The 57,647-nt window shown below is 54.1% G+C and overlaps 1 protein-coding gene across 1 annotated transcript; it reads left to right on the forward strand.

The window, feature by feature from the left end:
* The first annotated feature begins 2,934 nt into the window (after positions 1-2,934).
* TBC1D2B (TBC1 domain family member 2B) lies at positions 2,935-56,861 on the forward strand. The gene is made up of 13 exons (XM_040968467.1): positions 2,935-3,306; positions 22,177-22,333; positions 27,726-27,894; positions 35,051-35,205; positions 38,529-38,764; positions 39,348-39,731; positions 42,729-42,839; positions 43,741-43,934; positions 45,157-45,651; positions 46,898-47,015; positions 50,848-51,033; positions 52,756-52,877; positions 54,593-56,861. The coding sequence occupies exons 1-13, from the start codon at positions 2,935-2,937 to the stop codon at positions 54,786-54,788; spliced, it is 2,895 nt and encodes a 964-aa protein (XP_040824401.1). The 3' UTR covers positions 54,789-56,861.
* The last annotated feature ends 786 nt before the right edge of the window (positions 56,862-57,647 follow it).

Below are 57,647 nucleotides of genomic sequence, written 5' to 3' on the forward strand. Positions count from 1 at the left end.
ACGCAGGAGGGCCTTGGCTGGGGGGAATCTGACCTGCAAGGAAGGGAAATGGAGGCTAAAGCTATGAAAATTGCACAAACTATCCAAAGATGGGGGCAGGTGCTGAGGAATCAGCTAAAGCCCTCCCTTCCCAGATCCCTGCAGCTCACCATCAGACAGTTGGAGGAGTGGAAAGCCTGGGGAAGGTACTGGGGATGGGATCCACAGGGGAGTGCCCCACCCCAGGGAGTCACCAGGGCTGGTCCCAGTGGGCAGAGACTTGGGAACCCTCCTGCCAAGAGGTTTCTGCTGTCTCTGAGGCCTGCCCACTTTCCACTCTCTCTGGGATCCTGGGCTTGGAACTGAGCAAGCTTCCCTAGCTGGAGCCGGGGGCTAGTGCCTCCCTCACTGACAGGCTGAGAGCTCACGCCAAGCCTACGGAGCATCTGAGGGCCAAGAAAAAGAGGCAGTCGCCATTGATAACAGTGCAATTAAATGCCCGCAAAGTGAAATAGTCCATCAGCTTCCCAGTAAGTCAGAAAAATGCAATGACTTGTGGAACAACCAAGAAGCCTGCATCCCACATTGGAGGGATGCCTGCCTGGGTTCAGGGCTTGGCTCTCCTTCTGATCCAGCTTCCTGCAAATGTGTACCCTGAGAGGCAGCAGGGGAAGGCTATAGAACTTGGGTTCTCCACCCATAGAATAGACCCACACTGAATTCTGGGGGTTCCTGGCTTTGATCTGGCCCAGCTCCAGTTGTTGTGGGCATTTGAGGGCGGGGGTGTGAATCAGCAGATGGAAGATCCCTGCCTCTCAAAGAAAGAAATGTTTTAAATGTCATAAACTGAAAACAATGTGTGGGTTGGGTTTCCCCCTCTTGGCCAGAATTCCCATGTAGACACGAGGATTGCCAAGAAATTGTAAATTCACATGAATAACTCCCAGGCAACATTTTCACATTTATTTTTTTAAATCATTCAGTTTTATTTTTTTTAAAGTTTATTTATTTTTATTGGAAAGGTAAATTTTACAGAGAAGGCCAAATTGGCCGGAGCTGGGCCAATCTAAAGCCAGGAGCTTCTTCCAGGTCTCCCACACGGGTACAGGGTCCCAAGGCCTTGGGTTATCCTCTATTGTTTTCCCAGACCATAAGCAGGGAGCTGGATAGGAAGTGGAGTGGCTAGGACATGAAATAGCACCCATGTGGGATGCTGACATCTGAAGGTGGAGGATTAGCCAATTGAGCCAACATGCCAGACCCTTCCCACCATCGCCTTTAACAGTTTCTTAAACTGTTTCATTTATTTGAAAGGCAGGCACTCAAACACACAAAGAGACAGAGGAGAGAGATTTATCAGCTAGCTCAGTTCTCAAATGCTCACAACAGCCAAGGTTGGGCCAGGCTGAAGCTGGGAGCCAGGTTCTCCTGGGGAGAGGGCCAGGGCCCAGTACATGAGCCATCACCGCTGCCTCCTATAGTACAGATCAGCAGGAAGCAGAGCCGGGACTCCAACATGGATATGGATATAGGCACACCAAGCTGCTGCCCCCCCGCCCTCCTCTGACACAAGCAAAAAAAAAAAAAAAGAGAAAGAGAGAGAGAGATGCACGTTTGCTCTGGGATGGGTGCTTGCTGCGGTGTGAACTGTGGCCTCTGAAAGGAGGTCGGGAGGGGGCTTGGCAGCCTTTGGGTGCGGTCAGCACAGATGCAGGAGACAAACCTCAGCTCCGAGTGGGGCAGGGCAGGGTGGTGGTGGTGGGGTGGTATCAACGGCTCTGGTTCCTAGCCCAGGTGGGCTAAGCCCACATTCTCTGCCCTCTTCCCTCCCCTCTCTCAAGCTGGCCTTCCTCACGCGTACCAGGAACCCCACAGTGCCTGGCTGTTTGCTCTGGGATCCCTGCAGCCTCACCATTCTCCCCGGGGGACTTCCTCTCCTGCACCTGCCCCTTCACCTCTCACCTGCGTCAGTTCCTCCCCTTTCCAGAGCACTAGATCACACTCCTACCTGACAAGCCGGTCACAGCCCCTCATGGGGCCGGTGGTGAGTCCCAAGGGGGCCGCGGTCCCCTGGCCTTCCCTCCCCCTAGGTGGCTGGTCCAGGAGGACAGCAGCAGTGGCCCAAGGAATCAGACAGCTGCACACGAGCACCTGGCCAAGCCTTTTCGCATTAATAGGCCACCGTGGCTACTCCCAGGGAGCAGTGGTGACACAGCTCTGGGGCAGGAGACAGATCCCCGAGTGTGACAAGGGAGCTCTCTGCATTGTGGGTAGACACACAGTGAAGGTGTGGCCACTCTTGCTAGGTGGCAGCTGACACTCGGCCTGCAGGTGGCTGGCTGGTTGGCTGGGTGATGAAAGCTTGTTCTTCCCTACCCCCCTGCCACTCCATGACCCATGCGACTCCGTGTCCAGGTCAGAAAGATGGTTTTTCCTCTGTGAGGATTTTTTTTTTCTGTGTCAACCTAGAAGGGCAAGAAATGGAGCGGATTCGGTCTCTCAGAGATGTAGCATCCAAGTTTCTTTTCCTTCTCTGGCTGAGGCCACGCTTGCCGCCCTTTCTTCTGCCTTTCTTTCACCTCAGCCAAGCCTCACGGTCACTTCTTCAGGCCCACCTGCCCTGGAATGTCCCGGTTCCCCCTCACCTGCCACATCACCTGTCTCCTCCTTCCTCGCCGGACTACAAGGGCACGGTTCAGGTGAGATAACACAGAAAGCACACGGAGTCCCACACTGCGCCCCTACTCACCCCCACCCACCTCAGCCACCCGTGGGCGCCGCAGTTCCCGCCCAGAGCGCCCGGAGGGTGGGCGGGCCTGGGGGGCGGGACTACAAGTTCCAGGAGGCCTTGCGCGCCCGCGGCCGTGCGGAGAGCGGGGCGACGAGAGGGGGCGCAGCGGCGGCGGCGCGCGGGGAGGCGCGGGGGCACAGGCTGTGGGCGCGCGGGGACGGGCGATGCTGGGGCCCGGAGCCGGGGCCCGGGCAGAGGAAGGCGGCGCTGGCGGCAGCGAGGGCGCGGCGTTGGCGGCGGCGGAGCCCGGTGCGGGCGCTGGCGGCGGGCGGGAGCCGGCGCGGCTGTGCGGCTACCTGCAGAAGCTGTCGGGCAAGGGCCCTCTGCGCGGCTACCGCAGCCGCTGGTTCGTGTTCGACGCGCGCCGCTGCTACCTCTACTACTTCAAGAGCCCTCAGGACGCGCTGCCCCTCGGCCACCTGGACATCGCCGACGCCTGCTTCAGCTACCAGGGCCCCGACGAGGCGGCCGAGGCGGGCGCTGAGCCGCCCGCGCACTTCCAGGTGCACAGCGCCGGAGCAGTGACGGTGCTCAAGGTAGGGACGCGCGCTGCAGCCGCCCCACCCTTCCAGCCTGTCTCCCCCCCCCCTTACTTCTTCCCCACACACACTCTGGCTTCCTAGCTCGCGTCCTGACCTCGGCTCTCCAGCCCTCCTGGCCCCGCCACCCATTCCCGTGCGTGACCCGGTGCAAGCCCCCAACCCTCCCCAGGCACCTTTATCTGTAGGCTTGTCCCTGTCCTGGGCGCAGCTGTAGCAGCTGTCTGGGAAGGGTGTCGGGATCGAAGGTGACGCCCTGAGCCGCTTCAGGAGGTTCCTGCACTCAGGGCTAGAAGCTGAGAGAGCTTTTGCAGGTGTCCGTCCCCCCACCCCCAACCCTGGCAGCCCTTGCAGGATACCACCCCCTTCCCCCCACGCCCCCCAGCCAGCAGCACAGCACAGTTTGCTTGCACCTTGGGAACACTTTTGCACATTTGAGGCCCCTAGAATCTTCCTTAACGAAGCACAGGGTGGGTGAAAACTTTGCCGGGGGACGCTCTTCTGGGACCTTGGGAGTCCCCAGGGGGCTGCACTCCTTGTCTCCCAGAAGCTGTCCTGCCTGCTGCACGCTGGCTGCTGGACCCCGGACCCAAGGCGGCTTGTCTCCCTGCCTTACTCCCTGCTGTTCCTGTGTCTCCACCCTCGCTCTTCTCTCTGACTTCTCTTCCTTATTGCAAGCTCTAGGCTGTCTCCAAGCCGGCCAAGTGGAGAGGGGAGCCAGCCAGCACCCTCCCTCCCCTTTGTGTACAGGGGCTGTTCCCAGAGCCAGCAGCAGCTGGAGCGGCTCCCCCAAGTCTGTCTTGGAGCTCTGAGCTCTCAGCTTTTGCCAATGTGTGCCGCAGGGTCTGATTTCCTGTGCTCCTGCGCGCCCCTCATCCTGTCTGGTGGGGTGCAGCTGGCTCCTTGGAGGCAGTTCCCCTAGGGCTGGTGTGTGTGTGTGTAAACAGGGGGCCGACTCTTGGAATGGCGGCTAATGCTGAGGCCTCTCCTTTGCATGTGGGGACCACCCCTGAATCTGATGAATTTCCTGTGGAATTGCTCATTAAGAAAGAAAACAGGGCATCCTGTTTCACATTCTGTCAAGTGACTGTAGAGCTCTCTTACTAAATTTTTGGCCAGAAAAAAAAAAGGGGGGGGGGAGCGGAGATTAAGAGACCCTGAGGCCTAAGGACAAGCAGTTGGCATTAATTTCAGGCAAACCTGAACTTGCATTAGGCGTGTGTGACACATTCCGTAGTCTCTCTGTCCTGAACTCCCTCGTTGGAAGGTCCTGATCCTAAGGTATTGGGTGAGAATGGCTGGCATGTAGTATAGACCCGCATGACAGACAGTAGTCCACGTGGAATCCTTGTGACGTGTCCTGAGTTGCGACATGGCCCTGCAGTGGAATATTGCATGGTAGTGAACGGAAAGGAACCAGAGCTGCTGTTGTCTTTGTGGGTGACTTTCAGACATCAGGCTGAGCAAGAAGTAAGGAGCTGCAGAATGATTCCCTGTGAGTCTGTGTCATGGACAGAGAGCAGTTAAGGTGATGTAAGGCAGCACTAGGGATCCTAAGAGTGCATGCTGTGTGGCCTGGGGGCGGGATCTGCAGGCAGGCCTGGAGCCCTGGATCCATGGGGTACTCACCTGTGATGGAAAGGAAGGGCTGTGAGAGGGTGAGCTGGGTGACCTAGAGCCCATATGGGATCTCAGTGCCTGCAAAATGGGGACTTTAGCCACCAGGCTGTGGCATTGGGCCCTCTGCAGTGTTTTATTCTGTGTGGGTGGTGGATGCCCCAGTGTTTGCTACCTTATTCTACTCATCCTATTGCAGATTCAGATATAATGTTTTCTGAAATATCTAAAGATTTGCTTTATTACAGTTCTTCCATATGGTGGAGGGAGCCCAAGCACTCAGACTATCCTCTGCTGCTTTTCCAGACCATCAGCAAGAAGCTGGGTTGGAAGTGGAGCAGCCGAGACTTGAACTGGTGTCCATGTGGGATGCTGGCACTGCAGGTGGTGTCCAGTAAGTTATTACTGCACCTCAGCACCAGCCACCCTCCTCCTCTGCAAACCATGTGTTAGCCTCTGCATGAGGCCAGGAGTGGGAATACTGGCCTACATGAAATTCACTGACCCCCATGAATATGCATGGGAAATATATTTTGTGTGTGTGTGTAAAACTCAATTAGTCCTGGAGTAAGCAAGGGTGCCTGGGCCAAGGGAGACCATGGCAAGACTCCCTGGAGCTGGCAGAGGGCGTGTTTCCAGCAAGCTGGATTTCAGTGTGTAGCCATTCTCTTTGCATTGAAGGAGTCAAGATTGTAGGTAATAAAGGTGAAGATTGCCTTTCAGACCCAGGAGCTGATTCCCAAGTGCTTTCTGCCTTCGCTCTGGGGCAGCCTAGCTCCCCAGAGTCAGAAGTAGAGGTGGGAGACTGTCATCAGAAGAGACCCCAGTGCCCTCCAGCTTGAGCAGGCTGTGTGTCACCGACAGATGCCGGATCTTCCCACAGAGGGATTCCAAAGCAAAGGGCCATCCTTGGTGTGTATTGCGTTATGAGATGGTTCTCGTTTTAAAGCATCTGTCCAGCTTCTCACAAAGCTGTGGTTCTTTTGGCTTTTTCACAGTGTTTTATTGCTGAAGTCTTAGCGAAAGCCGATATCGGAATTTCTTGGTCATCTGCTCTCTCCATGAACTCAGGGATTGCGTCCAGGGCCTGTTTTACAGATGTGGAGCAGAGGCCAGATCAGGGAGGCTCAGGGGCCAGGACAGAGGGCTTCTGAGGCCAGGGCAGGGGGCTTCTGAGGCCAGGGCAGGGAGGTTCCAGGGGCCAGGGTAGGGGGTTTCTGAGGCCAGGGCAGGGGGCTTCTGAGGCCAGGGCAGGGAACTTCTGGGGTCTGATCAGGGGTCCCGCTTTGAGGTCAGCAGGCTGGGCAGGGACCCCACAGAAGCAGAGGCTCCAGAGCCAGGAGCCTTGAGAATGTGAAGTGTCTCCCTGTCTTTTCAGTTCAGACAGACAAAGCTCACACCCCAGGGACCCCAGCAGCTGATGCTGGGCCAAGGCCAAAGCTGGAAGCTGGCACTGCAGTCAGGACTCCATCTCTTGCTGCCACTCAGAATCTGTGTTAATGGGAAGCTGGAAGTGGAAGTGGAGCAGAGACTTGAACCCAGGTGTGCTGCTGTGGGCTGTAGGAATCCCAGCCTGTCTTGACCACTGTACCCAGGGCTTGCCTCTTCCTTGTCTCACTTCAGCCGTGGGTTGTATTGGGGTAGTGGGGTATAGCGGTTTGTCCTCTTGCCACATTCCGTCTCTGTCCTTCCCACACAGTAAGCATGTGCCAGGAACAGTTTTTTCTTACTGCTGACTTCTTTCCCAGCCTCTGGAGATCATGTTACTGGGGGTTTGGGAGTTGCTGCAAGGATCTGGGCAATGGTCCTTAGTGTGTGTGTGTGTGTGTGTGTGTGTGTGTGTGTGTGTGTGTAGGTGGGTGGACCAGCTGCTGGACTGGACTGAAGCAGAACACGGGGAACTCAGTGTGTGTCTCCCACATGAGTGGCAGGGACTGACTGACTTGGTGACCACCTGTTGCCTCCCAAAGTAGGAGTGCCAGAGTCCCGTCCCCCAGCTGGAATCCCAATTCCCCAGCATGCTGGCCCTCGGGGGAGCGAGAGCATGTGACTCCTCTCTTCAGCCCTGTGCCCCATCCCAGGAACAAGCTACGTGGCACTCGCCTCCCTCTGCTGTGGTTAGCATAGTCAGTCGGTGCTCACGTGGACAAGTGTGTTGGTTTCCTAGTCCTGTGTAAACAGACCACTATGCGCCCCTGTTCTAACACCACTGTTGTAGGAAGAAAGCACTTTCTGGAGTGGGAAAGCTGATTTCAGCTTTGTGAGAGCTACCTAGCAGCTTGGGTCAGCCTGGTGGGTAAGGAGCAGGCTAGATGGGGTGAGCCAGCCTTCCAGTCATGTCACTCTGCCCCAGTTAAGTACTGCTCCACGGAGGTGTGGTCTACATCTTTACATTCCAGGGACTTAACTTTCCTCTGGTTTGTCCTGGTGTCCTACTTAGCAAGCTCCTGTGAGGCAGCTGCAGCACCTCCCCCACCCTGGGGTGCTGCAGTGACCTTCCACCTCCTATTACCTTGCACGTAGACCTCACCTGGGGTGGTTTCAACCTGCTCCATGCCCCCAGAAGAATGCTGTGTGTGTGCTCAGCTCCCCAATGTTTGTGGACCACACCCCCCAGAAGCTGACGCCCTGACTCAGAACGGGCAGGGATTGGGAGGTGGTGCCAGCACATGGGGCACCAGCTTCGTGTGTGGGATTCAGGCCTTTGTGAAAGAGACCCTTCTCTCTCTACCTGTGAGAAATGTGGCAAAGGCAGCCCTTTGCAAACCATGAGTGTCCCCAGGGACACATCTGAGCCGTGAGCTGTACATGACTGTGCTTGAGCTGCCCATGTGGCGTTTCTGTCCTAGCAGCCTGGGCCTGCCCAGACTGGGTACCCAGGGACATGTATGTTGAACGAACAAATGAGTGAATAGAAGGTGGGCCTGCAGGGAGCTTTGGTTTTTGTTGTGAGCTGTCAGCCTGTAGAACTCCAGCATGTGCAAAGATTTCAGACGATGAGATGTTTTTTGGTCTCTTGTTGTGTCATGTCGTGCGGCCAGCCTGGACTCCGAGGATGCTGCTATAGTAGGTGCAAACCCCAAGTAAAGGCTGGACCGTGAATCTTGGCACTGCAGGTGGAATATCTGCCACTCCCTACGTGGTGGGTGTGGCTGCCTTCCAGTGCAGTAAAATGGATCCCGAAATCCAAATTTTGACATGAAGCATTTTATTTCCAGCTATTATTTGCTCACAGGTGGTACAAAAAAACAAATAAGAGCTGTGGATTGGCATAACCCTTAAGCTGTAGGTCACTTAGAAGGCTAGGGACGACCTCACTGGGAAGTGAAGGTGGAGCCGCAGTGTTATGAGGGCTGAGTCATGTGAACCACAGCAGGGGAGGGGAAGTGGAGGTTGCATGGAGAGGACATGGCTGGGGCAGAGGCCCTTCACCATGAGGATGTGTGTGGGACCCAGTTGGCCCAAAGGGGTGTAGGAGACACAACTGAAGGAGGGGGTGGGCCTGCCTCTCTGCACCTTCCCTCTGGTGGAAGGGGGCTGACCTAATTCATGACTTTTCCATATCCCTAGAAGGCCCATCTCTTCATGCTGTCCCACTGGGAGTGTGGATTTTAGGGGACACTGATGTTCACACCGTAGCACTGATGGTTCAGCCACGTGCAGTATTTGTATGAAGTCGTGATCTGGGATTGTCTCATCTGTATATTGAGGGATAGAAGAATTTATCCTACAGATGGGTTTGAAAGTAGAGAAATACAGAGTTGAAGATCTTCCCGGCAGGTCCATCTTGAACACTGTGGCTGCCCAGTAGCCTCCATGCCCCTGAGGCCGTGTCCCAGGGGTCAGCCCCTGAGGGTCGGGTTTCCTGAGTGGCTCTCATGTCCCTCACCACCTGCCTACATGCCTGCCACCCCTCAGATGTTTGGGAGGTGTTTGTTGCCTACCTGAGTGCCTTGAACCCTCATATCCATGTGGGGGAGAGAGAGACAGAGGAGGCAGAGGCAGAGAATGTGCGTGCTGTAATATATCCTGTGGTGCAAGGTTGCTTACAGTGTTCATGTATTTAGAGAATGTCTTTGAGCATCTGCTGTGCTCTCAGCATCCTGCTTCTTGCTGCAGATATAACAGCCCCATTTTCCCACTAATTTGAAAAACAGCCATACCATGTTAAGACTTTGGAGATAGGTTAGAGAATGATATTATCAAGGGATTACAAGGGCTCTTAAAAACAAACAAACAAACAAACAAACACCGTGAAAACCTGCTTGGGAGAGGGTCCTGTCTGCAGCACTTGGCCATTAGAGGCCCAAGGGTGTTGGGCCTCTGAGCAGGGCCGGTGTCTTGCCTGAGAGCAAAAGGATAGGGCATCCTGAACGTAAAACACTTCATTCGGTTGTGGCCCTTCCCCCACCCCATTCCTGGTCAGCACTTATCCATTTGTGCAGTTATGTTGGATGATAGGCCAGTGCTATCAGAGATGTTGATCTTGGATTACGGGAATTGTTTCCAGGCTGCCAGCCTGCACTTCCTTTTCCCTTGCCAGTTCTCTGAGACGTGCAGGGTAGGCTATGCCTGCACCCTGGCCTTGATTATGCAAACCCCTGCCCTACTGCTGCCTGTGGCCCCCTGGGAAGCTGCTTGAGTGACCCTGAGGGGTATCAGGCCAGAGTAAGAACAGGGGAGGGGGCAGCCTGCCCTGCCACCAGGGAAGGAAGTGAGTCCCTTGGCCAGCTGGTGAAGACGCTGGTGCCTGCACCTCCAGATAGCCTGAGCAGCGTCTTGGTGTTCTAAGCCCCGCCATCTGTGCCCCAGATCCCCATGTCCCTCTGCCAAGGCCTTCTCCTGCCAGGTGGAAGCATGGGTCCTTGGCTGTTCTGGGGGCCTGCTCTCCAGCCCCAGGAGGGAGTAACTTTGTGAGCTTTCTGGGGGACCCTGCAGCTCACCCTGTGCTTTGTCCCAGCTGACCTGCCACACAGACTTGTTTCCATCTCTGCCCTCAGAACCTGGTTTTCGAATGCCAAGTCGGAGAGACACCTTCTGTCTGCAGGTCACAGGTGCAGTGTGGGGGGGTCAGGCGAAAGTCAGGCTCTGCATGTCTGCTCAGCATTGCGGGTCCTGCCTGTCCTCCAGGTCCTGGGTGACCGTTCTCCTGGCACTGCAGGGAAGACTGGCCCTGATGCACAGAGGCTGGAAGTCACCAAGCAGTGAGTGGGCCGTTGAAGTACCAACCTCGTCTCCTGTGGTTTGCAGCTGCCATGACCTCTTTGCATTCTGAGTTTCTATGCTGCAGGGTGATGGTTTGGGGCCAGGTTCTCTGTCAGCCGTGAAGTTTCTGCTTCCCTTACTGGCTTTTGAGGCTGTGGCTAGGGGTACCCATGAGCATTGGGAGGAAGTAGTTAGAGGGCATTAGTACCACCTGGCATCTTTGGTGTTCTCGGGAGGGTGAATTTTTATTTTATTTATCTAAAGGCAGAGAGAGAGAGAAATAGTTCTCTCATCTGTTGGTTCATTCACCAAATGCTTGCATAATCATGGTTGGGCTAGGCTGAAACCAGGAGATGTGAACTCAGTCCACATATCTCTTATGGGTGGCAGGAATCCAGGTACTAAGCCATCCCTGGTACCTCCCAAGGTGCACGTTAGCAGGAAGCTGGATTCACGAGACAGAGCCAAGGATTGAATCCGGGTACTCCAGTATAGGATGTGGACATCTTAACTTCTTTACTAAATGTCTGCTCCTAAAGTTTCTTTTTTTAAAGATGGAGAAACAGAGGGGTGGGGGAGAAAAATATCTCTCAAGTGCTTCATTCCCCAAATGGCCACAACAGCTGAGGCTGGGCCAGGCTGAAGTCGGGAGCTTCAAGCTTCGTCTGGGTCTTCCATGTGGGTGCAGGGGCACTAGTGCTTGGGCCATGTTCTGCTGCTTTCCCAGGTGCATTAGCAGACAGCTGGATTGGAAGTAGAGCTGCCAGGAGTCCAACCAGTGCCCATATTGGAATGCTGGCATTGCAGGTAATGGTTTAACCAACTATGCCACAATTCCAGCCCTACGTATCTTTACATATGAAGAAGGATAAAGGAGTTGCAAGGAGCCAGATCTGGACCAAACAGTGGATGCCTCATGGTTTTTCATGAGACGAGGGATGAGCAAGAGCGTTGTCATGGGAGAGGACTCTCTGGGGAAGACTCCCCTGGCCACTTTTCTGCTGAAGTTCTGATTGACGTCAAAACAGTCTTCTAATTGAATGCCATGGTCCAATGGCTCTTGGAAAAATCGCGAGTATCCCAGGACTCTGTTGCCATAGTGACCCCCATTGCTTGGTAGCGTTGCTTTGGTTATGCTTTATCTTCAGGGTGGTACTGGGAAAGCCAGGCTTTCTCCTCCTGTCATGGCTCTGGGAAGAAGTGCTTCAGGTCTTGATCCTGCTTGTTGAAAGGCTGTGCCTTTTTCTGCCACTCACTGAGCGAGCGGCGCCCCTGGTGTTGGATATCATTTGTGCATTGAATAGCACTTCTCTTCAGGACACTGACACAGTTACTTTTTTTTTTTTTCTCCTACATACATGAGGGTGGTTCCACTTCAGCATCCGATCATCACTGCCTAAGTGGAGTTGTCCCCATTTGCAAGCTGCTGACTTCTTCAGGGCCTTGCCTCTATAAGCTTTTCACAAAGTGGCACCAATTTCTCCATTCCATCCAAGCTTCACCATCAATGTGACATTTCTTCCTGTTTCTGTCTCAGCAGAATTCGTGTCTGTCTCCTCTGGGGTCCTATTCCAAGCTCGTATCTTCTCCCTCCTAGTGTGTCCAGCTCATTTCTCTTCATTCTTGTTGTGATAAGCTAATAGGAGTTTAGCTTGTTGCAAAAATGTTTATTTTGAAATCCATGCATAGTTTTTTTTAATGCTCTATGTTTTCTATGAACTTTTTCAAGACCCCACTTGTAGGAAGCCTACCTGGCACTTCCACAAGAGACACCAGTTTTGCCTAAGGAGACTTCTGGAAAGTGACATGGCTCCCAGACACCACAGGCAGGCTCCTGGGACCAGCCCACCCCCAAATCCTTGCTGGGTAGACCCTGTCCCCAATCTCCAGTCTCCTACATTCTGTGTGAAGTCAGTTGGTTGGTCATTTTACCTTGGGTTTTAAATTACAAAATGTTGGGTGAGAGTGATGTGGCACAGGTGTGGGAGGCTACTTCACACTGAGGTGGTGGCCGTTGCCTGTGGCCAAGTCCAGCTGGCTGCTGGGGATTGTGCAAGGCGGCACTGATAGGGAGCCGTGGGAACTGGGGCCCTGGGGTGCTTGCAGGCCATGTCTTCCCTTTCTGTCTGGGCTGCTGGCCCAGAGCAGGGTCCTGGTCCTGCCTCCTGTTGGTGGGTGGTCCTCCTCAAGGTCCCCACTTCCTTGTTCTGACCCCTTCTTCCTAGTTGTTACCTTCTGTGAAGTGGTTAACAGAGGTCCTCCCCAGGAAGTGACTTATTGAAAGGGGGTGCTTGGCATTAGGGATGGCCGAAGTCCTCACTGCCACCTCCCAGAATGGCCAGCTAGTATGGCATCTTCCCAGGGAGGGCTCCCAGCTCCTCCCAGACTCTCCAAAGAAGGGGATCTGAGCTGATGGAAAGGAGTTGGGGGCAGGAGTCCAGCCTGGTGGTTCAGGTTCCACTTCTGAATATCTGGCTCTGTTCCTTGCTCTGGCTCCTGGCTCCTGAGCTCCAGCTAGTGCAGGCTCTGCAAGGCAGCGTGATGCTGCATCGAGTCTGTCCTGGGGGCCTGGATTGAGGCGTGATGGTGCGTCATCAAGTCCTTGTCCTGGGGGCCCTGGATCAAGTTCTTGTCTTGGGGTCCTGGCGAGGGCTGCTGTGGCCTTTTGGGGGAGGACCCAGCAGATGGGCACACACACTCACTCTGCCTCTGAAAGAACAGCAGGATCCAGGCGGTGACGTCCTGTGAAACTGCTCATTTTCGAGCATTCAGCTTCCTCGAGACTGGGAGGCCCCCTCAGGCCCTCTCTGGCTTCCCAGGAAAACCAGCATTTTTTCATGGTACTGAGCCAGATCCTGGGGGATTGTTTCCTGGCTCCTGATTTTGAAACAAAGAGAAATCTGGAACCTGATGTTATTTATCAGAGTGGGGCTCTTTTGTCATGTTCTTTTCCATCTGAGTTTTATTTTGCACTGTCAGGAGGCTCATGGTATTCTTGAACTTTTTTTTTAATTGCTTATAAGAGAATTGCCTTAGACATTTCTTGGAGATCCCACAGTACTTGTTTAAGTTTCTGAAACAAAAATTCCTTCATGATGAGTAGCCATTGGCATCCTTTCGGTAACACATTGGAGTCAAGCCATCCATGCAATTTCCCTGGCCTTCTGTGAGGCTGTGGACCCAGCGTGTGTATGCCTGTGCTGTGACCTCAGTCCTGATGCTCTTCCAGCTTTCCGGAACCTCGCCCTCAAGGGTCACGCTCCCTCAGACTAGTGACACCGCTGGGACCCCCAGGCTCCACGTCCAGGCCAGCACAGCACACTTACTGTGTTAGGAACTTTGCTGTCGAATGAGATCATCAACGTTTTGTATTTCAGGAAAGCCATGGAGGAACTTCTGATTCCTGCTGAAATGCTGAGAAGATATTTTTGTCTGCAACTCCTCTTCCTCTTGATAGAAAGTATCATAGGCCAAGGCTTGGCTGTCAACCATGCCAGCCAGCCGGGTGGCTCTGAGATCTTGGGTCACTGTGATGATGTGGTTAGTTGATACTCACTGGGTCTTGACTGTGTGCAGAGTCCTCTTTAAGCATTTTTGATTAATTTTTTGAGAGGCAGAGGGACAGGCAGAACTCTGCAGCACCTGGGACTGGGACAAGGCCGAGCTGGGAACATAATCCAGCTCTTTCTTGTGGGATGGTAGGGGCCCAATCACAAGAGCTGGCCCTCCTTCCTCCCAGGATCTGCAAGAGCAGGAAACGAGCTAGCAGCCGCCGCTGTTTTTGCACCTGGGCGTTGTGCCATGGGATGGGGGTGTCTTCATGGTTAGGCCCACACCCTCTGCTGACCCTAGTGTGTGCCAACATGTTTCACCCTCACAGTGACACTGCACAGTGTCCACTTCGGGTCAGCATGAAGGGGAGGCCTTGACCCCGCCAGCGAGTGGCTGAGCTGGGATGGGAGCCCATGGGTCCAGGGTCCATGGCTGGCAGGCGGTAACTCTTTTGGGAATCTTGTGCAGGTGAAATGATTGTATATATAAAATGAAAGTGCAACACAAGTTTAATTAGTAGTCATTAATATGCAGATATAGGTAATGGGAGAGTCTGTGATTTTATTCCAGTTTTATGAAGTGAGTAGAGCATGGCTAAGGTTATTTCTGACGATGTGGTTTCATGCATTTTTTTTCTGTTTTCTACATTCTCCTTAGCTAATGTGAGTGGTTGTTGTGACAGATCAGCCTGAGCGTGTTGCTGCCTAGTGGTGCTGACGCTTGGCACCCCCACACAGAGCACCTTGATTGGGTTCCTGGCCCCAGATCCTGCCTGTGTCTGTCTCCAGCGCAGAGCCCTGGGGGCAGCAACGGTGGGTTTCTGCCTCCTGTGCCGGAGACCCAATTTGAGTTCCTGGCTGTTGCAACCTTTGGAGAATGAACCAGTGACTAGGAGCTCTCTCTGTGTGTCTCTCACTCTGTTTCTTTTCTGTTCAAATCAGAAACATTGTAAAAAAAAAAAATAATAATGAAGATGAGTGGGTGTTGTGGGACTGCTTAACACCTGTGATTGCAGTGGGTGCACCTCACATCAGAATGCTGGCTACTAGGCTTTGGATCCAACGTCCTGCCAGTGTGTACCCTGGGAAGCAGTGGATGATGGCTCAAGTCCCTGGCCTGCCACCCATGACTTTCTGAGTCCTAGCTTTGTCCTGACCCAGGCCTGGCTGTCCATTTGTGGAGTGAGCCAGTGGTTGAAATCTCTGCATCTGCCTGTATTATCCTGCCTTCTGGATAGGTGAAAATAAATATAAAGCAGACATTTAAAGAATAGTGAGGATTAATGGGAACCCAGCCGACAGGCAGGTGGTTCTTAGTCCAGTGGAGTGGATGGCACTGCTGGGCAGTGGGCTGGAGGTCCTGCCACCTGCTGCTGGTCCTGGGAGCCGTTTTTGTTTTCCTCAGGTGTGGTGTTGTCTCATCTTTGTTGATGGCTTTCTTGGCATGCTTGCTTTGTGGGTTGAGGAAATGGATCTGCATACTCTTATCTATAAATAGATCTCTGGGAGAACAGAGATGGAGAACAGAGATGTTGGACCTAAAGTTTCCTTCCTTGCTGTTGCTGTTGCTGCTGCTGCTGCTGTGGGGAGAGCTGGCATGGTCGGCACAAGGAAATGAGTGTTGCCTGCCATGCCCGGCGCCTGGCCCCGGGGAGCGCCTGGCCACCAAAGCCTCACCCCCCAACACACACACACACTCTCTCTCTCTCTCTCTCTCTCTCTCTCTTCAGGAGCTGGGCTGGATCTCATGGTGCCCACCCTGGCAGCCTCATGGTGCTGGCTGTCCCTGAGGTCTCTCTCAGAGCCTGCCTCTGGGTCTTTGCTGTACCTCTAATCCACGGGTAGGTCTGGCCTGTCCCTTCGCTGCTGGGAGCATTGGGTGGACATCTAAGCAGCTGTGGTTATGAGAGGCAGAAAGAAGCTGTTTTTATTATGTAAGCATTTTCTTCTGGTAATGTAATGGTTTTTATTCAGTTCATTAGTCTATTAAGTCATGAGTTGAATTTGAATTCGTTTTTCTGTTATGAAGGTTTCTCCACTAGGTTGTAATTCACAATGATTTTCTTTCTTTCCAGATGTTTGCACGATTGTCCTAATACTATTTCATAATTAATACCTGTTAGTTTGATCTGAAGAACCACTTAAATTTTCTTCTACATACTTAGCCCTATTTTTTGGCAATGTAGTACTAGTTTATAATTCTGGCTTTATGATATGTTTAGCCATTTTGTGGGGTAAAACCCCCACTTTCTCTTTCAAGTGTTTTTTTCTTATTTATTTATTTGAAAGGTAGAGTTAGAAGAAGGAGAATCAGAAATCTTCCCATCTGCTGTTTTACTTCCCAAATGACCATAGTGCTTGGGGCTGTCCTATGCTGAAGGCAGGAACTCCCTCAGGTCACCCATTTGGTGTCAAGTACATGAGTACAAGAGCCGTCATACGCCTCTTGCTGGTCACATGAGCAGGAAGCTGGGTCAGAAGCAGAGTAGCCAGGAGTCAAACCCATGTTCATATGAGATGCTGGTTTTGCAAGTGGCAGCTTAACCGCTGTGCCACAGCACCGGCCCCTCATTCAGTTTTCAGAGTTCTCGCTGGTGAGGCCGATTATATGATCTCTCTGTCCTACTTAGAAGAACTTCTGTTGGAATTTTGACTTGGTTTTTTTTTTGAGAAGAAACTTTAACACGTAAGGATTTCTTAATTGGGTACTGCCTGGGCAGTGCACATTGATTGTTGGCATGAGCATGCTCCTCACTGGGAGTTGCTAGTGTGGAAGAAAAGCAATGCTCCCGGGCAGGCGCCTAGCAGGTCCCAGGGCCCAGTGCTGGATCCCGAGGGCGCATTGCCAGAAGTGGCCCTCGGCAGGTGGCTCGTCCACTTTTGCTGCCGGCATGGCCCGTGGTGTGTTCCCCTTTTGTTCTTGTGGATTATTTTTTAGTTAGGCACTCAGGATTGGGGCTGTGGGCCTGGGAGACGAACACTGCACAAATTACAGCTGCTGCTTCTTGTTTTTTAAAGATGTATTTATTTGTTTGAAAGGTACAAGTGATAGTAAAAGAGAGGATAGATATCTTGACAACTGCTGAACTGCTGGTTCACTCCCACGTAACTGGACTGGGCCAGGCTGAAGCAAGGGGCTTGGAGCTCCAGCCAGGTCTCCCACGTGGGGGACTAAAGCACATGAGCTGTCACCCGCTCTTCCCACATGAGTTGGCGGTGAGCTAGATCAGAAGCTGGGTAACTAGGACCTTAGTGAGCACTGTTTCAGCTGCCAGTATTGCTAGTGGCAGTTCTTCCAGCTGCATCACTGCTCCAGCCCCATGTGGATCCTGTTACTCTTTTTTTTGTTTGTTTGTTTTTAATTTTAAAAAGATGTATGTATTTGAAAGGCAGAGTTACACAGATCTTTCATCCATTGGTTCACTGCCCAAATGGCCATAGCTGTCTGAGATAAACCACTCTGAAGCCAGGAACCCTGCAGGAGCTTCATCCTTGTCTCCTCTGTGGGTGGCAAGGGCCCAAGCACATGGGTCATCTTCCACTGCTTTCCCAAGTACGTTAGCAGGGAGCTGGATTAGAAGTGGAGTAGCAGGGCTTGAACTGGAGGCACATGGGATACTGGTACTACAGGTAGCATCTTTACCTGTTACACCACAGTGCCAGCTCTTAATACTTCTATGTTTTAAAAAGGTTTATGTGGATGTGGTGTTGTGGTATAATGGGTAAAGCCTCTGCTTGTGACACCAACATCCCTTGTGGGTACCAGTTTATGTCTTAGCTGTTCTATTTCCCATCCTTCTGCCTGCAGATGGTCTTGGAAAAGCAGCAGGAGAAGGACCCAAGTGCTTGCCACCCATGTGGAAGACCCAGATGGAGCTCCTAGGTCCTGATTTTGGCTAATTCACCCGTGGGGGTTGCAGCATTATGTGAACAAGTGGATGGAAGGTCTCTCTGACTTTCAGTTTATTGAAGAGAGGGAAAGAAAGAGGAAAAAGTCTTCTACCTGTTTAACTCCCCAAATATTTTTAACCACTAGAGCTGGGCCAGGCTGAAGACAGGTGCCACAAGCTCCATCCTGGTCTCTGAGGCAGATGGCAGGAACCCAAGTAGTTGCACCTTCTTCTTCCATCTCCCTGGTTGTATTGCCAGGAACTTCATGATGTCCCACATGAGTGCAGGGACTCAAACATTGAATCATCCTCTGCTGCTTTTCCCAGGCCGTTAGCAGGGAGCTGGATTGGAAGTGGAGGAACCAGGACTTGAACTGACACTCACATGGGATGCTGGCGTTACCATGTGGCTACATCCACTACCCACATAGATTTATACCTTTTTTTTTTAAAGATTTATTTTCATTGGAAAGTATATATATATATATATATATATGAAGAGAGACAGAGAAGAAGATCTTTTCTCCAATAATTCATTCTCCAAGTGACCGCAGTGGCTGTAGCTGAGCTGTTCCGAAGCCAGGAGCCAGGAGCCAGAAGCCTCTTCCAGATCTCCCATGTGGGTGCAGGGTCCCAAGGCTTTGGTCCATCCTTGACTGCTTTCCTAGGCCATAGGCAGGGATCTGGATGGGAAGCGGGGCTGCTGGGATACAAACCAGCACCCATATGGGATCCCAGCACATGCAAGGTGAGGACTTTTTAACCACTTAGCTATCACCCTGGGCCCAGATTTATACTTTTAAATGTGTAAATCACCACATTAAAGGGGGTAATGAGTTACAATAGTGCACTGTAAGGTATTCTAAAATATTTCATTGTGAGGCACTGGTGACATCTCCTGTGCTGTGCTGTGTGGCTCGTGGATATTATGCTCAGTGGTGAGGGCTGGTGTAGCTTGGTTTTATTGGGACTGGGGTGATCGTGAAGACATGTGCTTGCCATTTCCCAGCTACTTGGACTGAGCAAAGCTGGATGGAAGGAAGTCCTGTGTTAAAAACATACTGAGTAGGGGACTAGTGTTGTGGCACAGTGGTACAGAATCCTGCAATGTTGGTCTGCCCAGTGGACGCTTGATTGAGTCCTGCTGTTTCCCTTCTGATTCAGTTCACTGCTAATGGCCTCGAAAAAGCAGCAGAGGACCATCCAAGTGTTTGGATCGCTGTATCCATGCAGGAGGTCAAACAGAAGTTCCTGGCTCCTGGCTTTGTCCTAGCCCAGCCCTGGCTATTGGGGCCATCTGGAATATGAGCCAGCAGGTGGAAGATCTCTTTTTCTCTCTCTCCCTGTCTTTCTGTAACTCTATCTTTCAAATAAATAAATGGGACCCAGCATGGTAGCCTAGTGGTTAAAGTCCTTGTCTTACATGTGCTGGGATCCCATAAGGGCACCAGTTCATGTCCTGGCTGCTCCACTTACTATCCAGCTCCCTGCTTGTGTCCTGGGAAAGCAGTGGAGGATGGCCCAAAGCCTTGGGACCCTGCACCCACGTGGGAGACCTGGAAGAAGCTCCTGGCTTCAAATTGGCTGAGCTCCAGCCATTGTGGCTACTTGGGGAGTGAATCAGTAGATGGAAGATCTTTCTCTTTCTCCTTCTGTCTGTAAAATCTGACTTTCCAATAAGAATAAGTAAATCTCAACTAAATAAATAATGTTTCTTTGAAACACAAAGAAATATAGAGACCTCCTGGGTGAAGGAGGTTGCCCTCTTCGGGCCTGATCTTCACACCAGGTTTGTGTGTGTCTGTGGTCACGCTGCCTGAGGGGCAGGCCTTGGGGGCCCTTCCTGCCTTACAGACATCCCAGGTGGTTCTGCCTGGCTTTGGGCCAGATGTGGACATCTCAGAGCTTGTCCTGTGATGGAGATTTCTTGCCCCAGGTGTTTAGTATGAGATGATTAGCAGGTTACTCATTGTTTCCTGTTAGATTTAATCTTCAGGGATTAAAAGGAAAGATTTTTCTTGTTTAAAAAAAGAAGCATTCCTGGAGCCTGCACTCTGGGAAGTGGCCAGAGGCTTGTGAGGGATCTGAACCCAGAGCAGGCTGTGTGTGAGGCGCAAGGTGAGCAGGTGGAGGCCCTGCTGGGGCCGATGGTGCGGCGGGGGGTTCTGCTCACCCCAGGCTGGGCGGTGAGGGGCCTGGCGGACAGAGGTGTTCACATGTAGGGCACACACACACGTACTCACCTGCACGCATGTGTGCACACATGGAAACTTGCCTCTGAGCATGGCAGATGGGGCTATCAGTGTCATTGGCTTACTGGGTGATCGAGACAAGTCGCCTCTCTTCCTGGGCCTTTGTCTCTCATTTGTGGAAGGAGTGGGGAGGACACAGTGGATGCGGGGCCCTGGACACAGTGTGCGCTGGGCCCTGGACACAGTGAGCTCTGGGCCCTTTATGCAGTGAGTGCAGAGCCCTGGGCGCAGTGGACGCTGGGTCCTGGTTTGGGTGGCAGTTGTGCCTTGTTATTCATGACATGCCTTGTGTCTCCCTCCTGCCCACTTGCTGCCATGTATGCCTCCTCCTTGCTTTGCCCAGGCCAGCCCCACCCTGCATCATGTTCCCTGCTGCCTTTTCTCATGGCCACTGGTGATGGGTCTTTGCTGTGGGTTTCTGGCTTCTGGGCCTGAGCTCATATCTCCCTTTCCAAACTGCTCCTCATCGTCTCTCATTAAATTGCCTGTCAGCAGTGACGTGCCCAGCACACTGGGTTCCTTGCAGGGCCTGGCCTTGCCACCCACCCCTCAGACCCCTCTCGCAGGGCCCTGTTTTGCTGTGGGCTTCCTTGATGTTACTCTCTGCCTACAGCCCAGCCCCTTCTTTCCCATCTCTCTGGTCATGCCTATGTTCTCTTATGCATTGAGCTCCTGATAGGAGACTGCGTTTGACCTCTCCTTTCTGTGTTCAGTACATACCGACCAAGGATGTGCCTGATGTTGAGCCACATGCAGGGGAGATGCAGGCCTCTTGGCGTCTGCCTGTTGGATACAGTGCGACACGAAGCCAGGGCTTTGAGGTTTTTGCACCTGTAGCTGTCCTGAACTGTGGTGCCTTGGTCGTTGTCCGTGTTCCTCTTCTGCCAGTCCTGTGTCTCAGCACTGAGCACATCTGGAACCTGCCTGTTGGCTTGTCCTCCTCCTTGCTGTGTAACCTTGCCTTCCACATAAATAAATCAGTTTCTTTAAAAAAAAATAAAGCTCAGAGAAGCCGAGTAAATGACTCAATATCACACAGCTGGTAAGCAGGATGTGCCTACTAAGGGCTCTGACTGGCCCCACATGATCTCACTGCTGAACACAGAGCAGAGCAAAGCCCCAGGAGCTGGCAGTCCTGCAGCTGGCACAGCCTGGCTGTCTCTCGTTGTATGGAGTGCATTTGGAGTTGTCTTTGGTTTGAGGTGATCGTGAATAAAGCTTCACCAGGAGGTTTGTGTGAATTTGTGTTCTTGTGCCTCTCAGACCCACATGTAGCAGTGGGGTGCCTGGGTAACTTAGCAGGTGGGAGCTGAGCTCTGTAAGGCTCTGCCAAGCTATCCTCGTGTCCCCACCCGCACCGTGGGAGGCTCTGCCTGCCAGGCACCCTGCTCAGCACTGTCAGCTCTGAAAGATATTTCCCGTCGTGGAAGGGGCAGGGCACCTTCTGCGTCCTCGGTGCCATCTCAGAGACTGAGGGTCCTGGTCACCGTTTGGAGGGATGGGTGAGGCCCACAGCTGGTGGTCTCCAGGTGGAATTGCGAGCTGCTCAGAGTGGAGCATGGCAGGCTTTCCCGTCCTTTCCTGGACATGAGGAGGACAATGTTGCAGGGTGTATCCTTCTGTGATCAGGACAGAGAGGGCCATCTTATGGGCTGGGCTTGCTCTGCCTGTCCGAACCACTGTTTGCTTCGGCAGCTGCGACGAGCAGAAGCTGCCTTTCCCCTGACGTGTCCTCCATCTGTTTCCCCCACCCACTTCACGTGCCAGGGTGCTCTGTCTGCTTATGAAGCACATTAAAATTTTTTTTTTTATTTTTAAAAATTTATTTGAAAGGCAAAGTTACAGTGAGAGAGCTCTTCCATCTGCTTTCTCACTCTCCAAATGGCTACAGCAACCATGCTGAGCCAGGCAAAGCCAGGAGCCAGGAGTTTCACCTGGGTTCTCCCATGTGGATGTAGGACCCAGGGAACTCAGCCATCCTCTGCTGCTTTCCCAAGTTCACCAGCAGGGAGCTGGATCAGAAGTGGATAGCTGGGTCTCAGACTGGCGCCCGGTGGGATGCTGGTGCTCCCCACAACTGCTATGCTACTGTGCTGGCCCCAGACAGTTTCTTTTGTGTTTTAATCTTTTTTTTTAAGTATTTATTTTTATTGGGAAATCTTCGACTATCCCAGGTCACAGACAGAGAGCTGGATGGGAAGCAGGGCCACTGGGACACAATTGATGCCTGCATGAGATTATAGCACATGTTCAAGGCGAGGATTTTAGCAGCTAGTCTACTATGCGGGGTCTTTTTATTTTTTAAATCTTTATTGCATTGGTGGCCATGATGTTTTTTCTCCCTCTTCCCAGGCTCCTAACAGGCAGCTCATGACCTACTGGTTGCAGGAGCTTCAGCAGAAGAGATGGGAGTATTGCAACAACCTGGATGTAGCCAAGTGGGACAGTCGCTCTGCCCCAGCCTCTGGTGGGGAGTACCCCAAGGGCCTGGTGGCCAGAGACAACACAGGTGAGCCCCACATGGTCAGGGGTGGGGGGCAGTGGGAAGAATCTGGCCACTCACCTTGGTGGTGGGTGAAGATGTATCCAGAAGGAAAATTAGAGGAAAAATGCCCAATGGGCAAGCACCGGTCACTGCAGTTGCAGTCATTCATGTTCAGGCTTAATGGTGACCTTGGGGTCAGGCAAGGCCAGCACCAAGGTCAGTGAAGGGGTCTTACCACTGGGGTTTACACCTGCCGAGAGATGAGGGGAGTGAATGTTCTGACTGCAGGTCCAGCGTGAAGAGGTGGAGACAGCTGGAGTGCATGTCCATTGCACTTTCTTTGGGCTGGGGACTTGAAAGTGTGGACCCTGACAGGCTCATGGGTTCAGCAGAGCAGGTTCCTCTGATGGGCTTGGGCTCTACCCTCTGGAGCAGGGCACTTGTAGGAAGGCAATGGCAGCATGTGGAAGGAATTCAGGGCCCCCCAGACCCTTTTGAGGGCTGGAGTCCCTTTGAGGAAGTAATGACCAGAAAGAAGCCTGGGAGGAGAGAGGAAGGGGGTTGAGGTGGGCAAGCTGGATGCTGTGGGTGCCTATGGCATGGCTGGGGGAGCACATCCAGTCCCCCGAGGCCTTCTGTCCCAAGGGCAGTGAAGTGAGTGCCTGCAGGAGGCTTTGCCTTCAAACTCCCTAGAGCCCTGGACGCTGTACAAGCCTGCCTTTCAGGTGGCTGGGAGAGGTAAACCAGGAAGTCAGAAGAGCAAGGCTGTAATTAGCACCTTTAGTTCACTCATCATCAGGAAAAACTGGTGAATGCAACATCCAAGTTATGTTTTATTATGTGATAACGCTCAGTGGTATTTGTTTTCAAAGTTTTTGTTTTTCAAAGTTTTTGAGAGGTGAAGAGTGAACATGTTTCCTTTTGTTGGTTTGTCCCCCAAATGTCTGCCTTGGCCTAGGAGCCAGGAACTCCACCTGGGACTCCCCCAAGGGTTACAGGAGGTGACGACTTGGTCTATCTCCTCCCAGGGTCTGCCTTAACAGGAAACAGGAGTCCTGAACCGGCTTGAACTCAGGCTGTCTGGGATGTGGGTGGTTTAATCTCTATATGCCGATGGCCCCATCTCTCTGTGACATTTTCAAAGCCTGTAGGCAGTGGTCAGCTTGGCCCAGCTCAGCCCAGCCAAGCCAAGTGAAGGTGAGTGTTTCCATAACTGAGTGACAGTAAGAGATGAACTCCACTCCCCATTCACCTCCTGGTTCTATGGAACACTCTCTTCCTCTTTACTTGTGGGTCTACCAGGTGTCACCTGTTAGGACCTAAAGGCCATTCTGGGAGGGTGGAGAGCATTACTAGTTTGTGCCGATGATCCTGGGCGGCTTGGTGTGGTGGAAGCCATCCCTTGGGCCTGGCTTGGAGTTCTGGCTCTGTCGTTTACCAAGCGTCAGACCCTCAGTCCTTTCTTTGTCCTCTGGTGGCTAGAGGGTAGGTAGTGGGAACCACCAGGGTCACCAGAATGATACAGTTGGAATTGGCAGGGACATAGCCGTGACTGCTGGTCACCTCTTGACCCCATGAGTAGAACCTTCCATTGACCTTGTTCCATACTAAGAACAGCTGGGGTTGTAAGCCCTTGCTCTCTGTGAGATGTCCCGTAGGCTTGGGAAGCCAGCCTTGATTGTGATCTCAGCCATGTGTTGGAGTGTAGAGGTGCCACCCCAGGACACCGTGTGGTGAGGGGGTTGGGCAGTGGCCACATGTTTCCTCCCATGAACTGCATGGCATTCAATTACTGTGCTTTGAACAGCCGTGTGTGAGTGGGCAGAGTGGATGCCAGTGACCGTCCTATGAATCCCTGGCAGTTTTTGTGACACCCTCTCCATAGGCTGAGGTCCTCCAGGAGGAGGAGAATGTCAGGGTAGCACAAGACAGACCCAGCCTTGCCGCGCCAGCAGCTGCACCTCCATGGTTGCCTTGGCCAGTGACGACAGGAAGCTGTGTGTGGTTCTGTGAGGTGGTGGTGTGCTTGGGGAAGCATGGTTTAGCAGAGGAGCTTGGGGTGCCTTGAGGACATCATGGAACAAGATGCCTTGAACCCAGTGGCTGGAGGGGGCTATGAGAGCTGGGCTGAGAAGGGGCATGGATGTGTGTGTGGGAAGCAGCAGGGTTGGGGTGGAGGGATCTTGCAGTCCAGCTCTGTAAAGAGAGCTTCCTGCGGCCTCACTGAGCTTTGCTGGGTCCCAGAAGGCACTGTTTCTTGTGTTTGCTCAGCCATTTTTCCAGGATGTGCTGAGTCCCTTCTCCAAGCCCAGGGACATGGGGAGTGTCGAGCTGTTTGGGGCAGATGCAGGTCCAGTTCCCACACCTTCAGAGTACGGACCCCTTGGGGATCCCCAGAAGCCGGCAGCCTGGGCCCCTCCTTGTCACTGCTGAGACCCACGCTGCCTCCTCACCCAGATAGACCTGTTTCTCTTGACCATGCCTGCACAGCCTGGGCAAAAGGAAAAGGCTTTTCCAGGCTGGGCCACCTGTCCCATGCCAGCAGGGGCTCTTGTGTACTGGCTGGCCACATTACCCCTGGGTGTCAGGGGGCCTGCTTCGGGCCCAGGGCTCTTCCAGCTCACGGACTCAGGACCCACCGAGCATCTTCACTGAGGTTCCACTTTGGAATTGGAAAACACTGAAAAGACCAGGACTGCTCTGAGTGCCAGGAGCCTCTGGCTGAGGCCACCTGTCCCTGCTGGTGCCACAGGAATGAGCATGCGCTCACAAGTGCCCACCGAGGCTTTCTGGTCCCAGCTGGGTTTTCCCTGAATCTGTATGGGACACACACGGATCAGGGACCTGCAGCTGGCATTTACATCAAGCCATTCTCAGGTGGTTTTGCAAAAAACCCAAAATCCAGACAAAAGTAATAACAATGTCAGCAAAAGCTTGTTATTGTGGGAACCGAGAGTGTACTACTTCAAAGACATTCATGGAAAACTGTAACCAAGAGCTCAGTTAGTTTTAATGCAAGCAGTTTTAAAATCCACAGGGTAGTGTGTTTTCGTGGACTTTTGGAGATGTGTGTGCAGGTACTGTTTGCGCTGCAGCCAACTTCTCAGGCCCTTTTTGAAATGGTCTCACGTTTCTCAAGTCTCAGAATGACTCACATGCTGTTTGCTGTTTCCTTCCCAGTCATGTGTCCCTGTCTTTGTCCCCGCCCAGCCCCTGGCCTCCTAGCCACAGCTGGGGAGGTGGTCGTGGCTGCTGCCAGCTCTGGGATTTCCTGGTGACAGGCCCTCCCCTAACACACACAGGAAGTTGGAGCTGCACTCTGCATAGCCTGGAAATGAGCTCTTTCTTGGGTCCACGTCCTAGCATGGCTTAGAACTGTGTCACTTTGCCCAGGCGGTATCTGCAGAGGCCAGTCCACAGGAGCCTGCCAGAGCCAAATGGGTTGCTGGAGGCCCAAGTGGTTGGGCCATCTTGACATTGCCTTCCCAGGGAGCATTAGCAGAGAGCTGGATCAGAAGTGGAGCAGCCAGGATTTGAACCATGTGGATATGGGCATTACAATCATCAGTTTAACTCCCCTGTACTGCAGTTCCTGCACCATGCCTGTTTTTTGCCCCTTCTCCCTTAAAGAAAAGAGTGCACCTTACTGGCCACCTGCTCTCAGTGCTCAACATGTCATACTTGCTGTGGGTTTGAAGTCTGTGGCATTCTGCCTTCACTCCTCCATCCCTGGCATGCGCACTCACATGTGTCACCAGAACCCTACTGTAAACTGTGTGCAGGCTCCCCTAGCCCAAGTTCGTTCTCCTGAGGGCCACGCAGCAGTCACTTCCTTGCATTACCCGAAATGCTTCCCTAGCCTGTCCTTGGAGCCCCTGCCCCTGTTGACCATGGTCACGTTTGTAACCTGCCCAAGTTCAGCCAACAGAAGATGTTTCTGGTCAGGCCACTGACTCCCAGGAGCTAGTACTGCCTAGGATTCCGGTTCTGCTGTGTGGAGCACACAGGATGTGTAATGGGAAATATTCTCCAAAATAACTTTATTTTGAAGGGTTTTCATGCTGATACTTGACTTAGTGTTTATCCAGTAATTTCCTGAGTTAGTCCAGGAATTGTTTTATTGCAACCTGTACCCACTCAAGCTGTATTTGTTTGAAGCAAATAGCATGCTATTTGTAGTAATTGTTAGGATGTGTTTATTAAGTAACAGAATGTTGCTTCTTGGGAGTTAGTCCTGGGATTGCTGTGCTGTCCTGGCCTTGGCCTGGACTGCCATCTGCAGAACTGCCATCTGATTGATGGGCAGGCTTATTCCTCAATGTCACTGTTTGTAGATAGGAGCCAGTTGTGTACACGGTGGTATCCTCCCTGCTCACCTTCTCAGAATACAGGGAGCCACTAGAATTCTGCTGTCTACCCTTTGACCTGAAATTGTTCCATGCAGGGGAGTGGGTGTTAGCCACAGGGGTCAGCTCATATTTGCTGACTCAGCAGACTGGGGACGTTCTGGCCAGGACGTCTCCCTTGTGAACCCATGCTGTGGATTGTTGGTGGTTTGACACTGGGCAGCTTTGCCACTGTGGGTGAAAATGGCCTCAGCACACCACGGCCACCTTAAGTCTAAGTTTTTCTGTATTAAAAATTGTGCTGTTAGGGACCAGCACTGTGGTATTGCAGATAAAGCTGCCATGTTGCATATGGCCAGCAATTCAAGTCTTGGCTGCTTCACTTCCAGTCCAGCTTTCTGCTAATGAACCTGGAAAGGCAGCAGAGAATGGCCCAAGTACTTCGGTCTCTGTATCCACTTGGAAGAAGCTCCTGACTCCTGGCTACAGCCTGGCCTATCGTTGCCACCACTTGGGGAGTGAACCAGTGGATGGAAAGTCCCTCTCTCTCTCCCTTTCTCTTTATAACTCTGCCTTTCAAATAAATAAATAAATATTTTTAGGGCCAGCATGATACCTCAACTGATTAATCCTCTACCTGTGAGTGCTGGGACCCCATATGGGTACTGGTTCATGACCTGGCTGTTCCACTTCCCATCCAGCTTCCTGTTTGTGGTCTGGAAAAGCAGAGGAGGATGGCCCAAAGTCTTGGTGCCCTGCACCCACGTGGGAGACCCAGAAAAAACAGTTGGCTCCTGGCTTCAGTGGCTCAGCTCTGCTGTCGCGGCCATTGGAGAATGAGCCAACAAATGAAAGATCTTTCTGTCTGTCTCTCCATCTCTCTTAAATCCGCCTTTCCAATAAAAACAAATAAATCTTGAAAACAAAATCTTTTTAAATTGTGCCATTGTAGATAATTGTGTGTGTGTGTAAATAGATGGAGGAGTGTCACGTAGCATAACAAGTTGATGCTTGACGTCCAGATTCCCGTGGGTGCTCAGAGTGTTTGACCTTTGTCCCCCATCTTTCAGAAGTGACTTCCATGCACCAGGATGCCTCGGCAGAAAAGGCGAGACATGTCCTAGCTGTGGAGACGGCGCCCGGAGAGCTAGTGGGCGAACAGGCTGCCAACCAGCCAGCTGCAGGACACCCTAATTCCATCAACTTTGACTTCCTGAAGCAGTGGAGTACTGAGCTCAAGTGAGTGTTGGGGAAACAGGAAACTCAGGTCAGTGGTGATGAAACCAGCGCCCTCCCCTGTCCTCTATCAGGTGTGCTTTCGTGGGGCTCCTTGGACCTGTGCTGTGGCCAGTGACGAATCAAGTGAGAGTCAGTCTGTGGAGGTGCCCACAGTTCCCAGGCAGCAGAGGCAGGCGCCCTGTCCTCCCGGGCCCGGGCCCTTCTGAGCTGGGGCTGGCTGGGATCCTGTGCTCCGCATTTCTGTTCTATGCTTATGCCAGGCAAGTGAGATTGGAGGTGTGGATTTTTGTTTTGCTGTGCCTTTGAAGAAAAGCCTGGTAAAGGTATGATTCACCTACTTAAAGTGGATTTTCACGCATCTACCATGTTATGTAGCTGACATTGCAGTAGGTGTAGACCATTTCTCACCATCACCCCAGAAAGTGTTCCTCTGTGTGTGGGAGTCTCTGCTCCTGGCCCCCAGCCCTGGACAGCTGCCTCCCCCTTCCCCCGTTCTGTATCTGTGATTTGGGGGACTGGGGATTTGCTGTGTGTGCAGCTCTGCATCTGGCTTTTGGATTTTGCATATGGTTCTAGGGGCTGCAGCGAGCCTAGGTCCCTCTGCTGTCCCTCTGCTGCTCTCGTGGCCAGGTCTCCCCTGCGTGGAGGGGATACATTTTGCCTGTGCCTGCATCAGCTGTTGGGCCTGTTGTGTCCCACCCATTGGCTGTCACAAGCAGCATGGGGAGTTACTGCTCGGCTGCATGACATAGGTCATGTGATAACTGCAGTGCCTGCTGAGGACCTGCCAGATGGCTTTGTCTCTGCTTGCTGCTGGCCAGCGCTGCCGCCACCTCCCCTTGGATTCTGGTGGGTGTGCCGGCACGTCTCGTGGTTTGTTTGCATTTCCCTGATTGAGTCTTCCCTGTCTTTGAGTCTTCTCATGTGTGTGGCGAGCAGGTCTGTGACTATGTCTGGATTGCTTTGGTTTTCATTGTTGGGGTTGGGGGTTTTCTGAGAGGAGGGGTCTTGACTTTAGAGCAACCTGGGTAGAGCCTGCAGATCCCTGGGAGCCATAGCTAGTGCAGGGGGAGCTGGTGGAAAGGTTGCATCGGCTCCCCCAAGAACCCAGAAGTACTTGCCCTCCATCTGAGCCTATGCCAGCACCCAGTCTTGCTCTTGGCCAGCTGAGCTCCCAGGGGACTCACACGGTTTTGGAATGAGGGTGGGGGACTGGCTCTATGAGCTCCCTGTCCTAGACAGTGGCCACTTCCCTTTAGTCACTTTTGTTCTTTTCTGCAGCTGAAGTTGGCATGAGTTTCCTCCTGTTCTGTGTCAGAGGGTGTAGGTTTCCCAGGGTGGAGTGGGCTGTGGGGTTCGCAGGCCTCAGGAGACCAGTGTTTGTGAGGGGGCTCACATGTGGTTCCTGCCTGCCAACAGCCACGACCTCGGGAACAGCACCCACGCCTTCCGCCTGCAGGCCTGTGACATTTGAGGCCTAGGAGGTGTGAGTGTGGTCTGGTCCCCCAGCAGCTGTTTCTGTCCTCCATGTTCTCTTCCTTCCTCTTCACCCCGCAGCCCTCAAGCTTGTCAGCTGGGTCCCCTCTCCCCTCAGCTGTAGTTCCACTGGGCTTCCGGCCTGTGGGGGAAGGGTGGGAGGAGGCGGCAAGATGGGGTTGCTGCCTTCCCTGTTCTCCCTATCCCCCCCCCCCACCATGCTCTTGGAGGTGTCAGTGGCCCATGGAGAGGCCACCCCACCTTCCTCAGGGTGACAAGCTGAGGCTGGGTGGGAGGTTGACATTGGGTGCTCAGGCTCACCTGCTGTGTGGCAGCAGTGAATGTCTGCCCAGTCTGCTCCAGGGAGACCCAGCACTCCTGCCATCATGGTTGTCATCAGGGACAGGACTTGGGAGCACTGATTGGCAGGTGTCTGCACTTGTAGCCTCACCTGACCTCAGGAAGGGCCGCCTTGGCCTTGAGCTGGGGGCAGTGCTGCCTCCTGCTTCGGAAAATGAGTATGAGGTGTTTCTGGGGGTCACCGCTGGCAGCGTGAGTCAGTTTCTGCCAGCCGGGCCTTGGCTGTGCAGCACAGTGGTAGGAAGCCCTCCAGCCCCTGGGTCCTGTCTGTAGCCAGGCCACCTTGTAGCAGGGCGACTTGCTCATTTAACCCATGGGGTTTGTCGTTGGCACACGTGTTTGTCCTGAGACCGAAGTGGTGATGCCGAGGGGTGTGTGGGCCCTGCTGAGGGTCTACAAGGGAGGAGGTTTAGTTGTCATGGTTGGAAAGTGGACACAGCTCATGATAAAGAGGTCTGAGGACCGCTCTTCTCAAGCCCCCTGTGCTCACTATCTCTGCTTTGTTTCTCTGTTATCCTCTTATGACTTTGTGAAGGCATAAACAAGGTATAAGAGAGACTACAGTGGCCACAGAAACTGCAGTGTTATTAAGTGAATGGCTCAAAAATTGCATGCTTTAAAATGGATGCAAAGTGGCTCCTGGGTTGGCACATAGTCAGGATTGAAGCAGGAACCAGTTGGCACACTTGACATTCCTCACCAGCTTCCCTTAGGAGCTGAGGTTTCTGGTCCCCATGTGCTGCACAAGACAAAGGGGCCACCCTGAGCACCCCACACCTCTGTCCCCATCCCATCCCTCCAGCTGAGCCGCCCCAGAGGCTGTGGAGTTGTTCCTAGTGAGTGACAGCATGCAAGGCAAGAACTTTAGCCACTAGGCTATTATGCTGGGCCCATCTAGTTGGTTGTATTTTTTATTTATTTTTTTAAAGAACCAAAACACAGTTGAAAAAGTCAGACGTTATCCTCTGAGTGTGAATTTTCAAGCAGGTTAACCAGGACCGGTAGCTGTGTATGTAAGTCGTTTTTCTGTGGTTTCCTGCCTTACTGACATTTTCATGTCCTCAGCCAAGGGTTGTGGTGCCGTTGCCTAGAGAATGAGATTTCTTGTGAGCCTTTTGTGGTTCCTGTCCTGTCCTTTTAATTTATTTTTTACTGGAAAGCCAGATTTACAGGGAGGAGAAACAGAAAAATCTTCTGTCTGCTGCTTCACTCCCCAAGCAGCTGCAATGGCCAGAGCTGAGCCGATCCAAAGTCAGGAGCCAGGAGCTTCTTCCAGGTCTCCCATGTGGGTGCAGGGTCGCAAGGCTTTGGGCTGTCCTCAGCTGCTTTCCCAGGCCACAAGCAGGGAGCTGGATGGGACATGAACTGGCACCTTTATGGGATCCCGACATATGCAAAGTGAGTATTTAGTCATAAGCTATCATACTGGTCCCAGTTGCTTTCTTTTTAATTAAAAGTTAATGTTTTTATTTTTCATTTATTTGAAAGGTTTGTCTGTCACCCACCTCCCCAGCAGCTAGCTCCTGTCCGTCTATTCCTACATCCCTCACACAGTGCCCAGCACATGGTGGGTATGAGAACCTACCTGAGGAGGGGCCCGTCCCCTGCCCAGGGTGGGACTGCCCAGTTCCTGGAGTAGCATTGGCGACCACCGAGTCAGAGGAACGCTGTTCCGGAGGACTGCACCGCCCATGTGGCCTGGTGCTCCCTCTTGTCACCTGAGCATCTGTCTTCCTTGTGGGACAGGGTAAAAGTGCTGGTCCCTCCAGGGCCCACCTCTGAAAGTAGCTGCTGGGGCCCAAGTCGTCTACGTAGTGCTGTGAGTGCAAGAGAGGGTCAGGGAGAGGGACGCGTGGAGGCCCTGTGGGAAGCTGTCTCAGTGTGCAGCTGTCTCAGAGACTCAGAGCTCCACTTCACTCCTTCCCACACCTGCTCTTCCTGTGCCCTTGGTGCTTGCACCTGCAACGTCCCGCTGAGTCGAGGCTTTGCACAGTCGCTTCCTGGAATGTCCCATTGGATTAGAGCCAGTTACACAGATGTCCTCAGTTGAACACCTGCTTGCTTCAATGTTTCTGTCTCGCATAGCTTCACAATGTTTCTGTCTCGCATAGCTTCACCATAGTGTCTTCATACATGTATCTCTTCTCCTTAGGAGAACACAGGTAGCCAGGGAGGAGATGCCATTCGAGGGCTTGCTCCCCACCCCTCTGCTTGTGTGCCCCCAGGAGGGAGCCGACTGGTGGTCAGCTCCTCTTGGGGGCCAGGCCTCTGTGAGCCTCTGCCTCACTGGCAGTGCCCCGACTGTGCCTGGAGGTCACGGGCAGTCTGATGGACGTCTTCCTGCCGTTTAAATCCTAGGTGATTTGCAGAACTCAAGGGAATAGTGAACAGATCATTGCTGTCCAGCTAAGGCTAGACTTACGAAACTGCAGAAATCTGCAACGTGTGAGCTTGCAAGGAGAGGATTTCCTTATGACGGGATGGGCAGCAGATGCCATGTTTTACAGAGTCTACAGTCTGGGCATGTTGGTGGCCCAGCCATGCTTAGCTTTCCCTTCCGGGAGCGAGCAGTGGAGTGTGTGCTGAGCAAACAGCAGGCACCTCACAGGCCACCTGCAATAATGCAGCCAGCTCCCTGGAGAGACACTGATTAGACCGGAGCAGGCCCTGGCAGGGAGCAGCCCCAGGAAGCCTCTGTGACAGGCTGTGAACCCTGCAGTCAGATGCATGGCTGTTGAGGCCTCTGCCATTGGTACCTTGAGGATGCGTGGTTTTGGAAAGCTGCCCTGGACTGACTTCTTTGTTGCCCAACCCCGGAAATGATATCTCCATGCAAGAGCTGGCACTGGGATTGACTGGACAGCGTTTGAGCTTAAAGAGGCTTTTGCTGTGAGCTGATCTTGCTTCTGCCATCGCAGGTGCTACACAAGCCCAGCACGGCTGTCTGGGAGCCACATATAAACATGTTGCCATTTGCAACTGGACCCTGTGACAGGAAGGAAGCTATGTGGAAGGGAAGTAGATTGCTATTCCTTCTCCTAGGATGCAGGGGGACTTCCCTGCATCCACCCTTTAAGAGCCAGACCAGGAACAAGGGTTGAGGGCAGGGGCAAGTGGCCAGGAGACTTGACCTCTACAGCCTGAGGGAGCTGGCAGTGACAGCCCCATGAGTGAGGGGACAGCCAGACCTGTTATGGTTAGGGCAACTGGTTCAGCCATGCAGTGCTGGGGAGGGGGCAGGGTGGTGGTGGGGGACGCTCAGTGCTGGGGAGGGAGCAAGACAGTGGGGGGAGTGTGTCGACTGGGGAGGGCGCGGGGGTGGGGGATGTGTAGTGCTTCGGGGAGCTTTAGGGATGATGTGCAGTGATCAGGGGGTGGGAGGGCTGGGGTGATGTGCAGTGCTGGGGGAGGTGATAAAGCCCTTGGTCCAGACAGCTAGCAGGAGTGTGACCAAGCATCTGTGGTAGTTTCCTTTTCCTTCCACGTGTACTGTTCTGAGGTGGCATCCTCCACGGGCCAACGCCCTCTATAAAATCTTGCTCCTTGGCCGCTTGTGGAGTCCCAGCCAGAAACCCTGGTCATGACCAACTGTAGGTATGTGGCCCAGTGCCAGGCGCTGGGCGAGGCGGGGCATGAGCCGTACCCTCCCGGGCCTGAAGAGCAAACTGAGAGGCCGATCCTTCCTGGGTGTGGCGGTGGCCAGGCTTCTGGGACTCCTTGTTAGGGCGGTTTCTTAGCAGGAGTTCCTATGTTCCACCTTGTGACAGTGGGAGCGGAGTGTGAGTCGTGACTTCTGGGCATGCTTCCAGCGTTAGAGCGCCCAAATGAAGGCAGAAGATACGCCTTTTTTACAGACACCTGGGAGATGACTGTTAGGTGTGTCATCTGGTTCCGAGGTGGGAGTACCCCTGCCCCCAGGAAACTCCGCATTATGCACACATTCCTCTTTACCTGTTGGGGTAACCGCTGTCCTAAGGTGCAGCTTCCTGTCTGTCAGTTCACTGGCTAGGGGTACAGGCGGATGTGTTTAAGAAATTTCAGTCACACTGACACCTCCGCGGTCAAGATAAAGAACATTTTTTTTTCTCTTTTTTAAATGACTTCATTTATTTTAAAGGCAGAGTTAACATAGAGAGTGGGAGAGGCAGAGAGATCTTCTCTGTGCTGGCTTACTTCCCAAGTGGTCACAGAGGCCAGGGCTGAGTTAGAACAGAGCCAGAAGTTGGAGACTCCATTCGTGGTCTCTCCCAATGATGACAGAAACTCAAGTCCTTGAACTGTCCTCCGCTGCCCGTCCCCCCACCCCAGGTGCACTGGCAGGGGCTGCATTGGCGGTGGAGCAGCTGACCTGAGGCAGCACTGTCATGGGGGATGCAGGTGTCCCATGCAGTGGTTTAACCCACTGCACCCATGAAGGTTTCAACAGCATCATGCTATGCCTGTCACTCTTCGGTGTTCTTCCTTTTATTACTCAGCATTTTAGGGACATTTGTCCCTATGGTACAGGTGACTCAGGGCATTCTTTGTGCATTCTACAAGAGCGCAGCTCTTGCTGTTGGAGCAAGTGTTTGACAGAGCAGTTAAAATGCCCCTTGAGATGCCCGCATGCCATGCAGTGCATGGATTTGAGTCCCAGCCATGCTCCTGGCTCCCACTTGCTGCTCAGACACACTAGAGAAGCAACTGGTAATGGCTCAAGTACTTAGGCCCCTGCCACCCCCACGGGATGCTTGGGTATAGTGTCTGGCTCCCAGCTTTGGCTTGACCCAGCCCAGGCTGTTTTGTGCGTTTGGGGAGTGAGCTAGTAGCTGGAAAACTTCTTGTGTGCCCATCTGTGTATCTTTTTATGTTTGCCTGCCTTTCAAATAAACAATTTTTTATATGTAAAGAATCTTGCTGTTTGGCCTATTTGGGTCTGGTTGGCCCACTCGGGTATCCCAAGCATCTAGCAGTGTGCCTGGCATTCAGGAACTGCTTGCTAGATGAACAAATGCGTTGTACATGCTGTATCATGTTGGAATGTCAGAATATGCTGCAGTTGACTTACCTGTTTTCTTGGTGGAAGGTTAAGCCATTGCCCTTCTTTGCATCTCCTTGTGTACCTGCGTGAGTTCCTTACAGGTAGTGCTGGGGGTAGATACCTGAGGGACCTAGTTGTATGTGGTTGAGTTACTCCCCATGGCAAATAGGAACAAGTGGTAATCTCTCCTGCCCCAAACAGGTAGGAGTTTCTATTGCTCCATATCTTCATTAACATCTGATGCTGTTGGGCCTTTTAAATTATTTTTGAATTACCATTTCCTGCCCTGTCCCCCCATAGGAACTCTCTGAGGCCCGGGAGAGGGCACAGCGACAGCCGCAAGACTGTGTTTTATACCAACGAGGAGTGGGAGCTGGTGGAGCCACCCTCGAAGGACCTGGAGGACTCCATGGTGCAGGAGGACAAGAAGAAATCTGGCCCTGAAGGGAACAGAGGTACGAACCAGTGTGCTTGACATGGTCCCTGGCAGGTGGGGGAGTCACCTTCTGTGGGACAGAAAAGCATGTGGGCTTTGGACAGTTGACTGTTAGAAGAGATAAACAAACTACTTGGCCAAGGCACTTACATGGCTTCAGGATGGTAGGATCCCCAGGAGTCACAGTGCTCCTGGAAGTGTTGATTTTTTAAAAAACTCTTTGTCTATGGGAACTTGGAATGTGCACCCCAGGAGAGAGCATGATACCGTGAATTCTGCCAGGCTCCTGCAGTCTTGAACCCAAAGCCTTTGTCACTCTACCTCCTCTGCACTTCCCTAGTGAACTCTAGAGCCAACCCACTGCATTAAGCGCTTTAGTAGGCATCTCTAAGAGACAGTGGCTTAATGAAGTGAGTGACCATAGCTCCCTGAGCACACTAAAAGCAGTGAGCGGAGCGTCTGTGCTGGGTCTCAACAGGATGCATGCACTGAGAGTGCATCGCTTCGGGCCCCTGCAGCCTGAGCAGCTCTGTCCCTCTACCCTCCCTCACCCTTGCCATGGTGGTTTAAGACACCAGGGATATTTCCCACATGTGGGTTTTAAAACTGTGTTTTTGGGGCCATTGCACATGCTACTGAACCCCTGCATACTGCCCAGGTCTGGCAGTCATTTTTAATTTTGGCAGATGTCCCCTTAGGGGTGGAGATGTGCTGTGCACTGGTACTTGTGATGCTGAGCTTGGTTGGGGCTCAGGGTTGTAAGCTTGATCTGCTCATATGCTTCCCCATCAGCCTCTTGCCTAATGCTTTTAAGTTTTCTTCGTTTGAGAGGCAGAAGAAGGAGAAAGAGAGCTTTCATCTACTGATTCACTCCCCAGATGTCCACACCAGCCAGCCCAGAACTCCGACCTAGTCTCCCACATGGGTGACAGGGTCTCAACTACCTGGGCTGCCATGGGCTGCCTTCCAGGATGTGCGTCATCATGGAGCTGGCTGGGAAGAAGGAGACTCAGGCCTGGGCACTGTGATGGGGAGGCGGCAGCCCACTGCTCCACAGCACATGCCCTGTTTCCTGATGCCCTGGCTGGCCACTTGGGAGCTCTCTGTTGGGAGAGCAGGTTCTCAATGGAAGAAATGTCAATCCCACACTTGGAGGGGACTTTGCTGGGATTTGCACGGGCAGGGAGCCTCTGTGTGCTCCACAGGATCATGGTGTGGAACTCGTGGGCCCAGGCTCTGTGGTGCACATGGCCTGTGGTGCACACTGTGGCCACACGGAACACGCTTAGCTACCTCCTTCCTGGTGAGGGTGTGCACAAGAGGGGGCCTGTGGTGAACTGGAGTGCTTCCTGCAGCAGAAGGGTGGGTTGCAGCTGAGGTTTGGATCACTGAGCACAAGGAGTGCTGGCTCTGACGTGGCTTGAGGCTGAGTGAGAACGAGAAGGAACAATCTGCAGGGCCGAGGGGCCGGGGAGTGGAGCAGCCCCAGCCCCAGTGACAGTGTTTCTCTGACAGCAAGGAAGTCGCTCTAAGAGACGCACATGGAAACACCTCTGGACTTTGGTCCTACTTGGGTTGTGATTCTTGTGGTGGCTGCATCAGCCAGCTCAGGACTTTGCAGGACTTTGCAGGACTTTGCAGCCCCAGGAAGTGAACCACTCTGCTTTGTATTGTCTCTCCCTACTTTTAAGTAACCTTTTAACTGACGTGTAACATGGAAAAAGTCCCCAAGTCACAGATACAGTAGCTCAGAGTGGTTGCAAGGCAAACATGCCAGATCATCAACACTTGCTTTGAGAAAGAGGACAGCTAGCTAGGGCCCAGCCCCCATGGTCAGTGCCTGGCACAGGAGTCACAGCACCCACTCCAAACTGTGTATGTTAGTGTCATCCAACTGTATACACTTCAACCCTAGGTAGTGTGTATGCCTCTGTGGCTCTTTATTATACTTTGAACCCATCTGAACTGAAATTTATTTGAACCCCATGATATTTTCAAATACTCATCTTAAAAAAGATTTATAAAGGTGAGTTATACAGAGGAAGAAGCAGAAAGAAAGAGAGAGAAAAAGAAAGAAATCTTTGATCTGCTGATTCACTCACCCCAAGTGGCTACAATGGCTAGGGCTGGGTTGGGCTGAAGCCAGGAGCCAGGAGCTTTGACCAGTCTCCCACATGGGTACAAGGGTCAAAGTACTTAGGCCATCCTTCACTGCTTTTCCAGGGGCACAGGCAGGGAGCTGGATGGGAATTGGAGTAGCCAGTGCTTGAACTAGCACCCATATGGGATGCTTAGCCTGTTATGCTACAATACTGACCCCGTTAAATACTCATTTTTTTTTAAAGATTTATTTTTATTATTTTTTTATTGGAAAGGCGGATATACAGAGAGGAGAGACAGAGAGGAAGATCTTCCGTCCGATGATTCACTCCCCAAGTGAGCGCAACAGCCGATGCTATGCCAATCCGAAGCCAGGAGCCTCTTCCGGGTCTCCCACACTGGTGCAGGGTCCCAAAGCTTTGGGCTGTCCTGGACTGCTTTCCCAGGCCACAGGCAGGGAGCTGGAAGGGAAGCGGGGCTGCCGGGATTAGAACCGGCGCCCATATGGGATCCCGGGCGTGCAAGGCGAGGACCTTTAACCACTTGCGCCACCGCGCCGGGCCCAAAATACTCATTTTTAAGAGAAAAAAATGCATTGAGGAGCCTGGTACAGTAGCCTAATGGTACAGTAGCCTGGTACAGTAGCCTTGCACAAGCCAGGGTCATATATCATATATATGAATATATATGATATATATGCATATATCATATATGAATAATCATATATCTAGATATGATCATATATATGTGTGATAATATTTTGTATATATATATATATTTCCACGTTACATGTCAGTTAAAAGGTTACTTAAACTCTTATATATGTATAATAGTTTAGCAAAATTAGAAGGCCAAGGACCCCTGGTTCATCTCAGCTTTTCCTGGTGAGCGACGATGGCCTTCTGAGGAAGGTGTCCTCTCTGGGTCATCATCTCCCAGGGGCAGGGATCTTTTATTTTACCAAGGGCCAGTTGGGTATTTATAGCATTGTTCACTGGCCACACAGGTCATACTGAATTTACCAACGAGCCTGTAATAGACTTACTGAACTTCAAGTCCTGCCTGGAGTTGCCTTGGCAGGCCCTTCCCCTACCCCTGCTAGACCATTAGGGGTGATAGCGGCCAACCCACACATTCCCTCGAGGGCCTGGGTGGGCCTTCCTGTGGACCCCTCCCCGCTCTAGTGTAATTTATGTCAGGAAGATGCACCCTGCACATCAACGCCACCCTGTCTCTCTGCAGGAGTGACCAGCTCAGGATTCCCCTTTGACTTTGGCCGGAATGCCTACAAAGGAAAGCGTCCTCTGAAAGACATCATCGGGTCGTACAAGAACCGGCACAGCAGCGGGGACCCCGTGGGTGAGGGCGTGGCAACAGGCAGTGGTCCTGGCAAGCCGGCCCCTGATATGCAGCAGCTGCAGGTGCAGAGCCAGCAGGAAGAGCTGGAGCGGCTAAAAAAGGACCTGGCCAGTCAGAAGGTAACTTGCCTTCCCTGGGCTCCTGTCTCGACCCCGGCAGCAGGGAGAAGGGCCGAGGGCCACTGGGGGAAAGCCCTGTTTGTATTTCCCAGAGTCAGCTTGTTTCCTGAAGTTTCGCGTTGGCTGTGGCGGCGGTGTTTGCACCTGCTCCCATCACTGAACCTTTCCAAACATAGCTTCAGTCTAGAGTAATTGAACAGTTGTCAGTTTCCACTTCCACCTAAACAACAGGGCATCTTTCAGAATTCAAGCTCATCACACCTAACAACATGTGACTGCTGAGCCGCCCCAGCTGTCAGCTAGTAGGGACTTTTCATGCTCATTTGCCAGGAGTTGTTCTCATCAGTTGCAGGGTACTAGTCCTTTACTTCCTGTTTCCTGGTATTGTTCACTGACTTTTAGGGAGTAAATTCTTTTTGTCTTTCTATTTTGAGAGCCTTCAAGAGGAAGCACAGTGTTTTCAGTCATCTGCCTTTCCCCAAACCCTGGCCACTGCTCCCCGTGCCTTGGTCATCTCTTGGCCACTGTCCCCGCTGGGTTAGCCCTGCTGGCATGCTCCATGCGTCCTCCTCTGTTCCCACAGGAGCTGGTGCGGTTGCTTCAGCAGACGGTGCGCTCCTCGCAATATGACAGGTACTTCAGCGGCAGCCGGCCCACAGAGGGCATCCCCAAGGGGCTGCTGGCACTCCTACACCAAAAGGATGACCAGATCCTAGGCCTGACTGGCCAGCTGGAACGGTGCGGCCTAGAGAGAGAGAGCCTGCAGCTGGAAGTGCGGACACTGAAGGGCAAGGTCGGCGAGCTCAACGAGCAGCTAGGGATGCTGATGGAGACTATCCAGGCCAAGGACGAGGTCATTGTCAAGCTCAGCGAGTGTGAGGGCAGCGGTTCCCCTCTCCCTGCTGGGCCCATCTCCCCGCCCACCACCCCCACTGGCCGTGACCAGCTGGAGGTGGACCGGCTGAAGGTAAGAGCGAGGCGCAGGCACGAGAGCCACTTCACCCTCCCCTTCACCCCCACTGCCCTTGATGTTCCCCTCCAGGCCCTGACCTTGGCACTAATGTAGGTGACCGCTAAGCAGACGGGTCTCTATTTTGGGTTTTGGATTCTTTCAAACAAGCATAGCGAGACTTGTAGTCAAAGCATTCACGTTATATGGAATGTCCCCAGAAGACGCACCCTCAGTCCCACCACATTGAATTGTGTTTCAGGGTTTCAGGTCCTGCCCCTCTGTGCCATAGCATCAGGCAGCTGAGACATGGTTCTTGTGATTCTCGGCTGCACGCTGAGGACGTCCCTATCCCAGGGAACTTTGAGGGCTGCCCCTGCCCTCTGTGCAGCCTGCCCTACACGCCCAGGACCTGCTGCCTTGCCACACCCACAGCCCAGCTGGGACAGACAGTCCCGATGCCTTCAAAGAGGGCCAGTGGGCTCCTCTCAGGTTCCTCACTGGGCCAGTCCTGGAGTGAGGGACAGGTTCATGACCAGAAGTGACTGCGCCTAGAGTGGTGGCCAGCTGGTTAGGCAGAAGGTGCGCGCTGTGTGTCTGAGGGAGTTGGGGCGCTGGAGGTGAAGTCCAAGGGTCCTGAGGAGAGAGTGGGTGATATGTGGCCATGGTCAGCAAGGCCACAGAGAGGGCCTGAGTCCTCACTGCCTCTGGTTCTGGAGGTTGTGTTGGAGAAGCTGGAAGATTTTTCACTGCAGCCATTGACCACAGACAGGCCATGGGCACCCATCCTGCCTGGCCCCGAAGTGTTCCTCCCCAGCCTCACTCTTCTTGCAAGTGGCTCCCAGAGTGTCTGGGCCTTGAGATGGAGCTGGTCCTGGAGGGACAATGGCTGGTGAGAGTATTGTCCTCATTCCCGATGGTGCCCTTCGAGCCTGCTCAGGGGGCTGGTCAGTGAATGGCAGGCACATTCTAGAGCATGGGGAAGTTCAACAAATGCTGCCTGGGTGTGGGGTGCACATGGGCTGCTGCATGGGCCTCTTCTCCACGATAACACCCACTGGAACATTCATCAAGGAGAAAATCCAGACAACAGGGAGAGACCCAGTCTGACTGCTTGGTGCTCCCACTCGTGTTTGCTGTAAAGCTAGCCATTCTGTTTAAGCCTTATTGGAGTTGCCAATAAAAGTCTTTTTAATGAGTATATACAATCTTGAATATGCTTGAGTTTTAATATATGTGGTTGCTCTGTTTTTTGTTTGTTTGTATGCATATGCTGGCATGTGCTGTGAGCTAACCTGGCTTGTCCTGCATTCTATCTGTTTCTCATTGCACAATCATGGGTAAACAGCTTAGCTCAGCCCCATCTACCTGTATGCTGATGGGTGTTACCACCTGGACCAGCCTGACCCACCACCAGCCTTGGCTTTTATGCCCACCAGCGGGGGCTGCAGCTCAGCAGAAAGGTGCCCAGTTTCCCTGCCAGGCCCACTCCCAGCCCTGGATCTTGCCCTAGCCAGGAGGTACTGCCATACCCAGTCTTAGCACTTGCCTAACCCAGCCTGGCCTGCTCCCAGACCCAACCCAAATGCCAGCTGATGGGTGCTGCAGCCCTGCCCAGGCAGCCCACCTCTAGTCCCAGCTCTCATATTCCCAGTACAAGCAGCAGTCCAGCAGGGGAGTCCCTAAGTTTCCTCTACCAGGCCCAGCCCTGGGTCTTGTGCATACCAGCAAATGCTGCAGCCTGGCTCACCCCATCCCACCTCAGTTCCAGCTCTCGCTGGCAGGTGCTGCAGCCTAGCCCAGGCTGATCTGCTTTCAGCAACTGCCCTAATGTGAACTGGCAGCTGCTACAGTGCAACCCAACCTGGCTTGCACCCCATCCTCGCTCGCACTCATGCCAGTGTGTGCTGTGGACTGGCCCAGCCAGGCCTGGCCCCAGACCTGGCCCACATGTTTGCTGATGCGACTGCAGCCAGGCCTGTCCTGGTCTACCCACAGTGAGTCATGCGGCAGGAAGGATGTCTGTGTTCAGCCCACCTGGGTGGATCTCCAGTGGCCTGTGGCCGAGGCTCCAGAGATAGCAGCAGCAAGGGGAGCTCCTGTGTGCTGTGGGGACACTGTATGCCTGGTGCTGGGGACAGGAGTGTCTGCTGTGCTTGAGAACCATTATATGCCCAGTGCTGGGGACAGGAGTATCTGCTCTGCTGTGGGGGACACTGCATGCCCAGTGCTGGGGACAGGAATGTTTACAGATTTGGCCCTTGGGGTGTGCCAGTACCCTCCCTTCTCCAACAGCTCGGGACTCATGGTCTGTCTGGACCACCTCTACCTGTTCTCTGAATTGCCTTAAACAAAATGTCTTCTGTGAAAGATTGCACAGGAGCCTCATGCTATAGTCTGTTGGGTTATAAGAGAAAAATAATCAGCAAGGGGTGGGAGAACATTCAGGAAGGATGAATTTGTACAGAGTTTCATTGGTGCAGCAGGTTAAGCTGTTACGTGTGATGCCAGCATCCCACTTCGGTACCAGTCAGTCCTGGCTGCTCTACTTCTGATCCAGCTCTCACCTGATGTGCCTGGGAAAGCAGTGGAAGATGGTCCAAGTGCTTGGGCCCCTGCCCCCACATGGGTGGCTTTCAGTACTTCAGGTGACTAAGTTAAGACTCAGGGAAACCATTGTTTTCCTAGTCAGAACACAACAATAAGATGTTGCTGTAAGGTTTTGTGCTGTTGCAATGTATGAAAATTGTGCATTGTTTTAGGAAATCAGGCCTATGAAGATTGCTGTTCTCAGGTAGATAGACAGTTCCTCATGTCCCCCATGATGGTGGCAGTTCCTGCATTTCTGCTGCCTGTAACAGATGGGAAGAATGTTCGTTCACATTAACTTCCGGTCCTTAAAACTTGCTCTGAGGCAGCCAGACTGTATTATGGGCAAGCCACCACAGGTCAGTTATATCGTTGGTGTTCAGCCAATGAAAATTGATAGCTCTGTTTTTGTTTTTCTGGCAACAGGATAGTCTACAAGGATACAAAACCCAAAATAAATTCCTCAATAAGGAGATTTTGGAGCTCTCGGCTCTACGAAGGAATGCAGAAAGGAGAGAGCGGGACCTAATGGCCAAGGTGGGTCATGTGGGTGGAAGGGAGGGGCGGGGGAGGCGTCTGGAATGAGCGTGCTTTGCAGCCAGTTCTGCCTGGTGCTTGGAGGGCAGCTGTTGCTGCCGTAAAGCACATTTAAACATGGGTGGTGGGAAAAGCTGTGTGCTGGGTCACGCCAGCCCATGGGGAAGACAAATGCCCCAAGATTCGGCCACCGTACAGACTGGCGTATTCATGGATACCTCAGCGGAAAGTAGGCTGTGATGGGAAATGCCCTGGAGTAAGGTTTATGTTGTTGAGTTTCATGTCTATGGAAAGGGCTGGATGTGGGCCTGGCAGGGCTGGATGAGAGTGACTGCTACGGCCTGGACCACACGCGTGTCAGCTGTGGTCAGGGAGTCGCAGTCCTGGTGCCTGGCAGCAGCTGTCACACACACATACCCTTACATTTAGACTCAGTATATCTGCCCATACCCATTCCTACAGTGGATTTAATTTTTCATTTGATCTGGTAGCAGATAGGAGCTAGCCCTCAGTCGCCATGCCCTAAGGCATTGCAGCATGGGCTGGACACCATGGTGGCCCCTATGCCACATGGCACCAGCCCTTGAGGACTGGCACTCTGCCAGCATACTCCAACCCTGTCCATAGCGGATCTTGTGTTAGCACCTGGAGGTGCAGGGACAGACCGCCGAGAATGAAGAGGGAGTCCATGGCAGCCATTTCAGACCTGACGTATGGCCCAAGGCAGCAGGCAACCTCCCATCTCTAGCATAGTCTGGCTCACTTCCCATGCCATCTGCCATGAGGCCCCTCGGAGTCTCTGGCCTTGTGTCCATCCCAGTGTAGGAGGTATCTGGCCCCTTGGGCTCGCTGGCCTTGTGTCCGTCTTGATGGCGAGGTAATCATGCCGCCTTCTCTCCAGTACTCTAGCCTGGAAGCCAAGCTCTGCCAGATCGAAAGCAAATACCTGATCCTGCTTCAAGAGATGAAGACACCGGTGTGCTCAGAGGAGCAGGGTCCTGCCAGGGAGGTCATAGCGCAGCTGCTGGAGGACGCACTGCAGGTCGAGAGCCCGGAGCAGCCAGAGCAGGCCTTCGTGAAGCCCCACCTAGTCAGGTAGAGTTGCTGGAGGAGGGCGAGGGGGTTGCGCCCCACCTCTATGGTCCTCTCCTAGCAGCTGTGGCCAAGCACGAGAACCATGCATCACATGGGGCCTGCGCGGAACCTAGCAGGGGGAGCAGAGCTGGTCCCAGTGTCATGTCTCAGGACTTTGTAGAGCTGTCTCCTTGTACTGTGTCCAGGCAGCTGTTGTTCCAGTCCCTGCTATCTCCCAGTGAACCGGGTCCTTCTCCTGACCTAAGACAAAGCTGCACCACAGGGCTCCCCAAGTGGGGAGCTGCCTGGGCTGCATGGCTCAGAGCCAGCCGAGAGTCTGGGGTGAGCAGGGGCATACTTGCCACTAATATACTTGGACACAGACAGCACTGCTGGGTGTTTCAGAAAGTCTCAGGATTAGGTACTCACATAGCTTAGATTCTGAACACAAGACTCATGAAATATCAAAATGAGGGGAAGTGGGAACTCCCTCAGTCCATGCTGCTCTTCTGGTCCCACCCTCTTGTCCCCAGGGACCCTATCATGTCTGGCTCTCGCTACCCACCCTCCAGGCCAGGGGAAGCCCTACTTCTGCTTGGCTGGGTCTTCCCCTGTTTGCGCATCCAGCATGTGACTGCTCAAATGGCACTGAAAACAGGTGCTGATGGGTACATGTGCAGCACCACCCTACACACACCCTAACGCCCTCAGAGCTCTGCCCTGTGCTGGCTGCTGTGCTAAGTGTGGGATGTGCAGGGCAGGTTTGGGCTGGTGCGGAGCAGAGCACAGCCTAGAGCAGTTGGGAAGTCCCGGGTTCCTGGGACGAGGGTACAGATGTCTTGAGGACTACAGACATCCTTTTCCTTGTTTTTCCCCTTGTTAAGTGACATCTCCTGAAGCGTGAAGTTGTGCATATATCAGCAGGTGTTGTACGAACACACACACGGACACAGCCCGGTTATGTGTCTTATTTTACAGTATTGCCTGCATTTCTGTCTGTGTTTTTCACACTCAGAATTTGTAACCATCTGGGCTCGTATCAAGAAGAACCTCATTGAGTTTGTTTCACGCAGGTGGTCAGCCATCTGGCCCTGCTGGGTGAGAGGCCTGTTATCCCAACTCCAGACGTCTGCTTGGTGCCTGAGAGCCATGTGGGGCCATCCCGGTGTCCAGGTCCTCTGCACTGCTGTGTTGCTCCCAGGACTTCTCCCCCAAACTTCCTTTTGTCTGTTTTTGCCCCCAGTGAGTACGACATCTATGGGTTCAGGACCGTGCCCGAGGATGGTGAGGAGGAGAAACTGGTGGCCAAGGTCCGCGCACTAGACCTGAAGACGTTGTACCTCACTGAGAACCAGGAAGTGTCCACTGGCGTCAAGTGGGAGAACTACTTTGCAAGCACAATGAACAGGGAGATGGTGCGCTCCCCAGAACTGAAGAACCTGATACGGGCCGGCATCCCCCATGAGCACCGGTCCCAGGTGTGGAAGTGGTGTGTGGACCAGCACCGGAAGAAGTTCAGAGATGGTGCCGAGCCCGGCTACTTCCAGACCCTGCTGCAGACAGCACTGGAGAAGCAGAACCCGGCTGCCAAGCAGATCGAGCTGGACCTGCTGCGGACCCTGCCCAACAACAGGCACTACTCAAGCCCCACCTCCGAGGGCATTCAGAAGCTACGCAATGTCCTGCTTGCCTTCTCCTGGCGCAACCCAGACATTGGCTACTGCCAGGGCCTCAATCGGTGGGTGCCCTGCCCCCAGTGCTCCACGGCCTCTCCCCTCCTGGTCGACCTGTGAAATCCCATGCTCCCTATCTGGGTTTAGGGATATGATGTCCCCAGTTCTGGCACAGCTGAGGGGCCCACAGGAACACCAAAATCCAGTTTCTAGGACATAGCATGGGGTCTCATGGCACCCGAGTTGTGATGAGAAGTTGGAGTTCATCAGTGTGTGTTGTATGCAGTGAGAGCTCACAGCTGCTCTGTGTGCACACAGGAGCTTTGTCCTTAACAGTTCATCAGCTGGCTGCATCTTAGCCCCTGAACGACCTTACTCCTTGTAGACCAGGATCCTTCTGTAGGTCTCGCCTACTTCCCGGCTTCTGTAAGCAGAGGCGCAATCAGCTAACCATCCATCTGAGTGAGGCACTCTCCCTTCCCCAGGTGCTGAGTGCTAGGTTGTGAAAGTGTAAAGTCGAGTGAGGTTGGGGTGGAGATGGTCTGTGTGCCCTGCAGGCATCCTTCTGTGAGCCAAGGGTGGGGGTCTTCAGTGTTGGAGCAGCTGGTTAAGCTGCTTCCTGTGACATCAGCATCTGATATGGGTGCCTATTTGAACAGGAGTTGGCTGCTTCTCCATAGTATGCCTTAACAGGTGCTCCCTGGGGATGACCCAGGGGTAGAAGCTTCTGACAGGGCCCCTGGAAGAACTCGAGGATTCCTGTGTGGGCAGCAGGGTGCTGGATCTTTTCCTTTAAGGTACTCATGCCCATTGTTGACCTCTGAGTGTCCACACCTCTGTAGAAGCCCTTTGGTCTTCCCTGGGAGAGATGCATCCCTCCCACAGACACCATTCACTCCTGTGGACCTCATATTCCGCTGACCTCGGACCCTGTCCAGCCTGGGCGTCCTCAGAGGGTGTGGCATCCACACCTGCGCATGCAGATTTTCTTTCTGGCTCCTGGCCAGTTGTTTCCTTCTGCTGGCCATCCCATTTGCCTGAGTCACGCCCTTCTCAGCCATCCCCCCAGTTACGAGTTCAGTATGATACCGTCCAAGGAAGCAGCACTGAGAAGGGGCCTGCATGCACTGAGATGGAGGTGCCTGGCATCTGACCTTTTTCCTTCTGTGGCACTGTCCTGAGTGCTAATGAGTGCCTGTGGTCGGGCTCTGTCATCTGAGGGAGAAACTGCCTGGGCAGGTGTCCAAGAGGGCAGCAGCCATATGCGTCTGAGGCTGGCACACTCACCTTGTCCTGCCCATCTGCTTGTAGGCTGGTGGCAGTGGCACTCTTGTACCTGGAGCAAGAAGATGCCTTCTGGTGTCTGGTCACTATCGTGGAAGTATTCATGCCGCGAGACTATTACACCAAGACCCTCCTGGGATCCCAGGTACGTTTGTGCTGCATTGCAACCTGGAACACCAGCAGTGACCCAGGATTCCTTTCCTGGGAAGGCCTGGCAAATCCGTGGCCCCTGTCAGTGTCCATGCACACATGAGGCCTTGTCGCCATCCTAGAGCTCACTGCAAACCAGAGGAGACATCCAGGTCCTCAGACCTAATATTACTGTCACTGCCCCTGCCCTCTCCCTGGGATGCTCAGCTTCTCCAAGACATGCAGCTGCCTAGGCAGGATTAGATGTGCCAGAAACTTCTGCTGGGAAACACTTTCGGGAGGAGTGCGTGGGGGCTGAGAAAAACAGGAGAAGGTGGACTCCCAGGCAGGCAGAGCCCCAGACTACACTGAAGTCTCACGAATTTCTGGCCAGGCTAGGGCAGTCCTCCAGCCCAGGTGCCTGCCTCCCACACGACAGCCCGCTCTCCAGTCCCCGTTGGCATTAAGGGAGGCATGCAGCGTTGGGGCTGAGGCTGGGAGCCTCCTGCTCACTGGCACCATGCTCTATGCACCTCTGCATGCCTGGGGCGATCCTGCTGGGCCTCGTCATGCCATAGGCAACAGCCATGGGCAAGGGACTCGGGCACTGGGAGCTGGGCAGGGGCTTGCAAAGCACAGTTTGGAGGCTGACAGTGCACATGCAATCAGCCCCATTCTGAGAGTAGCCCACACAATGTCCTTCAAGGATTCAGAGAGTGATGAAGGACATCCTAGGCACCTGCTGATGAAGTATTTGTCAGCGTACAGAATGGTTCATAACGTGCGCTGATGTGGGACAGTGTCCCGTACTGTCAGGTCAGCCAGCCAGGAAATGGCCCCTGCATAAGGCAGCACTACCTGTGTGGCTGGCAGCAGGTGAGCGGTGTCACCTCAGCACTGACGTGCTGCCATGACAACTTGAGGTCAATTTAATCTTAAATCTGCCCCTACTACCTGTAACAGTAACGCTGCGTTTCTAGAATATTTTAAGCTTTAAGCTCTGTTAATCCATATCTGAAATCAACTTCAAACAGTCGACACAAGGCAGGCATTCCCTCTGTCTTCCAGACAGGGCAGTCGAGGCACAGAGCTGTTGAGTGACCTGGTGGAGCTCCACAGCGGCCAGTGACCCTCAGCCCCGAGGTCCACGTGGTGTGCTTGGGCACTCCTGGATAAACTTAAGAGGCATCAGTGCCTGGTTAGTCTGGCTCTGACGCCATCACCCAGAGGTACAAATTCTCACCTGGAGGCTGCTGGCTTTCAGGTGCACTGCTTTCCTGACCCCCACCCTGGTCATGACTGCCACTACCTCCCTCCAGGACGCCCAGAGCCCCTCCCGCTGCCTCCTGTGCATCCTAGCAGGCAGACACAGAGGGCCCTGGTCCAGCCCAGAACTGCAGTGCCCTGCACAGACCACTGAGGGTCTTTGACCCCAGTTTGCTTCCAAGTCAACAGGAGCAATGGAGCTTTGCCCCGGCTGGCTCTGGGCGGCTGCCCTGCAGCTGGTACAGGTGTATCTGATCAAACAGCAGCTCTTCAGGTTCAGCACTGTCGGACACACAGGCAGAGGGGTGGGATGGGCGAAAAGCCACCGACATAGAGGCCGTGCCAGTGCAGTGGGAATACGAGTGGCTCTGACACCTGTCACGTCTCAGGGGCTGCTGCAGACCAGCTGCTGGCCGGCTTTCCCAACTGTGCTGTCCTTTGAGTATGTGCCGTGTGCCAGGGCCTCACCAGGCGTCGTGGCCGACTCGGAGATGAATGACACAGTCATTGCATGGCCTCTGAGGGAGGGGCTGAGGCAGAGGCAAGAGCCAGCATTCCCTGGCAGCCCGCTCCATGCCAGCTCTCTGCCAAGCACTCCGGCAGCCTCCAGTGCCAGGCAGTCTGCCAGCCAGGAGAGGGAGAGAGATGTGTGCCTGGCTCTTGGCCCGCTGCAAGGCCAGCTCAGAAGTCGCAGGCTCTCCGACGTCCTTAGGCAGAGTGGATGGTGGGGTCCTCCCTTACTGTCGTGGACAGCAGTCCTATCCACAGCTGCCCAGTCGGCAGCCCTGGTCCCTGTCACCAAGCTATGGAGTGGGACTCACAGACAAAGGTTGTCTGAATGCAGGCCATGGAGCAGGCCAAGCAGAAGTGCCGAGTGCACGAGGAGTTGAAGGAGGGGTGCAGTGTGAAGGGAGTTGAGGAGGTAGGTGTGGCTTGTTGCCGTGGCACCTATGTGACAGCTGCCACAGGGCTTTGCAGGCATCCAGCCACTTGGAGCTACTTCTCAAGGTGGGGCAGTGCACAGTGTGGCTTGTAAACTACTTAGGCAGTTTTGCTTTTTTTTTTTTTTAGATGTATTTTATTTTTATTGGAAAGGCAGATTAACAGAGAGGAGAGATAGACAAAGATTTTCTATCCACTGGTTTGATCTCCAGGTGGCCGCAATGGCCCTAGCTGAGCTGATTTGAAGCCAGGAGTCGAGAAGGTTTGGGTCTGCCACGTGGGTGCAGTATTTCAAGGCTTTGGACCATCCTCCACTGTTTTTCCAGGCCATAAGCAGGGAGCCGGATGGGAAGAGGAGCAGCTGGACACAAACTGGCACCCATTTAGCACTTGCAAAGTGGCACTTGCAAGGGGAGGATTAGCTGGTTCAGCCGTCGAGCTGGGCCTACTTTTATTTGCTTTTTAATATTTATTTATTTTTATTGGAAAGGCAGATTTAAGAGAGATGGAGAGACAGAAAAAGATCTTCCATCTGCTGATTCATTCCCCAAATGGCTACAATGGCTGGAACCAAACCAATCTGAAGCCAAGAGCCAGGAGCTTTTTCCAGGTCTCTAGACTTTGGTGCATTATCTGCTTCTTTTCCAGGCTACAAACAGGGAGCTGGCTGCATGGGAAATGGAGTAGCTGGGACAGGAACCCGAAACCATATGGAATCCTGGCATTTAAAGGAGGATTAGCTGATTGAGCCATTGTGCCAGGCCCCTTGTTGTTTTTTTTTAAGAAAACTATTCTCCCCTCCCCTCCACCAAAAGATCAATCCCAGGGGCCAGTACTGCGTCCTAGCAAGCTAATCCTCCCGACTGTGGTGCCAGCAGCATCCCATAAGGACACTGATTCATGCCCCATTTGTTCCCCTCCCAGTCCAGCTCTCTGCTTGTGGCCTGAGAAGGCACCACATGGGAGACCTGGAGGATGCTGTCAGTGCCCCTTCTCCAAACTCAGCCCGTGACGCCCTGTGCCCCCAGTTGCTGTCACAGCACGTCTGTGTGGCTTCCCACTGCCGGTTTAACTCCTGATGGCATGATTGAAACTCGTTCAGCCCTCCCCTGTGCCTGAGCTGATACTAAGTGACAGTAACCACCTGTGGCTTAGCTAGGTCAGTCCTGGAACCAGCCAGGATGGGTGTGCCATACTTGGGCATGGGGCCAGAATGCTTCCCGTGTGGCTCCAGTTCTGCAATCTGCTGGGACTTGGCACTGCTCTCTGTGTGTCAGCTTCCCTAGGCCGGCGGAGGCATGAGAGAGTGGGCTGTCCAGGCTGGTACCTGCAGGCCCTGCTGCCTGGCTGCTTGCATTTTCCCAGGGCCTTGAGGAATAGCAGAGGTCTTGGACTGTCACTTCCCCCACTTTGCCCTACTATGGTTCGGGGAAAGGTGCCTGTTGGTGGCCACCTGCTGTGTACCAGCTGTGGGGCAGTGAGGGTGTGGGGGCGTGAGTCTGGAACAGCTGTGCTGGCTCAGCATGTGGCTGGGGTGGGGATGGAGGGCCCGAGCTCTCGCATTCAGCCTCCATCCTTTATTGGCCTCTTGCTGTTACGGGGAACCCCCAGCCTCCTCCTCCCTTCGCTCTGCCCCACAGGTGGACCAGCGGGTGTTCAGAGACCTGATGAGCGAGAAGTTGCCCCGGCTGCACGCCCACTTTGAGCAGCACAAAGTTGATTACACCCTCATCACCTTCAACTGGTTCCTGGTGGTGTTTGTGGACAGCGTTGTCAGCGACGTGCTCTTCAAGATCTGGGACTCTTTCCTTTACGAGGGACCAAAGGTCAGTGTGCTCGTCTTGTCTCCTTGCCAGCCCTGTGAATGGTGGCAGAGGTCCCCATGGTGCCTGAGCCATCTTATTGCCAGATGCCACTGGAGATGGGCTTGAGCCTGGGCAGGGGAGAGCAGCCACCTTCTTTCTTTTCTTTCTTTCTTTTTTTAAAAGATTTATTTATTTATTGGAAAGTCAGATATACAGAGAGGAGGAGAGACAGAGGAAGATCCTCCGTCTGATGATTCACTCCCCAAGTGAGCGTAACGGCTGATGCTATGCCGATCCGAAGCCAGGAGCCAGGAACTTCTTCCGGGTATCCCACATGGGTGCAGGGTCCCAAGGCTTTGGGCCATCCTCGACTGCTTTCCCAGGCCACAAGCAGGGAGCTGGATGGGAAGTGGAGCTGCCGGGATTAGAACCGGCACCCATATGGGATCCTGGCGCGTTCAAGGTGAGGACTTTAGCCGCTAGGCCACGCCGCTGGGCCCAGAGACCAGCCACCTTCTACTGTCAAGAGCATCCGGTCTGCACCAAGCCCCGAGCCAGGCACTGAGGGCTCACTGTGTGGGTGGGTAGGTGGAAGGCCACAGGTCTAACAAGGAGCAGGACTGACTGCCCACAAGCCTGGTGAGTGGTAGAGCTCTTTTACACACTGAACCCAAGTTGTGCGGCTGAGATTCCCGGTAGCATTAGAGGCCACCCTCAGGGTGTGGGTGCATGTGGCATGTACGCATTCTAACTTGCTGTGTCCCTGAGATGGAGCTGCTGCAGGGGTACAGCCCAGGACGGACCTATGGGGCAACCCTGTCTCCCTGCACTGTGCACTCTCTCCTGATATCTGGCGCCCAGTTAGACGCAGGATCAGCCATAGAAGCAATGATGCTGCTGGGCAGCCAGCTGGCCAAGCAGCGGGGCTTCGTGTGGGCGCCTCAGCCCCAGCTGAGTGTGGGACCCAGAGCACCCCACGGCTTCCTTCATCACCTGCTCTGCGCTTACCACAAAGGGTATGTCCCCAGGGAGCGATGACCAGGAGGCCTCCCAGCCTTGTGGACACCACATTCTGGGCCAGGGGAGGACAGGCTCTGCAGCCTGTGGTGCAGGGAAAGGTTGTGCCTGAGCCACAGGAAGCTGCTCAAATGTTACCGCCCAACAGCTGAGCAGGGAGACAAGTCTTCTCTCACCGTGTTGAGCTCCCACCTTTATTTGCTGAGATGGAAATGCCTGTGGAGGTAGAGTTTTGAGAGTTTTAAAAGCCTGGTTTGCTCTGATTTAAGAATTATGTCCAGGTAGGTGTGTTAGACCAGCAGCTGAGACCCCATGTCTCCTATTTGGGCACCTGGTGCAGGGCCCGGCTCCGTCTCCCTGGCGGTGTAGACCCTGGGAGGCAGCAGGTGAGGGTCCTGGGCTTCTCACTGCAGCCCAGCCCTGCCCTGGCCATCGCGGACCCTTGGGGAGTGAACCAGCAGACAGGAGTGAGCTCTCTCTTGCTCTCATTCTTGCTTTCTCTCTCCATTTAACACTAACCCGGAGCAAGGAGTCCGTGGAGGTCTGCCTGGGCTGAAGTTTGCTGGAAACCACCTGTGGGTTAGTTTTCCTGCAGGCCGGGATCTGGGTTTGCTGATGGGAGCTGCTCCCACCCAGGTGGGGGGCTGCCCAGGCTAGCAAAGGCCAGGAGCCCATGGCTGCGAGCCTGTGGGGCGCCACTGATGCAGCTGACCGCCCTCTCTGCAGGTTATTTTCCGTTTTGCCCTGGCGCTTTTCAAGTACAAGGAAGAGGAGATCCTGAAGCTGCAGGACTCCATGTCCATCTTCAAGTACCTTCGCTACTTCACCCGCACCATCCTGGATGCCAGGTGAGTCTCGGGCACCCCTCAGCCGGGCCCTGGGCTCCCTAACATTACCTGTGCCCATGCCTGTGCCCAGCGTGGACAGGGAGGAGGCAGGGGGCCTGGGAGGAGGCTGCCTTTATCCTGCATGCAGCAGTCTATGTTGCAGCCAGCCACTTCTGCCAGCATGCACTGCGGAACCTTCCCAGCCGGGCCCCAGCCAGCCTATGGGGTTGCAGATGAGGGGCAGGCCCTGTCCTAGATGGGCCTCCACTGTTGCCATCTGCTGAGCTGGGAAGGGGGGCAGTGAGGCGGTGCTGTATGGGACAGGAAGTGGCTGAGGCTCTTGTGGGCAGTGCCCAGGGCCTGGGCCTCCTCCCTCGCTGGTTTTAGGATCTGACTTAGGAAGTAGGTTTTCAAGGCACTTTGAGGCTTGCAAACCACAGTGGTGGCCTGATTGTTACCCAGTGAGAAAGAGGCCATCTGAGGACGTTTGCTAGTGAAGGATCGATTCCCAGTATGGGAGTGAGCCCTGGAGACTTTGTCTGGCTGGCTGAGGATCACCAGGAATGACATCAGACGGCCTCTCACAGCTGTCCCTGGCTGGCTCCGTAGCCTGCTAGTCCCTGCTGTGACCAGGCATGGTCCCACAGTGCCACCTTGTGGGTACAGGTTCCCTGCAATTGGCTTTAGCTAGACAGTGCCATCCTGTGGCCGCTACTGTCTAGCTAAAGCCAGTGGCTCTGACCCACTCCTGGGCCCCCTGGATAGTGGTTCCCTGACAGACCTCCCACAGTGAATGATCCACAGGAGAGAGAAGGGGTTCTGTGTCCCCAACTGCAGCAGGACGTCTGGTGGCATGGAGGGCCCTGAGCATTGTGGCCTCCCCTTAGCCAAGGCAGGGCAGCCTCTGAGGTCCTCTGCTCCCAGTCTCAGCATTTCTGACTGTAATGGGCAAAGGGGGTGGACACCACAGGTGCTTGGTCCCAAGCCTGTGTTTCCTTGCCCGGAGGCACCCACCTAGCCCCGCAGGACTCAGCAAGTCCCCATGTAGGATTCCTGCGTCCCAGGTTCCAGCACTCACTCAGGTGATTTGGCATTGAAGCAAAGCCAGGCCTCCTGACCTTTCACTCCCTTGTAGGGGGAGATGTCTGGAATACAGGAGGGACAGATGCCTGTGCCCATAGGCACCGCCTCTTAAAGGGACAGTGGGGCATGGGAAGGCCTCACCACAGGCCTGCCTCCACCTGGCCCAGGGCTGCCAGCTCTGTGCATCTCTGGCTGAAGGTGGGGAATGAGCCCCTGGTGTTTGGAAGTAAACCTCTGGGCCCTAGTCCCACTCCAGCTGGCTTTTCCGTGTTAAATGTCCTGGGAGGCAGGGCGGCTGGCCTGGGCAGTATGCAGTTCTGTGTCTGGTAAGCCACGGCGCTAGGGCCACCTTCGGAGCTTCTGCTGTTGAACAGCTACCTGTCTCTCTGGAGTCCACAACCCAACCCTGGCTGCATTGCCACCTGGGTGTGCTGGTCACTGCAGTGCTAAGCCCCACACTAGCCCTGAAGACCCACTCACTGACACCCTGGCAGGTGTCTCCCACGTTCCCAGCATGCTGGTCAGCAGTCAGAAGCCATGAAGGGATTGACCAACTCCTGCGGTCACCCAGCCGTTGTGTGAGCCTTGCTGACGGGGAGGCTGTGTCAAGTGCGTGCCTCAAGCCCAAACCTAGACCCATGTCTCTGCTCCAGGAAGCTCATCGGCATCTCCTTTGGGGACCTGAACCCCTTCCCGCTGCGCCAGATCCGGAACCGGCGAGCCTGCCACCTGGAGAAGGTGCGGCTGGAGCTGACGGAGCTGGAGGCCATCCGCGAGGACTTCCTGCGTGAGCGGGACAGCAGTCCTGACAAGGGCGAGCTGGTCAGCGACGAGGAGGAGGACACCTGAGCACCCTGCCCCACCACCCACACCAAGATGCTGTCACTTGCCTCCCTGCACGGCCTGAGTGCACCTGCAGCAGGGACCCAGTTTGCTCAAAGCCAGGACTGATGATGGAGCAGCTGCAGCCGCTGGGCATCTGCTGGGCAGACGTCCTCGCTCACAGCTACCTCCCCGGGGACATGGGCATGCTTGACCTGTGCCGTGAGCCCTTGGCACCACCCAGCAGGCTGGCAGTGAGTGCCTATTGACAGTATGCATCAGCCATGCTGGTGTTCACCCCAACCCTTCCAGATCTCCCGAGTCTGCCTTGGAGCACCAGGCATGCCGATTGGCATGGCTGTTGCTGGTGGTGTGGGACTGCCCTTGGAGGAGAACCTCCTTGCCACCAGCCACGTCCCCTCACTGGACTCTGCTCAGCACAGTCCAGGCTGGACTGCCTCACCTGCCTGCCTGTGTCCGGCTCTTCTCAGCTGGGCAGTCTGTGAGAGGCCATTCCCCTAGTGTGGATGTGGACCAGCGGGGCCAGCAAACCACAAAGCAGCCCCCTGGTGCTAGTCCCGGTGGGGGGCCCTGCAGTCCAGTGAGGCCTACACTGCACAGTGAAGCCTTGCGGGCACCCAGCAGCCTCGACTGCTTCACCGGAGCGGACGCAACTCCACCATGTCTCTGCTGCCCATGACATGTCAGGACAAACTGGTGGCCTCTGGGCCTCCAGGAGGTGTTAGGTGAGGGCATCTGCCTGACCTGGGGACCACCTTGACCCTTGAACTGAGGAGCCACCTGGCATCTTGGGTGGCTGGTTGCTGTGAGCTGCACCCACACATCTGTCCATCCGCCTGTCCGTCCACACTTGCCTTACTTTTGCCAAATAGAGGGAGCCACTCCCTGTGATGAGCCAAAGCCGCGGCCCCTCCTGGCATGCACAGCGGGCTTTCCCCTTGCCTTTGTCTCTGGAAACTGCCCGCTGAAGCCTGATTTCCAGAAATGTCTCTGAGAGCTGGGCCTGGCCATCTCACTGCTGTTTCTGGGCAGCTAGGACAAAACACCAAGAACCTGGTTGCCTCCTGTCCCGCGTGTAATGACACTGTGGCTCTCAGCCTGGGGATACCACAAAAGAAGGGGTCAGGGCCAGCCACCCTCAGCTCTGTTCCCGAGATGATCTCCCCATGGGCAAGACTGGTACCACCTGCTATTTGCAGGACCCTGAAGGGGGGCCACTTGGCCTGGAAAGGTGGACTAGCCCTTGGTGGGGATGCTGAGAGCAGAGCCACTTCCACCCTTGCCCAAGTGGCCACCATATGCGTGTTTCCGGGCCATAGGCGTGAGACAGCTCCGGCCCCCCAGGCCCTGGAATTGTCTGGCACCTGTCCTGGGTGGGCCTTCCAGGCTGCGCCGGCAGAGGGAGCTCTTGGCTGGGCCACTCCTCCTGTCACCCAGCCTGTGCCACTACCAGTGTGGGCCCTGTGGAGTGGGGGGGCAGAGAACCCCACCCCATGTGTCCTGTGCCCATGCTGGCCAGCGGGGGCCCCTGCCAGCTCCCGCCTCTACCCTGTTTTTACTCATGTATATTTTCACTACAGTTTCTATTTTTATAGACTATTTTATCAAGGTTTTTCTAGATCCTGCACATCTATTTTATATAACAAGTCCTTATCGTGTGTGTTTGCGTGACCGGGGCCTCTGCTGGCGCCCCACCCTGCACCAGCATTTCCCGCAAGCTGCCCGGAGGCCCCTGCTCACCCCAGGTGGCCTTGGGCGGGGGTGGGGTGGGGGTGTGCTGGACGAAGCTGCAGCTGCTGGAAGTGATTCTGGTGTCCTCTGCATTGTGTGGGCAGAGGAAATCTCACTTGGGAAAGCCCAGGTCTGGTTTGTCAGCCAAATGTCTGTGTCACTGCACCCCCATGGCCTGCAGAACACTGTCCTTAGCCTGCCACTAGCGCTGGGGCAGGCGGGGTGCAGGCCCCCTGTATGTTGCCTAGGATGGGAAATTGGGGGACCGCCAAGTTGACTCTGTCCTTTTCTACAGCGGTTATCCTGGAATTGCTGTGCCCCACAGGGAGAATAAAATACTAATTTGTAGGATGCTGGAGCCTTGAAATGCCATGGGTCCTGAGGGTTTGGGGTGTGGGACAGGGCCCATGAGTGTCCCTGCCCTGGGATGCAGGGGGTTGCTATGGCAGCCTGAGTGGTAGTGGGGAGGGGAATGTGGCCAGGCTGCAGGTAGAGGCCGGTGTGCAGAGCTGGCACCCCTCCCTCTGCCCCTGGGCCAGGCTTGTCCTGAGTCATGAGCTGTTTGCCTCCTGTCTGGAACTGACAGCCCAGGCCTGGCTGCCAGTGGGGACACCCCCGGCAGTCACTGGAAAAACAGGGATGATTAAGACCAAATGTCTTGTTGTGGGAAAGGGGGCGGGGGGGGGGCATTGGCGAAGCCAACTCTAGTGTGGAACCCCAGACAGGGCAGGCCAAACCCTGGGGGCAGTGGGGATGAAGGATAACTGGGATAGGGACCCCAGGGCTCTGCCACTATGTCTGCCCCACCACATGTAGGTCAGGAGACCCCTTGACCTTGAGAGGGGGTCTTGGCTTGGGACAGTCTGGACTAAGCCCTGGGAAGCCATTACTCAGAGAGCAGCAGGTCCCCAGGGCCTACTTGGGCCAGCCTGATTGCCACAGACGGGAAGCTGCCTGTTGCTCTGCCCTAGCCCTCACACAAGCCCTGCAGGGCCTGCCCAGGCCCTCTTATCAGGCAGGGCAAGCCCTTGAGTGACTGCCCTGGGGGCCCATGGGTACACAGGTGCCATTCTTGGCCTCATCTCCCCCCAGTCTCGGTGCCCATCCCATCCTGGCCCCCAGCCCAGAGGGTCC

The sequence above is a fragment of the Ochotona curzoniae genome, unplaced genomic scaffold (genome assembly GCF_017591425.1).
Source record: "Ochotona curzoniae isolate NIBS_2020 unplaced genomic scaffold, NIBS_Ocur_1.0 scaffold_4701, whole genome shotgun sequence".
NCBI classification, from domain to species: Eukaryota; Metazoa; Chordata; class Mammalia; order Lagomorpha; family Ochotonidae; genus Ochotona; species Ochotona curzoniae.

Coding starts and splice junctions, on each gene's coding strand:
- TBC1D2B (XM_040968467.1), top strand. CDS start 2,935: ATGCTGGGGCCCGGAGCCGGGGCCCGGGCAGAGGAAGGCGGCGCTGGC. Junction 27,895..35,050: donor CAGTGGAGTACTGAGCTCAA/GTGAGTGTTGGG, acceptor GTCCCCCCATAG/GAACTCTCTGAGGCCCGGGA. Junction 35,206..38,528: donor TGGCCCTGAAGGGAACAGAG/GTACGAACCAGT, acceptor GTCTCTCTGCAG/GAGTGACCAGCTCAGGATTC.